This window comes from Indicator indicator, chromosome 9 (assembly GCF_027791375.1).
Source record: "Indicator indicator isolate 239-I01 chromosome 9, UM_Iind_1.1, whole genome shotgun sequence".
In the NCBI taxonomy this organism is placed as follows: Eukaryota; Metazoa; Chordata; class Aves; order Piciformes; family Indicatoridae; genus Indicator; species Indicator indicator.
Genome location: NC_072018.1, coordinates 6,735,706 through 6,796,653, shown reverse-complemented (window position 1 = coordinate 6,796,653; position 60,948 = coordinate 6,735,706). Strand labels below are relative to the sequence as shown.

Genomic DNA, 60,948 nt, shown 5'->3' with positions numbered 1-60,948 from the left:
GGCGGGCAGTGGAATCTATGGCAAACCTACACAGTGATCTTACTGGACATTCTACTGTTCAAGTATTCAACAACTAGCTTATTAGAATACTCCCTAAATGCAGTAGATTACAAAAAAAGTCAAATCTACAAGTGGTTCAGTATTAACAGAGTCATGGTGAGGAAAAAAAAAAAAACACAAAAACAACAAACCAAAAATTAGAATTTACAAAATAAGATTGCTGTGTTTCCAACTTCACACGCTAATTTGATATTTTGATTACATGCAACCACTCACATTTCATCTACATAAAGTAAGAGCTCAGTTTTGTTCCCTTAAACTGCTCTGTAGCAGATTATCTGCCTGTCACTCGTGTGGTTTTTTTTTTTTCAAGTCTAAAGCAGCAAAAAAAATTTTCTAGTCTAATGATCTAAACTGCCTCAGTCAGTACTTACAAATAGTCTTAAAGTGATGATACTATGGAAGGTGTTGTTTCAAACGTTTGACATTGTACAAAAACCAGCATCAAGGCATGAAAGCCCATCCTATTAAAAATAAACTATTTCAGAACACCTTAGTTTTGGCATATAGACAACATGTAACATGGAAAAAAAAAATTCAAAATACAGAAGCCGCAAGCTTACAATGCTATCAAAAACCTTCAACTCTAAACACATACATATAAATAAAAAGGAATGATATTTTAAGGCTCTTGATTATTAAGTTAATAAATCAAATATACACAGTGATTAATAAAAAAGAATTATTTACATTTCTATACAAACTTCTATTTTTGACACATTTTCCTCTTTAAATTCTTCATTTACCAGCAATTGCTGACAAGTTTCCCCCCACCCACCCCAAACAAAAATACAATAAAAAAATAAATAATAAACTTATTTTTGATAGTTGCTGTGGTTCCAAGCTGCAAAGGCACTTTCAAATACAGAACTAGTTGTACGTCACCATAAAACCAATATACAAAAAACTCAAATTCAATAAATATAAATAAAATGTATTCTTCTAGAAAGAAACTGTATAAATGGGGACATCTGGCAGAAATAAAGAAAAAAAAAAGGAAAAAAAAAATAAAAGCAATAAGGCTTAGGTCATACCTTATAAAGCATTTCCATGGTGTATCAGCTACAGCTGAATTTACAGGAGGGCACTTTTGACTAGTTTTGCATAGATGTGAAATGCAGCACTTGGTATTCCAGCCAACCACAGCAACTATCATTGCCAGTGTAAGCCAGCTTGTCAAAACTTAAATTAACACAGGGACTCTAAGTAAATAATAGCCTTAGACTCAAATATTACACAACGGTTTAAGAACTACAAGCTCTTGAGTGCCTTTGTAATGATACTTAAAGGCCCTGCATGGCAGCACCCCACTGTCTGCTATACAATGTACTCCATCCTATTCAGGCTTTGTGCACTTTCCAAGTCTCTGTTGTCCTGTTTATTTGTCCAGTTTGGGTGTTTTGTAGGTGTGCTGTTGGGGGGCTTTTCATCTCTGTCTACCAAAGTGTATGCTGGCTGCTTGGCAAATCGGGCCTTCTGCTGGTGCTTGTCCATGTCGTCTTCCTCCACCTCTGAATTGTGTGTCCTTATTTTGGCGATTTTAGAGTTCTTGTTTTCGTAGTCTTTGATTGGGACGGTATTTGCTCCATGCTTCTCGATGGGGTTTTTAATCTGGTTCAGCTGCTCCCTTACGTTGTTGGTAGTGTTGTCATCAGAGGCCGTGTGAGTGTGGCTGGTCTGCTTTCGGCGCCTTCGGATGCACCAATAGAAAACAGTTACGAGGCAACAGATCCAGGCTACTGTTAGGACCGAGCTTAGTAAGGGCACCAAGAAATCTGGAAGAAATAATAGACCAGTTAACCATGCTATAAAGCAAATATACCCTTCCAGGCTCTCTGCAACAAAAACAGATCTCAGTTCTCAAGCCTTATTTTTTCACTAGGGTCAAGACAGTGACATAAGGGTAATCTTGGCTCTTTTAGGATATAGGGTGTGTAAAGAGTGTAGATCTTGAGAATAGTGACTTAGCAGCCCTTGTGAAAAACAACGTCCTCTAGGGGGAATGTTTCCTGCCCTAAGGGCAACTAGCTCCACACCCACCATGGACATTTCTCTTTCCACCAGTGACTGCCAGTAAGGTGCCAGTACATGCCTGATGCTACAGGGAAAGCTCATAGTGGATGCTTTGGACAACTTCATCACATTTGGACAGTGGTAGCATCACCAAGTAAAAACATGGCAGTGTTCAGAGTCACCAGCTGCTTTCTGCTTCCTTATCTCTCCATGCAGAGTGCAGGAAAGTAGCAGCCTTTTTAACAGGTTAGGACACTGTTGTAGAGTGCCTTTGGAACTCTTGGTTCCAAAGTAGTAAAATTGTGGTGGAAAGCAAGCTTCCTTACTGTTCCCAGTTAACAGGAGACAGATTCTCAGGCTTGCTACGCCTCTCAGAAGCAAAGAAAAGTTCTCACCCATGCTGAAAGGCTGCTCTAGCCTTGGCATGTGTGTGAGTGTTTGGAGACAAGGAGAAGCTCACCTGTTTTGTTTTTAACTGGCCGCCGCTGTACTCTGACTTCTGCCACTGCAGCAATTAGCGTGTTGTTACCATCCCGCTTACTGACAAGGTCAATGATCTTATCTGTGATATCTTTGATTGGGTCTTCATCTTCCCTGATATCTTCTGCAGACTACAGAAGAAGTCACACAATTAATGCCAGACACCAGATCAGATGCCGGAGTAATCTGCTAATTTACACACTTTTGCAATCAGTTAAGGCTGTCAGTGCTCTTAATACTTAGAAAGCAGAACAAACAAAATGCCCAGCTCTGGACACAAACTAATACTGCAGAATTTTTGTCCCTGTGTTTAAGCAGACAACCAAAAATCTACCAAAAGCAGCACTCGAGAGTGCAACAGAAGAGTGTAAGAGAGAATGTTTTACTGCTTCCCAATTAGTTACCACCAGATAGCACCTTTCAGGGACACACTTGTAACCAGGATAGGATTTCTTTCCCATTCTTAAAGGGGATAGGGATAGAAACTAAACTACATAAAGTGCTAACAAAGCCAGGAATTTTGATTTTAATGAAATCCACATGTTGCATAGATTTAAGCAATTAGCTACTAAAACATTTAAAAATATCCCAGGAATACTTACAATAGCAACATGTATTTCATTATTTGCCAAGTGTGAAGGCTCACAGGTAATGTAGATTGAATATTCAACAGAAACATTCTTCAGAATATTCAGATTCCTCAGTTCATTGCAGATGTGCTCTGTGGTAAGGCCCTGGGGGATACAGAAAAGCTGTTGGTCTTTTTTAAATATACCCATGCACACAGATACAAGAAATGCATATCCAATATTTTTTGCCCTGAAGTAAGAGTTCTCAGTAAAAGCAGATGTGGAATTCTGTCCAATCCAGCTTTTGTTCTTCTCTAGACACCAAAGCATTTAGGGTAGGGCTCTGCATTAATCCTTCTATACCTTCTGTATTTTTTGATAGTAAGGGAGCATCAGCTTTTAATGGACTCTCAGCAGTCAGAAAAGTTGCTTGGTGCTCCAGACAGCACAGCAAGCCATGTTCTGCTACTTACCGGTGCCATCATTTCTTTGTTAAAGGTAAAGGTAATGTTGGCACAGTTGTCCTGGTAGTAAGAATCAGAATTGCATTTGGTCTTCACAGGCTGTTGGTTGGAAGGCCAACATTCACCCACTGCAGCACAAGGGTGAGTGAAGCAGTGGTCATCTCTAACAGGCACACAAGCATGTCCAGCTGGGCATTCATTATGGCCTTTAGTGTGTATGACACAAGGCCGAGGACCACACCAAACCTAGAACAGAATAGATACCAATAAGTAAACTGCTGGTGACAGGACAGAAGACAGTATGACCCAACACATAGCACAGCTCTACCTTAGAACAGGTGACTTTTCCATTCAAACACTGACAGCTGTTACAGTCATCATCCCACTTAGCCCCATCTGGCACCACTCGAACACTGGTAATGCAAGGCCTTCCTGTAACTGAGGAGAGATTGAACACACATTCAATCAAAACAGGAAAAATGTGGAAGAATAACCCCTAGTGACAAGTTGATACTTGCTTTAAAATGACGAATAACACTCCCCACCAACAAAACCTTATGCAGTCACAACCCTGTTAAAATGCCATTACACAGATCCTGCTACCAGTACGGTGCTCATCTGTGACATCTGCAATACCTTCTTGGCATCCTGCACCACTCCGCCCTGGTGGGCAAATGCAGCGGTACCCATTGATTTCGTCTATGCATGTAGCTCCAAAGGCACAGGGTGAAGACTGGCATTCATTGATATCTATGATGAGAAGGAGAAGAAATAAGAGTTATTCCATAGTATCCCTTTTATTATGTGAGGGGAAAAAAAAAAAAAAAAACAACCAACCAACGTACAAGAGATTTTATGGTCATTTTCTAGTGTCTATTGGGAGACAGATTCTTACTAGCAGTGTGGGTATAATCTCAGAGTGGGTTCTTTGAAGTTTCTGCTATGTGGCACTAAGAAAGATCAAAACCTGACCCCTATGGCTACTTAAGCTTTTCAAGGGCAAGGACACATTCCATCTCACACAGACATGCTTCCTCTACTTTGACATGCTCCATGTTTTGTATCCCTGCTAGGTTCTCCAACTAACATCAGTGTTAAACCCCTTTCCAGCTCTAATGCCACTATACACTTTTTATTTCCATAGCTTTTAATAAAAATTAAGGGGGAAAAAGTGTTAGTGTTCTCTTACCTGTAATTATTATTAAATTACAGGGAAGTACATACATCACCTCAGGGCTTGTAGGTGGATTATTAATTGACAAGGTTTTTGGCTGGCACACTTTCATCTCAAGCAGAAGTCTATGCCACACAAACACATCCTAACTGGGAAGAATACCCTGAAGAGCATTTTGCCCACTCAGCTGAACCAAGTGGTTTCAGCTCCAGCTAAATGGACTTCAAAATTTTCTTTCATTTTCAGTGCCAATTCCTGCCCTCCCTACATCTGCTTCAGATCAAGATACAGAGGGCATGTATCATTAATCTGATCTGCTACTTAAGATGATCATCTCTCAACCAGATTCAAGTGAGACAAAAACAAAGGTGGATGTCATCGAGACACTTACTGATCCTGCAGTCAGGGCCTGCGAAGCCTGGAGCACATTCACAGCGGTACCAGTTGTCTCCATCTACACAAGTGCCACTGTTGTAACTGTAAAAAGAAAAGTCATTACACACATTAAAAACTGCTACAGATGAAAAGGCTCTAGAATTCTAAGACAATAAAAGTGAAGTATAAAGGATGAACATATAAAACTTACCAAGGATGAGGACTGCAGTCATTTGTATCTGCAAAGCAAAGACAGACAACTTGAAATATGCAGACTTTGGCTATGACTTCTGTCAGCAGAGAAGGATCAAGCTTCCCCTAATGCCCAAGTTGTTACATTTTACCAAAAATATGCTGAAATTCTCCACTAAATTGATTCCAGGCTTCTACCACAAAATTTGCTAACTACGTTGTGGAACGCATGTACACAGGAAGAGATCCTTGTAAAGAATCTAACAGAGGGAAAAAAAAAAGTGGAAGCAGACAGAGCTGCTTGTTGAAAAAGAATGCAGGAGAAAACAAGACAACATCTGTCTCCACTTAGCTCATTTGCAACTTTCTCATGCCCAGGTCAAGGCTCTATCACATAAAGTCATTAAAAACAAAGATTCAGGTGATGCTAAAGCCTACATCAAACAAGCTTCCCCTTCTGGTTTCAATCTTGACTCCAAGGGCGACAGGATGAGCTAATGTTCTCATCATGCAACACTCTAGAAGAGTTCAAGCAAGCGACTTACTCTGAGTACATGTGGGTCCTTCCCAGCCCTCTTTGCAGACACAAGTGAAAGAATCCCCACTGACTACACAGGTACCACCGTTATGACAGGGGTTTGGCAGGCAGCTGCTGTTCCTTGCTGTAACAGAAACAAGATTTGCCGCTGAGTCGTTAGAAAGCTGACAAAACTGAGCTAAGAGGAAAAACAGAGGTCACAGATTCAGTGCTGCATCTGCTTCCTGGTGATTATGCAGGGTATTTACCTATATTACAAGTGGCTCCTTCCCATCCTGCAGGACACATGCACTTGAAAGTGTCCCCCTCGTCATAACATGTCCCTCCATTGTTGCATGTTGCCTCATCGCACTGGCTGTCACCTGTGAAGAGCCCAAACTATCCTTAATACCAGTGCTTTCTTAATGCAACGCAACAAGTCTAAGCAGCCTAACTGAGAACGCCTCTTATGTTTTGGAAATGCTGAACTTACGGGAGTGGCAAGTTTTTCCTTTCCACCCATTTTTACATTCGCAGAAGAAGTCGTTGACTAAGTCTCGGCAAGTTCCTCCATTGTGGCAGGGGTTTTTACTGCAGTCATTAATATCTAGATATGTTAAGGAGAGAAAACAAGCTAAGTAGTGTTTACAGAATTAACAAACATTGCTTGCAAAGTACATGTCCCATCCCTAATTTTGGCCTGTGTTTCAATCATGGATGAAGCACTTCAGGCAGTATTTTTAAAGCTTTAAGTGCTGTCTCAGGTGTGAAGAATGTTCTACCATGTTCCCCCAGCTCTTCATTTTGTCATCATTTCAGTACACAAGAAGATAACAGGTCTGTTACATAAACCATCCTATCAGTCAGGGGACAGGAGTGGAGGGCTCACTCTGTTCACAAGGCTGACACAACCCAAGTGTGATATGCAGATATGCTGTTCCTACAACAGCCTATATGCATGCTAAGGGTTTCTTACAGAAACTTACCCCAACAGTAGGGCAGATAATTGAACAGTAGAAAAACCAGTTTCTACCCCAGTCCAACTCTGTAATGAGTTTAGTTCTGAATCAAAACTCTGGCACTCAGTGCAAAAAAGAGGACACCTTGTCCTCCGAGGCCTTTGGAGCATAGTTTATGTTAAAATCGCATTGGTCACTATCCTCTTAGAGATAGTAGCAGTCATTCTTTCACGACTATTTTCCAAGAGCTCTTTCTGCATGTTGAAGAATGATCAACTTACTCGTTTCACAATATGTTCCTTCCCATCCATCACTACAAATACATTTGTAGGTGTTGATGCCATCAATACAAGTGCCACCATTTTTACAGGGGTTGCTCTCACAGTCATTAATATCTGCAAAAGTTTGGAGGAGAGAAGGGGGGAAAAAACAGAAGGGAAAAAAAAAAAGCCAACCATCAAATCAGAAGTACAGCTACTAGGAAACATCTTATTGCAGACATTTGGTGCTACTTGTATGTCTAAGACCCTTTTGAGAGGGAGGGCTGTAAGCAAGATGAGATATCAGAAAAACAGTGCACAAAGCAATGAACCTGTCACTCAACAGTTACTATGGAAATTGAAAGAGGAATCCTCAAGATCCATGCTAAACCCCACTACTAACTACCTTAGACTTTGTATACAGAAGGTTTTTAAAAACATTCAAGGCCAAAAGGTTCATTACAGTGAGCCTCCCCCAAGGCCTAGCAAATTCCTGTCTGCTCACTCAAGTAGGGTATAAAAATGTAAAGCAGTTCAAGGTTCAGTGTGTTACAAAGAAGGAAACCTTAAAGCAGTAGGGGAAGAAAGGATGGAATCTTTTTCCAAAAAGCTCTTACTCTCATGACAGTAGGTGCCAGTGAATCCTTTGTTGCATTCACAGGTGAATTTTCCACCTGCTTGGCTCTTGCATTTTCCGTGAGGACCACAGACATTTGAAGAAATATAACGAACCCCTTCCGGTGTGCTGTTAGAAGCTACTGCCACTGTACAGCTGTCAATGACTGCAGAAAAAGCAGAGACCCTTGTAAGGATTGCCCACTCTATCCGACTTCTTAAGCTAAGAGCATCAGTTTAATTTCCAGTGATGGACATTTAGAATACACACAGATCACAGAGTTACTTATCTAGGCTGAAAAAGACCTTTAGGAGTGTCAAGTCCTGCCATAAACCCAGAACTGCTAAATATGCTTGTTGCTTTAAAATAGAAGGACTACATGAACTGTTCATGCATAAAGTAATCACAGCATCTTATCTCAAGACTGTTGGAGCATGTCTGTGGCCTGGAAAAAAAATTAGCAAAGCAGGCCATTTGCTACACATTTTCTGTCCACACTGTCGTAAACCCATCTTTCATACCGCCAGTATCTACAAATATTGCTCATTGTCTCATACAGATAAGAGGCAGTAAGGCACAGCACTTTGTTACTTGTAAAATTCTTGTTACAAGAGCTACCCTACTGACTACACTACTGGAGTTGCATGGCAGCTCCAGCCCAGGGAGGGCCAGAACATTGCAAATCATTCCCATTCACCTGCAAGATGACACAAACCTTCACAAGGAGTTGTGCGGCAGTGATCTTTCAGGTGGGAGCAGTTCTTCCCCTCATAATCTTCAGGGCAGTTACAGAAATAATCCATAGCAAGATTGAAGCATTGGGCACCATTCTGACATGGGTTTGGCTCACAATAGTCTATGTCCAGCTGTAAGCAGAGAAAGAGGAAAGGGAAATAAACTAAATTGAAAAAAAAAAATTAAAATGAGGGAGCAAAGGCCAAGTGAAACAGCAGTTTTGTAGTGAGGGAAAGCCATTATAAGAGGCAGACATTGTGGAATCTGACCTTTTTATCTGCTGCCTCAATGAACTGTTCAGAATGCACAGAGGCTAATAGTTAGCCTGCACTGATTTCAGCAGACAGCACTCCTGATATTAAACAGCCACTGAAAGTTGATAGTTAGCGTGCAACAAAATTGACAACAAAACAGCTTGCAGTCTCTTTAACAAAAAGAATCCTCAGTGGCCCACCAGGGATTTTGTTGCTTTCTTTATTCCTCCCAATATATATTAATCAAGAGCTTTCTTGGCAGACTGACAGCAATATCAAGTACAACTTTATACTATGGTTGACTGGATGCAAGGCATTCAGTGTACAGATCCAGAGTGCTGGTAGGAACAGCACTGGCTGAGGGCCTGCCTTTCACCCATGCTTCTTACCTGACAGAGGTTTCCTGAGAAACCAGCAGGACACAGACATTGGAATCCATTGATTTCATCCTGGCAATGACCCCCATTCATGCAAGGGTTACTTGCACATTCATTGATGTCTTTCTCACAGTGATCTCCTGCATAGCCAGGTGAACAGATACACCGATAACCATTAACCAAGTCCTGGGAAGGAACAAGAAAGTTTAGAGTTTAAGGTTTTTTTCCTCTCTCTTGATATAATCTTATTCAAGAAAACAAAAACAACAAAAAAACCCCATAGGTGAAAGCAATAAAAAAAACAACCAAACAACAACATCCTCTTACCATGTCCAAACAAGGCAAGAAGGATATTTAAGGTAGAAAAATTAAAACACCCCACTCCTCCCCCCCCATGCAACACTGGCTTATGTTCTCATGTTTGCAAGCAGGGTATGTTAATCCATATTTTGGAGTATCTATTTGTACAGTAGGTATTTTGCATAACCAGCCCATTCACTGGTGACACTGGCAGCAAAAATGAGTCATTTATTGCAGTTATATTTTTGTCCTTGCTGTTCTACAGACAGATCCTGACATGCTGCAACATGACAGAGGTCCTCCCCTCAACTCCAAAGAATGACAATTTACACCAGCTAATTGCTGTTTTCCACGCTATTTGCGTTTAGACTCAAATGTTTTAGTTCTGTTGCAAGTCTCTCGGAACCAAAACAAACGGTGGCTCACCCGACAGGATCCTCCATTCTGACATTGTCCACGACAGTCGTTAATATCTGCAATAAAATTTGCATGGTTAGAAGGCAAAACTGTATTTACACTAGATGCAGTTCAACTCTTTCCGAAACTGCAGCTAGATAAACCTTTTGTCAAGTTTCCTGCATGCCTTCCTTGAGATAAGGTTATTATAATGGGTGGGAACCTTTTGTGATTCTTCTCCTAGAGGCAGTGAAACTTCACATCATTGTTTTAGTCCCTTTATCAGAATATAGCTCTGTTATGGACTAATGAGTTTGATAAAATTGTGTAATTCCATTCCACACCAACTGCTCTCTTTCTGAAAAGATCAACCACCGGGACTCCGCCTGACACTGAAATCTGAGCTTAGAACCCAGTGACTTACACACACATACACACACAAGTGGCTTTGAATAAACCCCAGGATACAGACACTTACTTATATCACAGTTGTGGCCAGACCAGCCAGTAATGCAGTCACAATAGTAGCTGCCAATCAGGTTCCTGCAGGAATTGGCATTGACACAGGGTTTGCCCTCACATTCATTCGCATCTGAAAAAACAAAGCGAATGGCCAAATGCAGGGCTTGTAAGGCTGGGGGGGGAGGGAAAAAACAGCCTACAGCTGGTTTGCACAGCAATCAGCAGCAGCTCATTCAGATCTCAGAGGGACCTGTAATATACAGCATGGATTGGTGTGCCTACAGTGAACAAGTCACTCGTACATCAGCCTCTGATGTCTCTTTCAATTTCTCTGCAACTAGAACACACAAGCTACACTAATTATTCAGTAATTACCCTGCCACTCATTAAGAGCTACTTACACACACACACCCCCACCCCCAATACACAACTCAAGGAAGCATTTTCAAGGAGTGCTGCTGCCTGGTCAGTGGGATTAGGGTGTTGTGTAAAGAACGTAGACAGCTCATTCTTCATGAAACCATCCACATTTTAGAACCCAGCTGTGAACTCCTTGGGCTGGAGGAGGTTACATGGCTGGGGAGATACAGCAACTTTCTCACAAGCTAAAATAAGAAATCCATGTGGGGGCACAACTGTAAGGCATACACATGCACCCTCCCCACTTCAGTTTATTTATGGTTTAAAGTATGGCTCTGGCTTAGTTAACCATTTCCTTCAACTGCCAGCACACATCAGTGAACGAACAGAAGGAAGCCACTTTGTGCTTTGAAATTTAGACCCCAGTCTTGCAATCAGAGTATTTTCAGTATGCCATAGGCTTCAGAACCAGAAACACATCTGTCTGATGCAAAGGGCACCATTGCCCCTGCCTGCTGAGGTGTGATCCCTTTTGCATTTACCTTTCCCCACACCCCAAGCAACACTGGATGAAGAGAAAAGCAGTTCTCACCTAGCTGGCATGTTTTGCCAGTCCACTGAGGTGGGCAAATACACTTAAATCCATCAACTAGATCTTGGCAAGTTCCTCCATGACCACAGGGATTTGGAGAACAATCATCAATATCTGCAAAGCGGAATAAGGAGAGACTTAGCTCTGTTACCAAACAAGCAATGTCACCAACTGGCAACTTTGATAAAAGGTTGCTGCTACCAGGATTTGCCCTGAAGAATGGAAAGACAATGGGACTTCTACTTAGAATTTCTAGGTTTACTCTAATTTCTCCAAAAGCCTCCTTTAAAAACAGTGTGAAAGTAGCTTCAAAGCACAGGGGAAGAAGTTGACACCTGGAGCATTTTTGTAAATGAGAAGTCAGATTTTGATTCAGCAAGTCTCTCTGAACAGCATTTTAAACGACTGAATGCTACCCAAAAAAAAGTAAATAAATGTATCTGTTCAGCTTCTTTCAAGAAGCTGTTGGCCATTCTTTTCCCTGGCATTTCATAAAAGCCTTCTTACAAGCCAAGGTGAAGAGCATACTCTTCTCCTTCATGGTATAAATGGCCACCAAGAACAGTGCTGAAGCTGGGAAAGGTTAAGTAGGCTGCCTTGGATGTTTATCAGGGATTAGAAAGACTGATCTAAAATGGCAAACTAGCACATCTTTATTACAATTTTAAAAGGACTTACTATCAGTGCAAGTTGGTCCAGCCCAGCCAGGAGCACACACACATTCAAATCCTGTAGACGTCTCTAAGCAGCTTCCTCTGTTGTGACAAGGATCAGAGAGGCAGGCATGCTCCGCTGCACGGGGACAGGAGGACAGCATGGTAGGGGTTACAGCAGTGTCACCAGCAGCCACCCCTGCTCCCTCCACATGCCTCTACTCTGGACACACCATCATTAGTCTTGATGTATTACACTCCTGTGAGAGCTGTGAGCCAAACAGCTACTAGCCAGCAGGAAGTCATCTGCCCTGCTGAAGTCATCCACACAGACTTGCACCTGTTTGAGTCACAGCCAGACAAGGCAACTCCTAGTTCTCTCTCCCAGTGAGCAGAAGGCTGATGTTCAGAGATGCCAACTATTCATGATGAAGCATGAACAAGCAATTCTGGATCTTTGTAGCTTGCCCTGACATCATAATATTAGAAACTGACTTTCCCCCAACCTTGTAACATATATCCAAACCCAGCCACTATAAACTGGCAAGAACTAACTGCCAAGTGGCAGCTCTGCGGCCGCATCAAACGCTTACCGATTTCACAGTTCTGTCCCGAGTAGCCCTCAGGGCAGGAACACTGGTATTTATCAGGGCCAGTGTTGCTGCAGGTACCACCATTCATACAGGGTGGGTGGGTTCCACAGTAGTTCAGATCTGCAAGAGGTAAGGAGCATTATAGCCATGATGATTCTGCTCTTTTAACCACCCTGTGCATGCTTTGTTCTATTATTCTAGAGCCTTTACAGAATACATCTGCACATAACAGTAGGACAGAACAGGGAAAAGTTAAGGGCATATGATAACACCACCAGAACAGAGGTGACAACGCCAAGTAGCTGAAAGGCAAAACCACCCCCCCCATGTTCCAGAAGACTCACTCACTCATGTGCACTCTCTCCTTGCTATGTCTATGCTGTTAAAATTCAAGTGTTACACTTGGCTATCCATAAGATTAGCATACCTTTGTCACAGAGCTGACCACCCCAGTTGGTTTCACAGAGGCATTGCCATGGTTCAATGCAAGTGCCATGGACACATCCTGGGTGTGGAATGCACTTATCACAATACTGGCCTTGCCATCCATACTGACACCTTTGTTTAAAAAAAGAAAATTTAAAAAAAGAAGAAAAAAAAATAAGGAAAATCAGAACAGAGAAACAACCCCAAAGCCTGTTGCAATTGCACTATCTAGATGTGTGTATGGAACTCCAGAATTTGGAGAAAAACTGAGGAGAAGGGCAGAATGAGGGGAGGGGAGAAGCTACTCAAGGTTTGTTTGATGGTTTCTTGTAAACAAACATTTTAGTAGTTTTGCCAAGGTTTCTCCAGCCAGCCTCCTGACAAAAGAAAAACTGTTCTGAGAGAACCAGCATGAGGCCATTCAGCACAATAATACTCTTTTAGAGCCTCATACAAACGTGGCAGAGAGGGTGGGTGTGCACTACAAATCAATCTCTGGACTTTGACAGGGTGCTTTATAAATCTGGGGGGGTGGGAGGTGGGGAACAAAAAGTCAGTGGGAACAGCAGTTATCCAGAGGTCCTCATGAATACAAGGTTCCAGGCATTTCAGCCATGCTGGGTTTACAGGAAGACAAACAAAACCAGAGACACCAACTCCTAGCCCTTGGCAAGTCAGTAGCAAAGCATTAGGAGTTCTCTGCTCTAGGGGAAGTTAACCTTATTCTGAACTAGGAGACACACTGCATGTACAGACTGGGCCGCAGTAAGACATGAAAGAAAACAGTACACATCAGGATTTTACATGTGTTCAAAGAAGAGTAGTTGTCAGTGTATTCCAGAGTTTGATTTATGCAAACCTCTTTTTAGGGAATAACTAAAACATATCCAATTCTAAGAAACTTTATCTTCTTGTCTGGAGAAGACTTCATTATTATTTAAATTATTTACTACCACTATCAATGAGCTACCTGAACTCTGTACTTAAAAGGAAGTTGTTCCCCCATAAGGGAAAGTTCATTGTGTCTTTCATTTAGTTCTCACTAAATGCAAGGCAGACCAGGAATTCTTCAAAGTAAAGTGGAGCTATAGATAGAAACAAGGAAAACAAGTTGAAAATGAAAAGCAAGGATTTGTGGAAGTACTGTATGTCATTAACCAGTCCTGAGAGTAATTGATCAGCAGCAATTATGCATCAAGCTGTCACTAAATTATGAAAACAAACCTCATCTGTACAGAAGTCAGCTAAGCTTTCTATTTGTAAAACCCCCCACCATTCTTCTGCTGGCTATTTCTTCTCATGGGAAAAAAACTTGAAGGATCTGTCCATTGGGTAATCACACAGAGCTAGTGCTAAGTCTGACTTCTCTTCTAAAAATCTAAGGTGACAAACTGCATCCTAATTAGCTTTTAGCATTGTTTTTTTTTAATTGAATTTAATACCTACTTCAATAGCAGCCTATTCTAAGTCAATGGGAAATTCTTATTAGGTTACGTTTTTAAAAAACAAAGCTAGTCCAATTTTTGTGTCCTTGTGTGCAAAGATCATGAAAGAAAACCAGATCAGGCAAAACAACCTCTCTCAGGTAGCTTTTGGAAAATCCTGTATAAGGAATATGAGAAGAATGCACAAAGGTCAAAATTTAGGAATATATAATTTTAATTTGTATTGCATTCAAAACAATTTGCCTATGAGCTTGCACACACAAGCCAAACTAAGTGCAGAAACAGGTATCCAAATTTAATTTTTTTTTAACTCCTTTCTGCCAAATCAAAGGGGTGTCAGTCTTGTTTTCTTTAAAGCAAGTGTAAAGAGAAACAAATAAAAAAAACAAACACAGAAAACCAAACAGAACACAGAGAAAGAGCCATGAGTTTACAGCCAAAGATATGACTTCCTTCAAGCATCAGCTTCGAAGCATAACAAACAAAACCGGATAAGGCAAGAGGCATTTAAAAGAAGTTAGGTAAAAATTCCAGAAAAGAGTCATGGTAATAATTCTTGTTCAGTAATATGTATGCAGCAGTTTCTCATGAGAAATTTGAAGTTAACTTTCCTTGTATAGCAATTCATGAGTAAATATGGTTTGGCTGGCTGGCTGGGCTGTGTTTAAAAAAAAAAAAAAAAAAAAAAAAGGCTCTCACCAGGAGGGAAAAGGATATTTTAAGAATGTTTGCAAGTTGCCTATTGTACTAGAACCCAAAGCAGTTTCTGCTGGGATGTTATTTTTAAACTCTGTTGCATTTGTAACATACAGACTATATGACTCATCAAAACTTAAAAGAAAATAAAATCTTGTTTCTGTGTTCACTTTAAAGATATTAGTCTAACTTGGCAAGCAGAAGTTATCTGAAAGCACCAGAAGGACAGCATTGTTACAAGACTATGCAAATCAAGTGTGGGAAAGTTGCACCTTAAGTAAATAAGAGCACTAGTGCATGTCTGGGCAGTGAGTGGGAGGTAAGAGACTTAGAAAGAGAAAGGAAAGAAAAAACATCTGGAAACAAAGCCTGTTGTTCTGAACTAGGAGACAGCAACCCCTACAAGGCATGTTTATTCTGATGACAGAAGCACAAATCATTGGTAGCCTTGACTGATATGCTCTGCTCATCATTAAGCACAACCTCCTTCCCTGCCCCAGTACTTCCTACCACTTGGTAGGGTTTTCTTTTTTTTTCTTTTTTTCTGGTAATTTTTTTTTCCTTTGTTCATTTTTGTTTTTTTTTTTTTTTTTAACTAAGAAAAGATTTGGATTTGGTGTTCTAGGGCTAACCAGCTTCTACCAGCGCTGTTAAACTTTAAAATGACTGAACAGCCTACAACGATCTATCCTGAGGTTTGACTTTTCATTTTGCCACACCTCTTATGGAGGATACAAAGTTTTTTCCTACCTTACTTTCAGAATGTTCCTTGATGATTTTTTGGGTTTGTTTTTGAAGCATAGATTACAGGGATAGAGAGATGGAATGAACCACTGTGACTACTTAGACTGGCTTCCTCTATATTTTAGTCTGTCAGACACCTCAGATTTCATTCCTGTTTGAACTACAGCTTATCCAGAAAGAAAAGCAGTCCACTTCATTCATTAGAAAATCTATCAAAATGTTTTTTAGGCAAATACTTTCTGTTCCTTCAGACTGCTAAGCTTTATTTGGGAATGCCCAAGCTTCACTTTTAACCTTTCCTACACAGGATCAGTATCAACATTTTGTAACCTCAGAAACCCTCAGTTCCCTATCACATGTAAGTAGATATGATAAAGGGTTACATGAAGCAACTTATAACCAGTTTGTTGATAAAGAATGTCCACATTTAATAACCCTCTATTAGTAAGGGAGAAGACTTCCCTGTGCTATAAATATATGCTGTTTATTTCGAGGTATTCCAAATATTTAATTGTTGGGTTATGGATAAACTCTGCTTTTCATTGTCTCTTTGCCAGGACAGAATGGACTTCAAAGCTTGGGAGCAAAATTCTGCATTCATCGGAGCCTACTGACAAGACTTCATCCCAGCTATTAACCTCTCAGCACTTGGAGCTGGGCTCACAATGGTAAAGGAACCGAGAGATTTAACTAATCCCATTCTAAAGAATGCTTGACACTTGTCTACTGATGGAAGAAACCAGGGCGGTGGGAGGGAGGAAAGGGAAAAAGAAAGAAGAGTGAAAGGGAGAAAAGGAGAGAAAAGCCACACTATTTCAAGCTGGTAAAAAAACATACCCACAAAACATTTGCACTATTTATGCAGGAACAAGTATTTAGTGCTCATTAGGCAGCATTCACGCAATTTATGCCATATCCCCTCCTTTCCAGTGCCATCGTTTCACCAACCAAAAGCTTCCTAAAATGGTCACTGCATTAGAAGTCTGCTTCCCCCTTACTCTGGGCAAGTCAGCATGAATAATGTGCCTTGGTTAAAAACAGGACTCCAAAAACACCCTCACTCCCCAGTCCCATTGTGTTTAGTGTTACTTGTTTAATTATTTGGGGGCTAGGGGGAAGGAGAAACAAGGAGGGAGAAAGAGCATTTACCTGCACTCTCCTGGAATTGTGCAAGAACCATGCTTGGGGCTACATCCCTGGCGACAAATAGCTGTTAAAACAAAAAAAAGAAAGAGTATCAGAATTCTGCGGGCTTCCTGCATCTTCACACTCTTGGGAATATTTCAATCTCTGCATTGTAATCCTACTGAATTCAAGGTTTTAACAAATTTCTCCTATAAAGTCTACCTGAAGAAAAACCAAGGCATGTGGCCCCTTGTGATAGGAAATCTATCAGCAAGCTCTGCAGAAGAATCATACCTGAGGCTGTTCAGAGTTACTTCTATGCAAGTGAAACTCTCTCACCTCAGAGAACTCAAGTCACCAGGAGCCTGCAGGTTTCCTTTCTCTGTCTTTTACAGGTGAAGAGGCCCTCTCTCCCTGGCTTTACATCTGCTCCAGAGTAACTTCTAACTCCTCTGGATTTACTTTTGAGCCCTATCTTTGTACAGACAGGATATTAAGAGGAGTGTCAATTCAAATTGCAGGTAAATTCAAGTCAGCAAAACAGGCTGATGGTCTGTTTCTACTTAAGAGTCCTGCTTTCTTCTTATAAAATTACCTAAGAAGTTGCCATTTCCTAATAAACATGTTGAATATCATCTCAGGTGGAACAAACAGCCTGGGACTTTTCAAACACCAAAGCTTTACACTTGCCAAGTCAGCTCTAAAGCAAGTCTTTCCTTCCTGCTTGTCTTGAAGTTCTGCACCAAAGGGGAAATCCTTTTTGAAGTCAGCAGCAGAACTCCCATTGAAGTCAGTGGGCTGGGCTTTCTTCCCAAGGGCAAAGATGTGGATAATCAGAGAAAGAACGCATCTGCTAAGTGCCCAGTACTTGTCAGACCTCCCCAAGACTTTAAAAGACGGCAGGAACTAGTCCTCTTTTGCCCTAGTTCTCTGTGTAAAGAGTTATCTCTTGTCCCATCAGTTCTTAGCCCTGTGGTCTGCACAAACTGACCACTGAATTACATGTGCACTAACCCTATCCAAGCCTGCTGATCGTTTGGGAGCTGAGCACTTAGCACAAACCTTTGTTGCATTCTGGTCCCATCCAGCCTTCCAAGCAGGTTTTGTTGCCATTCTGGTCACAGGTATGGTGAGTGAAGAAGTCATCTCTTGGTCGACAAAACTTGTTGCAGCCAAAGCCATAGTAATGTTCTGCACAAGTCACACGGATTTGGTACTCAAAGTGAGCAACTCCTGCATTGTGTTTCAAAGTTTGCCACTGGCGGCTTGGATTGATCATGCCAGAGTGGGATGCCTTCTCGATAACGCGATCAGGATCTAGAAGTCAGAGATGTCACAGTTCATACTTCATTTAGGTATCATCACCTCCCACATCACAGCTCTCCAGCTTCACAGGCAAGACTCAGAGGCAGCCAGCTGATTTTATTAATTTTCTGGTTTAGAGCAAGATAAGGCTGCCCTGAAGCTATAAACCATTAACTGAAACACACACGCAGCATTATCAAACTGAACAAAGCCTGAAATCAAAAGGAACTGTTAGGTTACTGCCAATCACTTATCTCTTTTGCACTGTAAGGACATCCAGTAAAAATCATAGTTTGTGATTAAAGAAAATTCAGCTGCTTTTACTTTCACTGCTAATAAATTGGTACACAAGGTGGTTTTCCAGGCTTCTCCAGTAATGGTACTACTTTTGTTTTTAAACTGGAGTATTTGTGAAAATATCATACTACAATAGCCTAATATAGGAATGACTACAAACTGAACCTAAGCACTACAAAAGGTTTGCAGCTTTCTGGACTCTGGTGTAAATACTAGATTAAGAACTAGCAACTCTGGCATTCAGACACCAGTGATCTCACCAGGTTTTGGCTAAGGAATGCCATGGAAGTTCTCTCTTCAGATGTTAGTTGACACTACAAACTCAAGATTACCACAGCTCAAAGCACAGGACTTGAATTACTGCATACATGTGCTATAGATCCTCCTCATTTCTCTATAGTGTATTTCAGAGTTTAGACTTTGTACTTGACATTTAGGTCCAGCAAAAGTCTTCTGGCTTTCAGAGCCGTACAACTGTCTCAAATATGGCTTGAAATAATAATATTTCACATTAACTTGGAACATTGTATTTATCTGTGGTATTTCACTTTGTAGCCCAGGTCTTGTGACTTAAATGATCTGACACTGCCTTACAACCTGCTGCTAGCAAGCACTTTGCTGACTGAAAGTACATCATAAAACTGCCAAAATATCCTTGCAGACATAGCACAAAACCAAGAATAAGTATCAGGCTACACTGTTCTGAATAGGGAAGCAGTGACAGAAGAATTTTAGGTAGAAGGGCAATTTGCCAATGAAGTTTTAGAAAGCAGCAAAGTACTGGCACATTTGAGTGTTCAGAATGAAACCATACTGATGTTCACGTTGTTTCTACCAACAGCCACAGTAAAACGCTTGGCAATTTCACATAAGGCAGAGCTAGAGACTAATGAAGCTGCTACATCAAGCATAAGATGACGCACGGTCAGTTTTTCATTGAAAATACTTCTAAATGTATTGCTAAGGGCTTTTGATCTGTAACTTGCAAAAAGAACTTCCAAACAGGTTTCCCAAGCCTCAGATACCCATTATCAATTCACCACTCAGTCCTGCCTGTCTGCAGTTCTGAGTAACATTAAATCAAAACACATGCTGCATGACCACAGAAGAGTGTCAATCCACAGACACTCTGAGCATTTACCCATTTTGGGGGGCATTCTTGGCTTGAGACTACCACATTCATTAAGTGTTTACAATCTGAAATTAAGGGCAACAACTTCTTATTCACCTTCTGGTATTTCTGGTTCTGGAATATTTTCTATTTAAATCAGGTTTTATTATTCATTGGCACTAAGCCCCCAACCCCACATCCATGCGTAAGACTTTCAAATGCACACAGGCCTTTATTAATTTAAATGCCATTCACAAGGCATGTAGATGCCTAAGGACTTTTCCATACTGGTATATCCAGAGCAGTATCATGTCCTGTACTGTGCAGGTGTAAGGCTCTTAGATCTCATCAACAAGATTACTGACTAATTCTAAGAGGTACTTAGGCAGATGCATATCTGTTTGCCTTGAATGGGGCTAGTCAAGCGATTCTGGTTCCACTCCTGCATGCTGGAGATGGCTTTGCTGCACTTGCCAAGATTACACCCTGAGCTGCAGCGCAGTTGGAAAGAAGCACGCTTCCCCAAAGACCAAGTCTGTGCATGATGGCATCCTGTTTCTTACAAGGAAACAACTCTATTCTTCTCTTGCAAGTGACAGGAGAAAAGGAGAATGGCACTCAGTTGGGTTTTGCAAGACACCCCCTCCTACACATACACTCAACTCTTGCTTTTCCAGTCTTTTTCTGGTCCCAGTTGGGAACATACCACTGACAGCTATTTCAGTCCTTGGCACCAGAAAAACAGCTGCCTTGGAAAAGAGATCTTTCCTCTTGCCTCTGCTCTATCATTCTTCCCCTATCTGCCAGCTAGATAGGAAGCCTGTCCTTGCTGTACATCTATGACATCTCACTCCAGCCACTGGCTCTTTTTCATCCCACAAGCTGAACTCAAATAGAAAGATCCTTATTAGTCCACTGGAGTTTTTTTTAAGAGCCCTGATGAAAAGCAGCTGCAATTTCTCTTTGGATCATGGCTAAAATGCCTTTCTTTTCATACACTTTCTAAAGCTACCACCATACCTTTAAATTCAAGAAAGGTCTCTCCCACTTAAGATGCCTTTCCATTAGCCATCACACAGAGTTTTCACAATGAAGTATTTGCATGTTCCTTCTTGTACAAAAATTTCTCCACCCTTCCCTATTCCCACCTGTCAGCGCGCACTTACACAAGTGTGCCGACCCAGACTCCAGAGAAGGCACTGGAACAACCCTCCCATTCTTAGCCTACAACAGTCCCAACGCAGCAGACTGGTTAAGTAAATAAAAGTAAGTAAAAAGTCGTCAGTCAGGCTTGAGAGTAAGTGATCTTCCTAACACCCTTGACATCACCTGACTCAGAAGCTCATGCTTTGCTAGAAAGGTTAGAGGAAACATTAACTGACTGGACGTTGAAGAAGTGGAGAGGGGCTTTCCGTACACCTTTGGCTTCTGCGCTTCACTGTCACAGAGCAACTCTATCAGAGGGTTTAGGCACAGTGCAAATAGCTATTTTGACTGCCCAGCTTTGCCTTTCAGTGGTCCGGTTTCTGGAAATAACTACCCATCATCAGGAAGCAAACAACAAAAAAAAGCCCAGCCTCCTCCAGCAGTTTGGGTGGCCAAGGACACCACAGTTATTTTTGAAAGTCTCTGCTTCAGACAACTTCCAGCTATGGCTTCGTTTACATTGTGCTGAAGTCTCTTATGCCCAACTGGAATCCACAGGCAACTGACACCAGTAGTTTACAATAGCTCTTTGACATCATTTGAGATGCAGTGTCACCCCCATTAGCTGGGTGTATAAAGCGACAGTAGCAAGATGGCATCTAGACAAGAATCAGAGTAAGAAAACCATTTAAGTTGAATCTTGGCTCCAACAAAGCACAATTCTCATTGACTTCAACAGGGCCAGAATCTAACTGCAAGCCACTCTTGGAAGTGAGACAAGAGAGAGTATGTGGTAAATGGAACGTAGGAGGAGTGGAATGTGGAGGGGGGGAAGGAAGCATCCACTCTAGGATCTCCTAAGACTGCATTGATCAGAAGATGCTAGAGCTATTGAAAAGTTACACAAAGCTCACTAACCACCCTTCCCCCACCCCTTTTTTTATTTTGAGAACTCTGTGAGAGTCCTTACAATTCAGTGGTAATTAAGATAAAAGAAAATCCTGGTCATCAAAAAAAATACTTATCACTTTATATGATGACAATTGTTTAGTTCTCATGATTTCCTTAACTAGCTTTTTAAGACTTACTCTTCAGCTGTGGGAAAGCTGACTGTAAGCAAAGTAACTCAGTACAAAGGGAAAGCTTTGTGCAGTAGAGTGACTGAAGTGACCTACAGATGGATATGTGACAGCAGAGCTAGAGCAGGAATGCAAATCAAGAACATATGCAAGAACATGTCTGCACTTGGTAAAATGCACAGCTGAGAAATGAAGCAATTTTGTCTGAAGACAATTGTACTTCCAGAACATGAAAGCAAAGAAAGGGTTCATTGTATGGCTTTGGAAATGCAGTTGTTTCATGAAAAAAGATGAGCTCTAATAATAGTACAAGTGGCAGAGACCCAGTCTGAAAAAACTCTCAGATCCTACTGTAAACAAGACCTTCATTTTGAATTCAAGTATCCTCCATTTTTAATACAATCCTGTTGCTGTGGCAATTTATATTCTGCTCCTCCATAAAACACTCCATAGTCAAGAGCCAAGAAGTCTCTCAGATACAGCTCCATGACCGTGCTTAGCCAGGGCCTGAAATCACAGGTACTGCAACAGTGCTGAATGTGGCCAGATGTAAAGCAAACCATGGCTATCACCGACAGGTCACATCAATCACCTGTAATGGACAACTGTTCTGGAACTACGAACTCATAGCACGTCCCATGTATATTTAAAAATAAAAAAAAAAAGATTAAATTAAAGAGTAGATCTGTGCAGAAAGGTTCCCAGACTCAAAGGCCATTCCCAAGCAGTGTACTCTTCACCGAGTACTGTGCACAATTCTACTAGGCCTGCCTTTCATGAAATCTGAAGTTCATTTCAGTACCCTGTAGCTCTCACCTGGCATTCCATAGCAGACGAAAGAAGCTATTGTAAGGTTTGTGTAAGATGGGCTACAGTGCTGCTGCTGCTTCCTTCTTGAAGGAAAAGGCTTGCTGGCTCAACAAAAGGTTTGAAAGTTCAGATTCATGTCCTCTCCTGTGGCTTTTACAACACACTATTAAAGCCTTAGGTTGAAAATAGAGGTAATTTTGCCCACCTGCTCCAGCAACAGTAGGCAGTGAGAAGAACAACTCATATGCCGAGAGACTCTACACAGCTTCCTCCAGATGACAGGAAAAGCTTAGCAGAAAGCTTCTGAAACCAACCAAAGACACTCCAGGCAAACAATTCACACCCTTGATTTCCAGCCAGTTCTACCAGATGGTGCCTGGTAAATATTTTTCAGCCCCTGAATATGAATTTCTAGATATCCAACTCCCAAGGAAAGGCTGGTAGTCACTCCTGTTTCTCATATACAGCTGTTAGATAGATTCTATACCAAGTCTTACGGAGATTTTGTATTTTTTCATTTACTTTGAAGTAGCATGTTCAGTTGTCAGAAGTACAGAGTGGTCTCCAAAGTCAACAAAGCCTAGGATACTGAATATCACTTCTAATTAAAAGAATCCCAACAAAAAAACCCAAAAAACCAAACCTAACAAACATAAAACCAAAACGACAAAAAACCCCACCACCAAACCTGAAGAAACCTCTTGGCTTTTATTCTCACTACAGAGAAAGAGGGAATTAACAGCATCTATTTTTAGGCATCAAACCATTAGTGTCTAGAAGTGAGTGTGGTACTCATCCTCTACAGGCAATAAGAGGGAAACAGGCTGCTGCAGAGCCTGGAGCAGCTGCTCCAAATTGTCTTGGGGAGAACTTTCCTCTCTCTTGCTCTACTTCACAGTAAGCTGGTTAGACTAGCAAAGGCCCTTCAGCAAACAGGAAATCAAGGTGGCCAAACTAAGTAAAGCAGTGGAACAAGTACTTACTAGTAGAGTTATCATTGTAATCCCATGCCTCAACAAGTAATGTGTAGGATCTCTGCAAAAGAGAAATCAGAGTTAGTTTCAAAGCCACAAATGACTGTAAGAACAAAAACACCAACCAAGCAACAATAAAAAAAAACCCTACCAACCATTTTAATAGAAAAGAAAAAATGATCTCTGCCTTAAAATGGAATACTTGAACACATAAATAGGTAAAAGATTATACTTGAGGGAAACATGATCTTCTTGAAACCCCATAAGCTACCTTATCCAGTCTGACTTAGAAGACCTTTCACCTTGGATAGCTCATCTTTGTCATCATTAATGCATCTTATGTACTTAACGAGGAAGTACAGCCTTTGACACCATGTTGTAGCCAAAATAAAGCATGTGTGGAAGAATTTCACATGGAAGACAGAAAACACCGGGCTAGCAGAGCCACATCAGAAAAACCCAAAAACCAAACCCCCACTTTCAAAAACAGCTTCAAAAGAATTTTAGTTACAGAAAAGAAGTCTTGAAGTCCCTTCCCCCAACCACCCTGAAAGCAAGAAGTGTTGCTAAGATTACTGTGCTCTGCCTTGACAGCGCAGTCTCTAGGGACTTTGCTTTTCAGCACCCCCTTTGAAAGCTTTGTCTGCATAAGGGCCATCGCAGCTCCCACAAGTATCAGGTAACTGAGGGAAGAAGGGATGGATATGGGAAGGGGGTGGGGTGAGAGAGAAGCATTGTAAAACAAAGGCTAGGATCAGACCGTTTGGAAGAGCAGGGAAAGAGAAGCCGAACTATCCACCCCGTGTCACATTTACAGACACACTCATCTGCCAATGAGCTTGCCAGCGCTCCAGCAATAATAATCATAAGCATAAACTAACTGAAGTGACTCCGTGGGTTGGAAGGATGCCAGCTATTACATCTAGGCCACCTTTATCTTCAATCCTAACTTGAGAACAAGAGCCATTAAAACAGCTTCTCTTCCCCCAGCTCTACTCAGATATTCTTATCCAGGCTGTATCTTTCAAAATTGCCCTTTTAGCTAGCCATATCCAAACTCACAGAATGATTCAAAACCAAAACAAAACACCACTCTCCTCCAAAAAATGGATGAGGAAAAATAAGACAAAATATGACTTGAAAAGTAAAACTATAATAATAACTATAAACACTTTTATTAGTTTATATTATATTACTTCTGAAAGTACTCAAGTGTGACATCTTTTTGGTGAGCAGAACAATAATAGAATAAAAACTTTCCATGAAGGGTTTTGATGCTTTGCCATAGAAACTGTGCCTTGTAAGGTTTATTTCTTCTTAAATGTATCCATGCTCAGGTTGCAGTCTGCTCAGTTGTGGTCTGCAGCACTTAACACCTTTTCTGTAGCAGAAATTAAAATAGGGTTCTGAGAGTAAACTGCTACAAGGTACAAGTGTAAGACAGGCCTCAAATTCCTTAAGAGAGGAGGGAAAAAAAAAAAAAAAAAAAAGAGTGGAAGCAGACTGCTTTCTCACGACTGGACACAGCATGCAGCCTCTGAATGAAAAACTAGGTTGTGACTGACACTGGTTTGCAATATAGCCTAAATATGTTCCATATTCAAAGCAGACCAGAATTCCATTTCATTCACTGGTAACTGTGGGAAAATGCTCCCAAAAGTAAGCAAAAGCTGGGCAAGCCAAAACATGCATCCAAACTTCCAAATCATTTTTGGTTACTATTTCGTTAAAGTTGCATCTTATTTGTGACTATTCTAGACCAAGTCAGCTTGAAGAAAACTCTGAAAATAAAACCCAGCATGACCACGTTTAACATTGTTTAAAGCAGATTTAGGAAGTCCTTACACAAATCAGAGGTGAGGTAAAATAAATAAAATAAAAATCAAACAACAAACAAAACCAGAATAGAACTCTGGAGCCCTATTAGAGATATCGATTGCACTATCTTGGGCGCTTCCTCACTGGTTTAATTACCAACATTGAGAAGCACAGGCACAACATGTTACTGCAAGCTTGAAAAAAAGTATTATGATATAGAGATTGAATTATGGTGATTACCACTACTTCCAATAAAGTTGAGGATGTTTTCCTTTTGGCCTTGCATAATTGTTTTGGAAGATATTTTGTCTAAACTCATAGCAACAGTTCCCAGCTGGTTCTCAGGTCTGTTTACCAACACACCTAGCCCTTAAGGAAAGGAAAGGCTGAAGCCTAGCTTTAAGTGCTACTGTTGCTAATACTTGTGTGACCAATTTCCAACACCACACAGGAGTTTGTTTAAAGAGAGGAGATACTTCTGCTTAACTGGATGGGAATAAAATGCAGGGGGAAACAGACCTACCCTAGCAATTCCCTTTTTTCCATGTGCCCCCTCTCACCTCATCTGAATATTTTAAATGAAGAGTCCCTGTCCTGAAAAGGAATGATACAAAGAATGGCAGTTTAATCTCCTGGCTCTGTCCTTCTCAGCACGAGGTAAAGAAAGGACAAGACTTTGTGTTCAAGATGGGATACTTCCAAACAAAAGGCACAGACACCCACAGCAGTAGCAAATTTCCCTTCAACAATCCAACTATTGCATACCTCCAGCCAACACCCCCCCAAACCAGTTCTGTGCAAAGACTGCACTGTTGAGGTTTTAGAAGCACGTATCATCCCCACTCTATAGATCAACAATTCAGATAGCTCAGGAATGACTACTTACATCGTGGAGGTTTAAGTTTTCCCATGCCCATAGATGACCTCTGCACATCTTTGCATAAATACATATCCAGACAGGAGAATTCCACATCATGCACCTTATTCCATCAAAGCAATGTCCTAGGCAACAAGGCAGCAGTGAACTTTCCAGAGTCACACCCAATTAGCCGCTGTAAACCTGAGCTTGACCAGAAGGCAGGGATTCCAACTCAAGAGAAAAGGCAGCTTGCAATGAACAACAAGCTGGCACACTTTACAGAATATCCACATTCTGATCAGCTCAGAAAACTGAAAGGCAGCATGTCAAATTAAAGCAAAACTCAGTTAAGCTTCAGAGGATGGGAACAGTTAAGCTCCCACTGGAAAACGTCGAAGAAAGCACCAACATGCAAGGGCTATTTTGCTCAATGAAGAGACACCACAATTTAGTCTTGATTATCCATTGATACTTAACTCAGACTGCGGAGAGCCTGAAATTCATGAGAGACTGAAAAGGATCTGAAAAGGCAATGCAGCCTCTCGTCTGCTTATTTAACTGAAATACTACTAGCTCCAGGTAAACAGAAGGTGTTTAAAGCTCTCTGTGATTATCTTCTTCCCTCCCTTCATTCAGATATCCACCTAAAAGAGGTGGTTTTGTACTTTGGCTTCTACAGGTATTCTGCAAGTCAGTGGAACAGAGCAAGATTAAAACATCAGGCTCATTAGTGAAAGGATTGCCTCCTTTTTGAAAGAGGTTGCAACTAGTCCAACTTCTTTCCCTCCTTATCCTTGTGGTTAAACCATGCAAGAGCTTTGCTGAGCATGTGAAACCATGACTAGACAAATGCAGTGGGAAGTTTGCATTCCGAATGCTGCGCCTGCTCCTCTGCCAAACAAGGAGAGCAGGTTAAGCTCAGCAGTACTCTCCTCATGCTCTACCAGCCATGCACAGCTGTGAAGACCAGTTTGAGAATGGTGCTTGCACCCTGCTTGCATTCTAGGGAAGAAGGCTACCAGACAGGCATGCTCTCACAGTGGGCCATGGCAAACTGCCAAGAGCTCTGGCAATCTTTCCTCCCTTCAGCTGGAAGGTGGTGAGATAAGGAAGAGGGAAGCTGAGGCATACTTCAAAGTGCCCAAGAGCCAGGGAGGAGGAGGGCATCCCTGAGCCTAGACTAGTCACAAAACCACTTCCTCTATATGCCAGCAGGACTCTCACTTGGGTACCCTCTGTGACAAGTCTCAATAACACTATACAGATGCATGACAATATCCTATCATGGTCAGTCTGTCACTTTTGACAACAGAATATTGCTTCAAAGGCAATGGAGACAACTAGTTTCTCCTGAGGTAACAGGGATGTATTTCAGAAAAGGAGAAAAGAAGTTAACCCTCTTAACCCATTTGTCAAACATTAGCATTGTTAGGAAGCTCTTCTTTGGACCAGCCTACATGAGGGTAAGGCAACACCCTATAAAGCTGTTACTCTCTCAACACTGTGTAATAAAACAAAGCCTAAGCTGTAACAATCTCACACCTTAGAGACCATGGCCAAAAGCTAGGCTGAACTTCAAGCAGGTGGCCTCACCAAGAGCCTGAATATGTCCACATGAAAACAGAGCACACTGTTCTTTGGTCTCCTTTTGAGTAGTTCCTTCATTGCTGTTAGTGCCAGTAAACACTTCATTGCCACATAATGGTAAAAACATGAAAACAAATTTAACTATTATAGCTTCCAGGAGAGTTTCCCCTGCCCCTGCTCTGCCTTGGCACAAGGCAGCCCCATAACCAAAGTCAAGACCTTCTCTGCGATACAGCTGCCACCCTCCTGCCAAAAGATGAAAGACACAAAAGTACCGCTATCCAAACTATGCATACGCTTAAGCATCCAGTAAACCAGGCTGATCTCTGATCTGGCAAGCCTGCTGGAATAATGAGTATCCTGTGAATACATAATGTGCTGAAGTTGCCATTGTGTGAAGTAAGTCCATGGTTTGTCTGGGAGCCGAGCAATGCTGAGTCTACTGCTGCTTCCTGTTGCTTGTCCTGTATTAGCATTATTTTTGGAGAGGCCCCATTATGTTCTGTAATCCTCACTGCAGTCGGTATGGCCACGCTATTGTTCTTGGTTAATATTAGCAGTCAATGCCTCTGTCTGGGTGGCCGGACTACAATGTATTCCAACCATAAAACTAGCATGCATGAACCCAACAATGTACTGGGAAAGAGAGGGGGAGACTTAGGGGTCCTCCCCTCCTTAAAAATAAGATAAAAAAAGAATAGCATCTCCCTCCTCTTTTTTTCTTTCTTTTTAAACTGATGATTTTAAGTGATCTCAGCTATGAACATGCTTCATACAACAATAATATTTTAATCAGCACCTTATCTAGTTGGAGTCATTTTCTCACAGAGCTCCACTTGTCAAATTCTAGCAGATAGGCCAAAATGTCAATGGTTGCTTTCAATCTTCCTCAACAAGCAGATTACCTGCTCTTATCAGTCCCCCTACCTGTTTAAAGCATCCCACTGATAATTAAATGCACCAGTTACAAAAAGGTGGCAAGGTTAATAGAGAGAATACCTAGTAGCCAGCCAAGCAAAACAGTCAAGTTCACATAGAACAAGCCTGAACAAGAAGCCTTTCTACTTATTTACCTAAGTGCATAAGAACTGGGTTGAGCTGGTAAGGGACTATGGATGTCTGACTATTTTCAAACCACTTTAACCACTTCTATCCACATTTTCTACAGTTTCTGCTGAATATTACAAGAATAACAAGCATAATTTATACTGCTTGGCAGTGACCACAGAACCATGAGCCCCACAGATGAAGAAGTGAATGCAACACTTTCTAGTTTTGAAATCTTTCCCCATGGTAAGGCATATGGTTTACCAGCTAAAATTATTAGGACTGTGTCACAGAATGGCTTAGGTTGGAAAAGACCTTGGAGATCATCTATTCCAACCTCCCTGACATGGGCAGGGATGCCTCTCAACTAGACTCAGCTGCTCAAGGCCTCATCCAACATGGCCTTCAACACCCCCAGGGAGGAGGCATCCACAACGTCCCTGGTCAGTCTATTCACCACACTCATACTGAAGTGCTTCTTACTAAGATCCACTCTAAACCTGCTCTCTCTCAGCTTAAATCATTCCCCTTTGTCCTATTGCTAGCCACCCTTATGAAAAGTCCCTATCCATCAGCAGAAATGCAAAGTCAAGTTTAGTTTCAATTTCCAAAACCAATCCTATCATTAGTATTAGCTACACCAAAATACTTTTAAGAACTGTAGCTTAAGCTTTTTGCAGAGCATCAGACTTAAGAGCTGATGTTAGGATAAGTGCCATGTATAAGAGCACAAGCCTCTTGTATGCACATCATCCCACTTAACTAGTTAAGGCCCAACTTCACTACCTTCAGAACTAGCTTACTTCTATTCCAGCCTTGCATCTACCACAAAGCTTGAGTTAACTAGAATTTTAAGCATAAAGCATCAGTTTTGTGCAATTCGTGTTCAGACAAGCAGACTTCCAGCTGCATAAGCAAGCTGGATGTGTGCTGTCTGAGAAAGTTTAAGAAGTAGCTTCAACTGAAATTAAACTGGAGCAGGCCTGTTTTTTATAACAAGAACAAACACTCTGGGAGCAGGCAGGACAAGGATTTCTTTTCAGGCATATTATAGTAATACAGACAAATGGATTTAAAAGGAAGATGAAGTTCTCAACTGACTGAAACATAAATAACTCTTGAGAACATGTAAGAAGTCTAAAAACTCTGAATGGATCCATCGCTTCTCTGAAGTCCTGGGAAAAAACAGCTTTGTGCATGATAATTATGCTTCAGATGTCACTTTGTACTCTCAGCTCTGTTTTGGATAGTAATCCTAGGCAAAACATTGCTGTTCCGAGTGCTGAAGCTTTATTCTTAAACTATAAGTCAACAATAAATGTCACAGTGTAGACTTGGTTAATATGCGTTTTGTTAATATAAAAATTTCTTCTGATCTGCCCATGCTCCAAGTGACTTAACAGGTATTAAGAAAAGTTTGAACAAGGTCTAGCATTTTCTTCTACAAAGTTTTAAAAAGTTAACTGGAGGAAGGAGAGGAAAAAAAGAAATAAAAATCCCAGCTTTAGTATTCTGACTGTGGCTTACTAGCTTGTTGGGTTTTTGTGTGGTGTTGGTGGTGTTTTTTGGGTTTTTTGGTTTGGCTTTGCTTTTTTAAGAAGCAGTTGAATGAAGTGATATTTTTCTCTCAGATCCAAAAGGCTTTACTATCAGCTACAGATTAGTATTTTGGAAGCCTCTTGTGTCAAGGCAGAGGGGAAAAGGTCATAAAGCTTAAAAAACACTGAAGCTCTTTCATTATCTCTTTCTAGCCAGAAAAAACAATGCCTTCTCAGAAAACATTGTAAGTCTTCAGGAACCAGTAGCAGTAAAATTTGTCATTAAAAAGGGGAAGCACTATTTTAGAGTAAGGTTAAAATAAGATATTCAAAACACTTTTTAATTGTATTAAATGCTAAAGTCATTTAAATGCTGGAGGGGTTTTTCCACCTCAGTAGTTTTCTGGTGTGTTGGTGCAATTGGCCCCAATATTAAATAATTACAAGGATGATAATTTCAGAACAAACAAGACATTTGAAACTGGAGCTATGCATACCAAAAGGAATTGCCAAGTTTGACCTCCTTCTTATTCAGTCTTGACAAACCCCTGAAAGATTTTTCTCTACATGAAAGCAAAGCTTAGCATTAAGCCTTGCTTAGTTAATTCACATACAGCTCCCTTAAGGTATAACACACATCACACTTGGGATTCTTTGAGAAAGGCAAGAGATTTATGTTAGAGAAGAGCATGTCTACCATAACCCAAAACTTGTTGAGACAGACTTGATAAGTGGAACATGGAAATTCTTTTGTTCTTTGCTTTTCTATATGCTTTCATTAAGACAAGTTTGTCAAGAGTCACTGAAGTCTCTAAATAAATGCAAGCAGCAAGGCTGTGTGGGTTTTAAGTCATCATCACTATTGTTTCAATCTACTGAAGAAGTGTTAGCTACTGCAGGGGCAGTTTTCTGATGTACTGAACCTGCTTTATGCTGGTCTGCAGCCCTGTTTCCTAGCAACTTACTCAAACCTCCGATCACTTCAATTTATGGTCCACTATCTCCACACCCATTACTCACAGGGGTACGTATCAAAACTGACGAGTAAACTGCATAAGTTATTTGTTAGACTTGGACACTTCAATCCTCACTACAACTACAAGCCAAATTTAACAATACTTTTAAAGCACACCATTCTCTCTTCCTCTCCTACATGATGAATAAAGGTCTCTAATGCAATTTAACTATTTTTCACAAATGGCCAAAGGGGGCACCTTGACATGGTAAGAGATTTTATTTTAATTATTTTATTTTTTTTAAGTAGTAAAAGAGTAGCTTTTACTCACGTCAACAGCATTTACCCATCTAAAGAAATCTTAGCAAATTCTAAAATTTCAGCATCAGATTTGAGTTGACTAAGCTTACTACTTTATCTGTAGAGCTTCCAAAATGCCTAAAATCATGTACATAATTTTAGTACAAATAAGAGCTTTGCCACATTAGACATTCTTTTGTTCAAATGCCATTTGAAAGTTACGATGGCTAGTATAAAAGAAGTGTCCTATGGAAGTTAAAGCTGGGAGGCAGGCTTGGTAATTGCAAACAGACTATCATCATGAGCTCAAAAAGTTTATTTCTTCCTGGGAATATGCATGAATTTATTGCAAAAACTTGAGTATTAGGAACCACAATGTCTGAAGCTGTCAAGTTTTACATACTTCAAAGGCTGCACTGGAGTTTTGCTGCTGCTGCTCAAGGATTCCAGTGCTCAATTAGATTCAACAGGACAATAGAAGCATTTCTTTTAGTAAGATGCAGACAAGCTTAAGAAACTTCTCCCAGGGTCCCCACCCCCTAAATCCAGCCTCTATGCACAGATTTTACTTTCCAACCCTATGAAGAGAGGAGTTGTTATAAGATGATCAGTTTTGACATCACTTTTATATGAAAAAAAACAAAAACAAAACCAAAAAACACACCACCTTGATGAAGCTGACTTTTCTGAGAAATCTGCAAAAGAAGCACTGTAGCCATTGGCAGAGTTACAAATACCTCAGATTTTTACAAAGCCCTTTGATGGCATATTTGATAGCAGCTTTATCTCATTTCACATTAGAAAGAAAAGAGAAAGAAATGAGAAAGGAAGAAAGGACTTCCAACAGAGAAAACTTTTGTTAGCTCTGCTATTGTACTTTGTAATACTATCTCCTTAAAAATGCAGATTTGGTTTCACCCTTATGCCTCTCCAACCCTCAGTACTCCAGAAGCCACAACTGACAGAGGAAGCAGGTAGGAGGCAGCACAGGACGTTTCAAGAACACATGGCTGCCTGCAGCACTTGGCTGTAGCACTACGAAGTGAATGTCTATACTACAACTGGAGGAGGAATGCTTTTGGGGTGGACTTTCCCCCCAGAAAGTCCAGGCCTGCCAGCAACCCATCCTTATCTACTAGGAAGGGTCATGCTTTGGAGGGAGTGGAAAGTGCACACTTCTTCCACAACAGAGGGTAGGAGACAAGCTTCACCCCTCCCCTGTGCACGCGTAAGAGCCCTCCTCCCCTCACAAAAATGACCTTAGGCATCTAGGTTAGGATGACTGGATTTTCAAAACTGCTGAGCATCAACATGTCCCAAGGCAGTCAGTGGGAAACTGTCTGTTCAGCGCCTTTGGAGAAGGGGAGGGGGGGAAAAACAGTTTTGTTTCCTAGGTGATCTCTAAATTTAAGTTTAAGGACTTCTCAGCTTTTATACCATAGCACCCACAGAACCACCTCAAAGAGACAGACTGTTGTGCATGCATAAAGTCCCCCCAGATCAAGCACCCACAGTTTTTGCTTGTCTGCAAGTGACACTGCTGGGCACAAACCAGTGCACCTCTGCCACACCAGGCAGTCTTTTATGTCCAGAAACCCTATGGCCCTTGAGCCTGCATCTGCACCTGTCTTGGGTGACAGCCGTTGTGGACAGGTAATCCTCAATCTCTGTGTAGCAAGCAGAAAATTTCCCTGCAGAGCTGCATATCAAAATCTCAGCCCTCTTGAGCACCCCTGAAGAAACACAAGTAGCACTAAAATCTAAGCAAGTGTTCTTTACAGGAAGAACAACAAAGCAGGTTTCAGCTTATGAAGGAGTCGCCCATCCTCTATCTCACCACTCTACGAAGCCAAGCAGTATTTACTAGAGTGGATAACGCTGGGAAAGTGCCTGGCAAAGAGCCTCACCTCCTCAAGCCATTGACTTTTGCACACAACTAGAAGTCTATGGACCACAGAGGCAAGAAGCCAGGAAAAGGGGTGCTGTGGGGAGAAGTAAGTGAAATAGACCAAAAGCTAAGACCAGGCTTTTCTCAGTCTTTAGCTTCTGGAGTTCACAAGTACCTGAAAACATGGCAAGCTTCCTAGGGAAGCTGGCAACCAGTTCACCAAGGGCAGCTTCCACCAACACCAAGCAGTGCAGCAAAATTTCCCCTTGGGATAAGCAGGAAGACTTCCCAAACATACTCCAGGGAAGAAGGCCAGCTATGACACACACTTTTCACACTGGATCCCTCTGCAGCCCCTAACTCACTGCTCTTTTGGCTTAAGCCTGAGACTTCAGTAGCTGGGGGGAGGGGGTGAGGGAAAAAAAAAAAAAGGAAAAAAAAAAAGAAAGAACTTCTGACCTTTTAAAACTCAAGAGACTTATTCACACTGTGAAGTGCAGAGATACTGGGTTTTCTTCCCTGACCCATTTAGATCCCCGTCACTGCACATCTGACTTTCAAATTTAACAGGCTGTGCATTGTGAGCCCCAGGGAACAAAAACACAAACACGACCACATTTTACTCTTTTCTGGGCTGCAGATTCCTGATGCTCTTGCCAAGATGCCTGTTCCCTCCCCAGTTCTGGTCCCTTTCCCCCTGCACAAGAAGTTAGAGCTTGGCTCACTATGGCCATCTCAAACAGGACTTTCCAGCAGAAGCAGAGCCAGAGCAGACCCATGCAACTCACCGGCCAGGCGAAGCTGAAAGGAATAACAATCCGGTTCTTTTCATTATTCCGGTTGTACTTTAAATTGAAGGTATTTCCTCCGATGACAGGAGTGGATTTGGATCCAAAGCTGCAAGGACCACCAGTAGTGACCCGCGACTGATACTCCTTCAGGCAAACTTTAAAATAGGTATCACACTCGTCTCTGGTGCATTTTTTATCTCCTGGGTTTCGGGTGCCATCGCAGCAATTTCCATTTTGCAGTTCACCATTCACATTTTGCATGGATAAGATCTCCAACTCGAACTGTCCCGATGCTAGAGTCACCTGTTAATCCCAAAAGAGAACCGCAGAAGGGAAAAAAAAAAAAACCGACAAGAAAGACAGTTACCTCACTTTTTTTCCCCAAACACAACCTGCAACAATTCTGCAAACTGTAGAAAGTCATTTAAGGGTGCTTTAAAGAAGCAGCACACCCATATTATTAAAAACAAAACAACCACTCCAAACTTTTCTCTATCAAGCATCCATAAGAAAGATTCATAAATCATCCCAACCAAGTAATGCCATTAATACTAAATAAGAACCTTTAAGTGCCAATTCCAAAAAACACTGCGTGCGGAAGGCTGCTAACACAGCCAGATAATAAAACTAAACCAAGCCAAGAGACTTATGCAAGGGCAAACGTAACCGAACGATGCAGCTAAAGCACCCTACAAACACAACCCCTCAGCCATCTCCGAGGTACAGCTGAGACGGGGAAAACAGCCTCCCGCCCAAGGCTGCCCAGCTGAGATTCAACCTCGCTCATTAGTCACCCCAAGGGGACTGCAATTAAGGGTGGTTTTCAAAAATAAAATTAAAAAAAAAAAGGGGGGAGGGGGAGAAAAGAGAGGGGGGAGCGAAGAGAGACATAAGTTATTTCGAAAAGCAGCAATTTGCAGTAATTGCACTATTTATTTCTAAGGAATTAAGCCTTCCTGTAAGGAGAACTGCCTCTGCCATCTCCGCAGGAAAGTTAGCAGCCGTAACTCGCCCGTCGCTGGAGGAGCTTTGCAAAAGCGCCTTGTGCACCGCTGCAGGTTTTTTTTTTAAAGCCACCTCCCGCAACCACCGCAGGAGCCGCGTTTCGCAGAAAAACGGCAAAACTCCTACAGCCCGCTCATTCCGGCGGACCCTGAAACCCGTTTCAGAGTGGGTGAAGTTTCGTCTTCCCTCCTGCCCTCAAAGGGCTGCAGCTCAGGAGGACGCTTGGTGCCCAGGTTACGTACCTTTGCCTGCAGCCCCAGCAGAACCAGGAGAACGAAGGAGCACGCCGCCGCGGCTGCCCGCCGGGGCGCACGCATGCCGCCGCCGCGCTGTCCGCCCGCCCGCAGGCCGCCGCCGCCGCCGCTGCCGCTCGCTCCGGGATGGGACGGGGAGGGCCAAGAGGAGGAGGAGGAGGCGCCGCCACTGCTGCCCGCCGCCGCCCCGCTCTAATATACCACGCCGGCCACGGCGCGCACCCTCGCCGAACAACGCCGCTTTTCAAGCGCTTTCAATAGCACCCCGGTCTTCAATGCAAAGCAGCCCAGCCTCCTTTTATTCTCCTTGTTCTCTCGCCTCCCTCTTTTCTTTCCCTTTTCTTTTCTCTCTCTCCTTTTTTTTTTTATTATTGCGGTTATTATCCCGATCCTTTTATTTCTTTCAGGCCGCCGACAACCGCTCAGCGGAGGCGCGGCGAGCCCCCCGCCCCCCCGAGACACACGCGCACACACACACGCGCACACACACACGCACATGCAGCACACACACCGCCCGGGAGCCGGCCGCCCGTCTGGGAGCCCCGCCGCCGCTCGGCTTCATCTAGCCCACGGCGGCAGGCGGGGAGGCCGCCCGCCCGCGCATGCGTCCATCCATATGCATGAGGGGGGAAAAGGAGGCGGGGAGGAGGGAGGGGAATGGCAGGAGTAGGGGAAGGCAGGTACAGGCAGGAGACAAGAGAAGGCAGTGGGCGGCGGCGGAGAGGGAGGCGGCTTCTCTTCTTGAGGGAGATGGCTTCTCCTCTTGAGAGAGGTGGCGAGCCCTGTTGCTAGGTCGCCCTGAGGGTCGCAGCCTGCTACGCTGCTCTGCCTTGCTTCGCAGGTGTCTCTCGAGCTACTAGAGCAGCACAGCTAGATGCAGCCACAGTGACGCAGCCCAGGAACGGCGGGCGAGTGGACACGTCCCCTCGGCGGCGCCCGCGGCCGAGGCAACGCCGTGCGGAGGAGTGGGCTTTTCCTGTCAGCTGTTTGCTGAGGGGACCTGCGGGTCCTCCCTGCCCAGAAACCGTAGCTTTTGCGTCCGCGGGGCTGGTTGAAGAGTAAAATGAAGCCTTTGAGTTCATTTTGTCAGTAAAAACTTTCCCTGCCCTCGGCTGGCGGCAGCCGCCCATCTTCCCGCCCTGCGTTACCTGAGGCAGCGCAGCGCTGACGGGGCGGAGGGGTGTTCAGGTGACGGAGCTCCCCAACAGGGGGTTTTTGCTCCCCAAGAGGGGGTTTTTGCTCCCCGAGGGAAAAGGAAGAACGGACTGCTCAGGTTCTGATAGTGGCTGTTGCCCTGGCCAGCGACTCTCCTGAGGGAAGCAGAGGTGGATGTCGGCCTTGTGGAATTCGTTCCCCTCCTTAACACGAGGGCGCACCACCATGCATCTCCTGTGGCTCGGGAGGGAAAGAGATGGAAGCAAAGTGCATCCCTTGGCTAAAGCCTGACTAGTCCGGGGCAGATGGCGCTGGCTGAGTGCAGAGGTTCTCTCAGGCTCGCCTACTCCCGGCTCTGGAGACTGTCGTTCCGGCTGCCCAGCTTCCGAGCGAGTGCTGGGGTTTGTCAGCCGCATCCTTTCTGGCGCATGGTCTGTAGGCGCATGGTCTGTAGGCACACAGCTAGGTGCATACCTGTGGAACTGCTTGCCACAGGACACTGAGAAGCCCAGCAGTTTACACAGCAGCAAAAAATGTGCAGACTACCTCCCAGAGTAAGAGCCACACATTGAAGCACATTGAACAACAAAACTAAAACCAAACCCCAAACCAAGACAAAATTAAAATATCCTGTTCCTAATTTTGACCCTGATTTGGGAACTCCCAGAGCTGCTGATTTAGGAGTTAGGTAAGCGTGCTGGGAACTGTCACTGCATCACTTCTTTTCTTCCTGAGGTGCTGGAGACAGGAACCTGGCCTACATGATGTTCAGTCTGACCCAGAACAGCTATTTTTATGCCCCTATCTTGTATTCCACCCTGATATAATACAGTAAATGTGTGAATGTCTATTTTATACACCAGAGTCAGTGGTATAGAGGAAAACAAGATTTCTGACCTAATTTTATATCCCTTGTTTTCATTTCCTATGGCAAAAGCAAAGTGCATGCTTATTCTTGGGTCTGTTATGGAGTGCCTAAGGTTGTGAAACTGGCAGTAGTTGTACCGCTAACCCTGAAACCATACTCGTATTTTCATCAGACTCCTACAAATCCCTTCCCATTTGTGAGTTCAAAAATTAGGTTACACAGCAGCAATTTTGGCAAGCCTGTGAGCTGCACAGTTGTTGAGAACCCCTTCCAGCTTTGTTCAGCTTAGAAGTTCTAACAGTATCAGTTGGAGTCATTAACTTTGTCTCGTAAACCTGCTTTGTGTTTTATCCACAAAGTGGCTGCAGTTGGGTGATACAAGAACCAGTACCTTTTTCTTTTTTTTTTTTCTTTTTAGTGGGTGATGGTTAGCTTCCACAGCTGATTTAAATGTCATTCATTCACAAGTGTCACATATCTGCTCCTCTGGGCCTTTAAATAACCTGCTGCTTGCTGGTATGCTCCCTACCTTTAGGGCAGGTCTGGATTTGGCCTTTCTGTGAAAGGTTACTCCACCTGTTTGACTCCAGTGCTTAGGAAATCCAGTGTTCTGGTTCCCACAGTGCTTGTGACTCAGCAGCGTAGCTGCCCTTAAACAGAATTACTTGTCCAACAACTTAAAATGCTTTGCAAGCGCTAATGAATTAAGCGTCCCAATGTCTTGAGAGGCAAAGTATTACTGGTAGGTAAACCAACGCAGAGTACGAGTCATGTGCAGGAGCGCCTTGCAAACCCACTCCCTTGCAGCCCTGAAAGCAATTTTGACCTCATTGAAGTCAGGAGTAAAATCCCCTTAACTTATTAAGGCCAGAATTTCACCCTTGAAGTCCTATCTCCTGCTTTTCTTCACTGAGCTCTCAGGGCCACTGCACAGCAGCACTGAAAACCAATTGAGCATGGTGCATTACACAGCCTGAGGATCATTTTAAGATGCCTGTTTGGCTAGATCTACAGTGATGTACAAATTGCTACATGTGCACAGGGGGGCTGAATTGCAGCTGTTTCTCCCAGACTGCTGCATGTAAAATTACTGCTGCAGTGCTCTGCTTGCATATACATTCATGTCTCATGAGGTGTGGAGCCAAAGTGTCTTCCTTTGAGGCTGGTGAAGAACTTTTTGATGTCTGGCACTCAGCTTTTTATATTGCGTAAAGTTATTTCCTGCTAATCTTCCTATTCTGACATAATTAGATTACGGCCACATTAGAAGCCGTTACACACATCCAGTGTGCCAAGGTCCAGCGTTACAGACAGTGCTTCATTTTGAGCCTGAGTCAGTTCCCTAATAAAGAGTTAGATCCTGCTTCATTGAAGACACTGGGACAATGCCTAGGTCATTGGTGGGATGAGGATCACAGCCTTTAGAGGGAGTGGCCAGCTTATGAGGGTCAGGTGTCGTGAAGTCAATTCTTTGTGGTAGGAAAGTTGTAATTTCCTTTTAAAACTCAGTGACTCATTGAATCATGGCTGTGAACAATCCCACAGGATTTCCTTAAATTTGTGATACCTGAAGGTAAACTTGGAATGGTGCCCCTGGAAAAATTCTTCGTTCAGGGGCCAGCTCCATCTCATTTTCAAGTCAGTGACTAAACGTGTGTTTACTACTGTAATGCAGATCCGGACAGTTGCGTAGTTGTGTGGGCTTGATCCTGCATCAGGCCTCAATGAAGCAGTGGAAAGGCTACCAGAGGAGTATCTGTTGAAATGTGGAATCTGCAGTCGTAAAGAATTCATAAAGCTTGACAACCTCATTTCACAGCAAATGAAGAGGTGCCTTTTGTGTCCCTAGCTTTTTACAAATGCAGTTCTGCTGCTCAAAATTAGCCACCCTCTAAAATTCATTTGCTGCAGTTTTAGATGTAATTCTGGACAAACTGAGGGAAAGAGTGAAAATGGCATCTACTTGGAGAGTCCATTATCTAGGAGTTAAGCTTCCCTCTTGCAAGGAGAAGAACATATCACTACAGTCAATCATGGAGGAGTGAGCTTTTAGATAAGGCCTTTCCTATAATACACCCGTAACACTTTATTTTCCTCTCACCGTACTGGAACTGACCTCCGCACTTGGGCAAGTGTCATGGAGGCAGAGATAGGGACTGTGCCGTGCTGCTTGGCTGACACACATTTCAGAGCAACACATTCCAGCAGATGAACCCATTTGCACAGTTGAGTGATCTAAACTTAGAAAGCTAATTTCTCTAATTACAAAGTGAGACTGAACTCCTGTAAAGCTTTTCATCACCTGAGTGAAATGGGAACTGCACTTCCATAATAATTTAATGTTTAGAAACTAATTAGAAAGCATTTTGTGGGGAGGCCACACCCCATGTTAGAGTATTTCACAAATGGATCAGGAGAGAAGACTAGCTCTGATGAGAGCGTTGAGCAAGTGGCAGAGATTAGGAGAAGGAGTACACTTTTCCAAACACTGAGCAGTGCCTGCTTACTTCCATCAAAGCTTTAGTTCTTCAGAACCAGGCACTGAATCCATAATATTGTTTTCTGTCGCAGCTTAAAGTGGAGACTGTACTCCATTCCAGAGAGTAGTACTGTTTCTCCTTCCCTTTCCTTTATTTCTATGCACATAAAACCTGCCTTCTGGTTCTTTCTCTCTTAACTCCTCAAGGATCAGATGCCTCCACAGTAACTTGTGAACCCAATTGCTTTGGCCTTCAGTTATCCTCTGCAGTAGTGGGATTCCTATACACCAATGATTTGATCTCAAATCCCTGCTTTGTATAAATGAGGGAGAACTGAAACTGCAGTTTCAGTCAGTTTATCAAGCTGAGTCAGTTTATCAAGCTAGACTAGCTTCCAGTAGGTGCAAAGACTGTGACACTGAGCAGTGCTGGCACATCTGTCACAAACAAGATGACACTTTCATTTGATAAGCAGTAACCTCAGCTATTCTTGTTAGTTGTAGAAAAGGCTTCACTGAAACCTAGGCTGAGCCCTGTGTCCAATAAACTACAGATGTCTTTAAGAGAGCTCCAAGTTTCTAGTAGGGTTTTCCTCACAGCCGTCTTAAAGTTTAGGGATGTGCTTAAGTAGATTGCTAGAAATAGCCATTGAGTTAATCCTCCGGGTTTGGTGTATGGGAGTGACCCTGCTGATCTACTGGCAAAACATTTCTACAGGGAGTTAGGGATATACACACTGTTTCCCCTCTCTAGTCCCTTGGCTCTGTCTGCTCCCCGGCAGAAGGAACCTTTTTGTATCAGCTAAATATTTTTAGATAAAACACAGGCCACAGAGGGTAGCTAGCATCCTTGGAGGTACAGATAAAGACAAGGCCATAGGCAAAGGGACTGAAAATGGCTTAATCTGTGTCCATCTTTTATACAGGAATTAAAGCCACCTTGACCATTCCGTGTGTTACACCAGTGCCACTGGCGTGCAGATGTTAACTCTGTGTGCACTGAGGGCTTTTCTGTCACAGCGAGGGATGCAACATGACTGTATGCTAGAGCCAGCAGCATTTGGAGTATCAGTCTGCTCTGATTTGTGAGTACTGGGGTTGAAATGGTAGATTTCAAGCAAGATCTGTGTCAGCTTCAGCAGTTTATCACTTGAGCCTCTTCCAGCTCTGCTCTGGAGGTAGCTGTGATCAAAGTGCCTGTGACTACTAGCAGGATAGAGGAAACAAGGGTGAATGAGAAGGAATGGAGTAAGAATAGGCAGGGAACATGAGGGAGAGATGGCAAAAAAAAGGCCTTATTTTGGGGAGTATGAGCAAGATACAGTGTCATTCTGCCACTCTGATTAAAGGCTTTCTTTGCTCTTTCCACAGTACCTGGGAGGTGCATTGATGCCTCTCTGTCAGCTGTTCTGTCTCACAATGTTTTCAAACACATGAGAGATGGTTTTCCTTTCAGTTGCTCCTGATCGCCACCCTCAGTCATAGACTGCTCCAAGTGTGATGAAGGACATCCTTGATTTGTGTCACTGTGGCAGCAAGATATGCTTGGTAAAGACCTGAATGAAAAAAAACCCTGGCTGTAGAACTGGACCTTAAAACAAATTAATTTCTTTGAATTTAATGGCATTACCCACTGTGCATCCACTTTGTGTCTGAAAAGGGCCACAGACTCTCACAGATCCACAATCTGTGTGCTTCCCTGAATTGTTGCAGGTTTTATATATGTAATGATGATTTTTATTTGCTGTGGCAGAGGGGAACGAATGAGAATCTGCCACAACTTGAATAGAAGCAATTCCACACCTGTCCCCTAAAATGTACATTTGTGGTCGGCTGCTTTTTATTGTCCTCCCTCCTCTGGCGCTGCAGGAGAGTGTGTATGTGTGTGTGTGTGTGTGTGTGTGTGTGTGTAAAGATTTCCCAGCCTAGAGTGTGACCTCTCATCTTGCTGCTCCAAGCAGTGGCATCCCTCCCCTCCTTTCTCGACGATATTTATTGGAAGCACGTGCTAAGGAATCTGTGAGGCTGTGATGCTAATGAGTGTGTGGCACAGATCAGAGTGGGGCACCAGATGCAAAGGGACAGGCGCCTTTCCTAATGAGGGAGTCCATAGACCCATCTGTTGAGTCTCGTGGGCCCTCAATGAAGTTAGCTGTGCAAGGTTGCCAGAGGAGGGGTTTTTCTCTAATGATTTTAGTTCTCAACAAGTGCAATCCTGTATAGAGCAGCGTGTCATGGGGTTAGGCTTTGTTGTTACTAGCAGATAATGTGACTTTGAAAAGAATGCCCTCACCCCAGCTGAAAGGAGGATAACCCTCCTCTACCCCCTTCCTTTCCGTCCCCCTTGCTCAGATCAATAACCCGTCCCTAGGTACAAAGCCTACATTCTTTTATTCTCAAATTAGAGCAGCTGCAGCATCAACACCACAGCTCGTTGGAAACCTATTAGCTTTTGAAAGACTTAATCCAGTTTGAAAATAACTAGTGTTTCTCAATCCTTCACGCACTCACTCCTGTAAGGGGCAGTATTCTTAGGCTGCACTGAGAATGCACTGGGCTTATTATAATAACCTGCATCTCTTTTGGTGTCCCAAAGGGTCAACAAAGGCAAAATGTCAATTTCTCAGCTTCACACAGCCTAAGAACATTGGATTTACTCTGCCATATCACACCCTATCACTGAGCTGTGCTGCCTACTATCCTGCCTTCAACAGTGGCTGATATCTTGTGATTCAGTCTCCATTTTCATAATTTTTAAGGTCAGAAGGGGCTGTTATGATAATCTATTTGACCTTCTGCACAACAGACATTAGAATTTCATCCTAGGTGGGACAAAAACTGAGAGTAGTTGGGATCTTTGATGTTGCTCTACTGGGCCGCAGTGGAAATGGGAGGGGGGCTGGGGGTACTTTTTGCTCTAAGGAGAATTTGTTCTTTTTAAGCACATTCAACACAAAACTTAGTGAATGGGAGCCTTGTGCATACTCCGCAAATGCCTTTCTTTGGAGTTAGGGGAGCTGATTTTAGGTAGAAAGGTTTTGGTCACTTGTCTTGGTTTCCAGTTTAGCATTTGTATTTAATCACCCCTTTACGGTGGATCTCCTTGCAGCAGCACAGTGAGCATGTTGCTCCCGTTTTAAAAGTTGGGATCTGAACTTCAGCAATTGATACGCCCTTCAGAGACATCTAGACCACAAATGCCTTGTGAAGACTGTATCAGTGAAGAATAAAAGTTTTGATGAGCAGAGTCCTTAATCTTCTGCCTCAAGTCACACTGGATATCTGTAGATGATAAGGTAGCTTGTTGTCTCATTTTTCTTGAGTCTCAGCATACTGTGCTTACTGAGACATCTTTCTGTGCTCAGTATTTCCCCATACTGTGCCAGTCCTGAACCTTTCCTGTCAGTTCTGCCAACTGTTACTGGTAATGGCGTTACAGATATTTTGCCAGTAGTAGCTGGGATAGGACTACCAACTGACTTCCTGAAGGCCATCAAACAGCAATAGCTTTTGATTTCTACTGACCTGGACAGATTCAGTGTGGTGACCTAGAGCTAAGGGGCTCAGTATCTCATTACTAATCCCTTGAGCTAGCCAATTCCTTCCCGCAAGTCAATGTTTTCTAAAGTGTTAAAAGACTTTTCCTGCCTGCCTGCCCGCCCATTAAATCCCACTCTTCTGTCCGTGTCCTTGGATCAGCCTAATCACTGAAATAGATCAGTTTCAAGTCTTAATGATGCAAGCTGTGGTACTGACAATGCAGAAGATGGCAGGCAGTGCATTTGAGGAACTGTGTCACAGGCAACTGGACAGACACTGCTCTTGGAGTCTGCTTTGGGGTAACCCCAATGTGCTGCTTTTGTAATGCATTGCCAGCTGGCACATGGTCTTTCCTTCTTTCAGCTTATTCATCTGAGATTTAGATATGTTTCTAGATACTTTAAACATAGAAATAAAGAAACCAAATATTTCCCTGGGTCGTCCACTGGCATTACTATGTGGGTGCCTCAAATACTATTTGTGTGCCTCAAGTACTGTTTGTGATACTTTATTCTCACTTTCAGAGATGGGGAAACTGGCATTAGAGAATGCACCTGCACTATGTTGTACTTTATCCTTATTATTAAAGTCTTACATTTTAAAGATACAGAGAAATGTGTTTCAAGGGTGTGCATACCAAATACTACCAAGTTTTGCTTTGGAATCTGCACCATACGCTTAGCAGGAAACAACTTCCATTTACTTAATTTTAGGTTGGATATAGAGCAGCTTACAATACTCTATCTTCTATATAGGTTTCTCTCCTTCCAGCAAAACTTCTTCATAATTCATAGAGCCTTACAAGGATGGGCCATTTACATTGCTCCATGTATTTACTTCTTGTATTTTTTCAACTTCATATATATCTGTGTGAAAGAAGGGAGCTATTCTTAGACATTTGAGTTACTCATCCTTGATAACGGTTTGCTGAGTATTTACTCTGATGAAGTCATAGCTGTGTTTTTAAGAGGAACTTTTTTCTTCTTGCAGAGATGGACCACTATGTCCCCCACCTCTTATGACATTCTATGTGTGGCCATGTTGGTATGCACACATGCACTCAGATAAAAATGTCCCTCATCAGTTTTTTGCCTTAAAACAAAAGTTATTCACAGAGAGCATGCCTGCCTTTGAGTGCATATAGTACACCAGACTGCAGATGAGAAAAGCATGAATCTCCAAGCTTCCGCCCTTGCTCTTATAGAAGGAATTCTGTATTTGCTGGGGAATACTAACCACATTTACCCTTACTATCAGTGGTTCATTAAGAATATTCTCACAATAGTAAATTAGTCTTGAGAATCACAGGGGGTTGCTCCTTTCCAATATTGATGATGTCAGTCAGTGCTCTGTTACCACTGAAATAAGTTCTTAATGTGGAGCTTGACATGAAGGCCCATGTCTAGGAAAGACAAGGAAGCAAAATCTAACAGTGTCCTTCCTTTTGCTAGCACTTTGTTTATCTGAATTGTTTCCCAAGTTAACTCCTGTGGCCTAACCCCACAGAAGAGTTGATCTAATCTCTAATTGTCCCCTGGTACTATTTCTGCAAGGTCCTTGAAGAATATATCCTGTTTCCCAGTCAAAGACTTATTCCAAGGATGTATCCTGTATTCTCTTCTCATTTGAAGATTGTTATTTATGAACTGTGTTTTGTCTATGGACTATTCCTAGTGTGGTGGCATTGTGACGCTTAGCGGAGAAGGAGGAAAGATTAAAATGGCTCAGACTTTACATTCAGCATCACATATTGAATGCAGAATGATCTACAAATGCACCAAAGCCCAACCAGGCCTTGGAGGCAGCATAAATTCTGCCATTAATGGAAGAATGGTCTCTAACAGAGAAATATTGAGAAAATTCATAATTACGTGTTCTGATTTTGTATTAGAGCAGCATGGGATATGTTATTGAGTGTCAGATGTAGAATGAAGTATTTACCATTTCAAGATGGTGCTAAAATAAAAGAAAGTCAAGGATCAAATTATATATGAATCTAAGTGTTTAAAGTCATCTGCAGCAAACAGAATGCTCTCATTTATGGCAGCTAGGATTGCAGTTTGGCAATTTTATTAGAGTATGAAGAGGTCACTTATTGTTTTAAAGAGGTTTTTCCTGAGAGCAAGGCAACCAACACTAAAAAGCTGAAAGCACTGAGCCATGCTCATTCAGTAAAAATAGGGCCAGCGGAGCTTCAAAATAAGCAAATTCTCACACCAGTTTTCCCTCTGGTAGCTGAGAAGGAAACCACACATCCAGGAGGAATGTAGATCAAAGCAAACTCTGCAAATGATGCAGAAACACATAAAATAACAAACAAGGCTGGTGGGAAGAGGGGAGCTTTTGTAAGTAGATAGGTCTGTTCATATTACACTGAAACCAAATGCAAGATTGCTAAAGAAGATACTTGAGAGGAGTATATAAGGCTATAGAATTTTCTTCTTAGAGGAATGTTTCCAGCCTGTTTTTGCATGTCCATTGTATTTGCAAAGTAACACATAAGGGACATAGTCAACACCAGATCTCACTGATACCAACTTTTACCTTTCACCACTCTTACCTTATCTCTTACTTTCCTTCCCTCACTAGCTTCCCTGAACCTCCCTCTGCTTAAATATTTGGAAAAGCATGTTTGTTTTACTGCTTGGCCATAATGCTGTTAAAGCACATCATCAAGTCATCTTCCATAACTAAACTTTCAATATTTAGGTAGTTTAACTTTCAGAACAGAACAATTCTGAATGTGTTACGGTATTAGCTGGTTAAATTGGAACTCATTAAGTGTTATATATGAGACTACAAATTTATCTCAGAACTGGTTTTAATTGAAAATATAGAAAGTTATTGCTAAATATGTTGCTTATGTTTAAGAAAATATGTTGCTTCAATAATCAATGCCTGTGAAAATGGAATTGACAGGGATTTTGCAATTGCTGCCATAAAGTCACTCTTTAGCTTAATGACTTTTTCAGTCCTTTCTTGAAGATATCTTCATGAAGTGATGGGCATATGATTTCTGAATGCCTCAGGGGTTTTATTCACAGAATGTTCAATACAAGAGGAAGGACGCTGCAGAAGGGAGAGGGGTCTTTGTCCAGCAGCCATGAAGAGACTGGGATAGGTGTGTTCCTTCCTGTGGGTCCTGCAGACCTCTCCCTATCTCGTTTGTCCTGCTAGATCCCTCCAGCTGAAGAAGCTGCATATGTGACACCTACCTCACCTTTGGTAGGAAATCAGCACTTTTCTCATGCAGAAGGTAATTTTATTTCTAGGCCAACAAGTGAGAAGGCAACACTTGTTTATGAGCCACATTTCCTCACATATAACTGAATGTGTTTCTTACCTCTTACTCGCCGTCTCTTACTTCTCCAACCACATATCTTTTTAAAGCACCCTGGTCTGTAAGGCTGGAACAGAGTGGGTTCTCCAGGACTGTATAAATGTGAGGACAGGACACAAGCTGGATTGACTCTGTCCTGCTAGCTGGAAAGATTCTATTTCATTCTTAACATTAAAAATTATGGAGCAGCCCCTTTTCTCTCTATGTTCCAGCAGCCTGCCATCAGGAAGGGCAGGCCCTACTGCACCCATCCTGTGCAGGTCACAGGATGCACGTCACACCTTCCCATCTTCCCCTTGGCTGTGCACAAAAGATGCCTGCTCTTTGTGAGAAGGGCAAGTTGCTGGAGAAATGCTGCTCTTCTGAAGACTATCACTGAGGTAGCTATGGAGTAGGTGGAAAACAATGCTGTTCCACTGTACCAATAGAAGCTTGTTTGCACCAGATGAATATTTCCTTCAGCAATTTTTTGGTGTCTCTAGGACTCTGGAATGTTTGCCATTTCTTTGCACCTTTTTTTTGGCACGGCTGCTTTTAACCTGAGGCTAGTGAAAGTTTGAGCTCTATATCCAGGGAAGCTCATCTCAGTGTGAGCAGTGGACCAGTCAATAGCCTCTGTGTATCAGATTGTTGGACAAAGGGGCAGCCTGCAGCAAAAGGGATGTTTGTACTGTAGTCAGAGTAGGCTTCCTTAAAAATAATAGCCAAGAGTAAACACTATCAATTCACAAGTTAAATGCTTGTAAAATAATTGTCAGCCCATTTACTATCACATTAAGAAGGGAAATAAGACTTGACAGTTCCCTGTGCTGTGATTCTAAGCATGAGGTTTCCCTTAGAAAGAGTGCTTATGGTGCTCTGTAAGCAGTGTGAGTGCACTGCAGTCATTGATGGCAAGTGATTGAGAAGATTTGTCGCTGTACAGAAGTTTGTGCATGGCTTGGTTTTAGGTTGTTTCAACCTATCCACATCAAGGGACAAAATACAAAGCTGTCAGACCTGAGCTGGCAAAATAAAACTGGTGTTCTGAAAAGACTATGTACATGCAGTGGCTTGTGTTTTTCTACTCAGATGCGATCTTTACTTTTTTGACTTTAGGTTACAAAAAACGTGAAGGGGTTTGTTGAAAGAGGATTATCTGCAAGCCCAAGATGGCTTTGCTACTTGATACTAAGGGATTTTTGATCAATTTATTTCCAAGGTGATGCCTTCCAAGTACAAAAAAAATTTACATTCATGACGTCCTTTCTTCTTGGTAGATATATGGCCAGAGGATCTGAAATTCGGTCAGCACTGTGTCCTGTGGTTAATGAGGTGATCCGGGTCATCAGAGAAGATGCTGAACTTGTAGAGTTTGGAGAGGAAACTCATTGATGGGAGGAAGGTTGAAGAGGACTTGTTAGAAGGTATGGAGTGGACCCCTCCTAAAGTAGTCTGGATAATATCTGAGTAATTTTCTGAAGAGTATTTCAAAGCTGCTAGAAAACCCCTTGTTGAGTCCAGGAGTTTTTATACTGTCCTACTGTGTTCAGCTGGCCTCAGATACATGGAAAGTCCTATTGGAATGTCTTTATAAGGACAACAAATCCCTTGGTGAAGGCCTTGTACAGACATGAAAAGTGAACAACTGACACTTGTGAGACAGCTTCCAGTATGATTTTGATGGTTGTTCTTAGCACTGATAACTGGTATCAGAGTTCAATGATACTAATCAGGAGAAGATCCATAGTTCATAAAACTGAGAAAAACATGGCATAGGGACATGAAGTGAATTAAAGTGCATAAGAAAGCCTGCTTAGGAATAAGCACTTAGCCTAGACCTTACACAAAACCAACCCAGGCAGGAAATGAAATATATACTTTAACATGAAACTGAAGACATCAGTTGTCTGAAGTTCTTTTGCTGAAATACCTTGTTATGTGCCCCATGGACTGACTACAAGGCTAGTCTTTCATTCTGATAGTTCAACCAGTGTTGATAAACATAGCTTGAAAACTGATCTCAAAGGACCTGTGGAGTTTTTATTGTAGACATTTTTCATCATGACACAGCTTTCTAAGACGTGATAAAATATTTGATAACTTTGACCACAATTAAAACAGATTAGTCTCTAATCCAAGGTTTTTAAAAATTAAACAAACAATTGCTCTCAAACTTTCAGAAGCTCAAAAACCTGTAAAGAAGACCCTTAAACATTAGAAACAGCTGCTTTTACATAACCATCAATGTAGCAATTGGTTTTATTCCAGTGTGGTTCCTTCAGTGTATCTGTTACACTTATGTATGTTAGCATAAGAATTGTCTTCTTACCCAAAATAGTCATTGGCTTTTTGTCAACAAAAAGCTGTAATCAGAATGATTTTCATATAAGTGGCACTTGCACAGTGAAAGTCCTGCATTCAAGAGGTTTCTAACAACTCTGAGCTTGAGAGGGACTGTTTTTAATGGAGGACAAGGTTACTACTATCACTGTATTATAGAGAAGTCAGTTACATAGGAGGGAAAGCAAGAGAGAAACACGAATGCTATCACACCAGATAAGGTATGTAGTGCAATAACTTTTGTCGGTATTGGTAATACAAGGAGCAAAGAAATTAGAAAGCAATTAATTATTTGCCTAAAGAAAAAAGAATATCCTGAACCTGCTGGTACTAGTTTGGATCAGAATCATCAGGCTTTACAGTATTTTATTGCATCATGTCATAAAACACACTAATTCATTTTCAAATGCAGAATTGTTGGTTTCCCACTTGTTCTTCTGGCAGAGGGTTCCACAGATTATTCTTATTGAGACTTTTTAAAAATCACTTTAAAATATTCTTTCTGCTTCATCGGCAGAATATTTGTCTTCAGTTATGAGAGAAGCTGAAGAGGAAATGGCTCACTTTCTGTATGTTTGATCTGTTATGTAACTCTCATCTCAGTTTCATTTAACAATGATAATCCTACTGGTTTTAGCCTATTTTTTTCCAGATATTTCTTTCACCCCATTTGCCAGTCTTGGGACTCTTCTTATTTCTGCTTGCTTCTCTCCTTTCTATGGATTCAGCATTTCAGACAAGAAACTTACATAGTGACACTATTGTAATAGGAAAGTAATAAAATTTATGCCAAATGCCCATATTTTGTAAACAACTATGTAGAGATTTCATAGCACTTATCTCATCCAGGCTTCTTATTTTTTAGGTTTTAGACTACCAAAGTAGAAGTATAATGAATTCCGTTGCTAAGAAAATGATGGCTTGGCTAAGCCAGGTAGGCATGGCCATGCTGCTACTGCTTAATAATTACAGCTGAGTGAAAATAAGGATATTTAAATTACAGAAGCACTGCAGCACTAAGCATGACTTTTCAGCCTGAGCATGGTCTTTCACATTGCTGCTGGAGGTAAATTGATAGTGACTCATAGCATGGTGGTACTGCAAATCTGTTGGTTCAGGTCCTGTGGTCTTCTGCAGGATGACCACATTACAATTTTGAATGTTTCCTGTACATTTGGGTATTTTTAATTCCGGAGTATATGTTTTAGGGAGGCTTGCGCTCGCCTTGTTTCAGTGTCTTGCTGCTGAAACTGAGCATCAGGCAGTGTGAGTGTTTCATTTCGAGTGATCTTGGTCTGTGGTGAGAAGAGCAGGAACAAGTCTAGTACAGACAGAACAACTGGCTTTTGTTTACTGTGTCAAAGCTGTAAAACCATAAAGGGAGCAAAAGCTGAAATCAAGGGAAATAGAAATAATGGAGTGGGAAGGGAAAAGGAGAATCAACAGCTGAGGACTCTTCTGTATGAAACAGAGAACTGGGTTCCAGCAGTGGGGGAAAGGTATGAGTCATTCTTCCAAAACGTTGCTTGAAGCAAATCTCTTTTATTCAAGTTCGGACGTGGGGAAATTATTTATTAGCAAGAATTCACTAATACCCTTCCTCCTTCTCAGCTTTTAGCCTTTTTCATCAAAGCCAGAAAAAGTAGCTTCACATGATGATAAATGTACTGTTTGACTGCTACCCGAAGCTAGGATCCTCTCTTGTAAGATGCAAGACAGGCTTTCTTAAATTTTTTATTCTTAACAAAAATGTTTTCAATGCTTCTGGTGGAAATCTACTGCTTCCTTGAAAAAACTTTAGTCTTTTAGAGCATTTTATAACAGATACTGTTAGGAAATGCTATTGCTTTGGGGCATCTGGCTTGTAATCAGTCAGTTTTTTCAGAGCCTGTGTCTTCTGTCATGACACCGACCCAGAGCATGCCTGGTGTGGTCCTAGGAAGCCATGTGCCTTATATGTCCATTGCAACTTGCAGGAGGTCAAGCAGGGGAAAGCCAAAGGATTTGTGCAAATGGTGGAGCCAAGCAGAAGGTCAGGGATGGCATTTTGTGGCCATGGGAAAGAGACAGCTCTTTCTCCTGGGTCGGGATGAGTCTCCGTCAGTGGCGAGTCTCAAAGGATCATGGAGCTTCCATGGCTGGCACCCAGTGTTCTTAATTTTGTGGTGAATAAGAGCCCCGAAAGCACGAAATTTAATCCGCCTGAAGATAATTATTGAAATAAATCATTCTCTTGTTTAAAGAATAAATCTTCAGCAAGTTTCAAGGGAGCCTACAGCAGTGCTGAGTTTAGTCATTACACTGCACAGAGAAGTGTCTATACTGTTTCTGAACCAGCAATGCTGATATTAAAAGTCAGGCCTGAACTTAGAAGTTGTCACAATTCAAACAAAACCTTTGGGGGCATTCCTGAATTCAGGTAAAAGAAGAGGCACTTGGTGAGCAGAGACCCCATGGTTTAACCAACCAGGAAGTCAGACTGCCATTCATTGCCTCAGTTTCCACATCTGAACACTGAGTTCTGTGGTCAGTGCTCTGTAGTGTATTGCCATTCTGGAGGTGAGAAAAGCTTCAGGAAAAAATGGGGATTTTGGGGTTTGGATGTTGAAGGGCTGTTGCTGGAATATGGGTTGTGTATGACAGGAAATGTGCTGTGGTGTGTCAGACTGTACCACAGAGAGCAATTCCAGTCAGTGGCGGGTGATTTTTATCAAACTGCCCTGTGGTCATCCAGTGGGCTCCCCAGGGCTTGACTGGGGAGTTTCTTCTTCAATAGCAGGTCTTGCTTTGGTTGAAATTTTTCAGGGTTTGGCTGGTCCACAAGGGAATTTTTGGGGTGCAAGAAAGATTGGTTTGGGTGAAATACATTTTAACAAAGTAGAAATTACACTGGTCAGCTGAGGTCTGGAGAAGTATGTTTCTCTAAACCTCCCTGTCCTTGATTTGGCAGCTGCATTGTGACAGGGATGGTTCACTACAGCGGCAGGATGTGGGCTGTAATGACTAGCTAAGGTGTTCTCTGACCTACCATGAGTGGGTCCTGTTTGGAGAGACTAGAGCTTCTTTTGAGGCTTGATTGTTCAGCTAACACTTGGCAATTCAGTTTCTCCTTTAACAGAAGTCTTGATGCCCTGACTGGTTAGTTAATAGGTGTTGTTCTGCTAATTCCTGAGTCTTCAGTTAATTAGCAGAGATATTTGGCCCTTTATACAGAAACTATGAATACATGATGGATTGTAGGCAGATTCCTGCTACTTTAACCATTTTCCTCCTGGCCACTGGTTGAACACCAGTGAAAGTTGGTGATAATGATATTCTCCCATGTTTTTTGTTCATTACTCCTTTTTCTTGGAAAGCACTTGCTGATCTTCTGTCTAGAGCTTTCTGAGAGGAATGAACACTGCTCTCATTTTTCCACTGCAAACAATCCCATTTCTCCCCATCCTCCAGACTGGGAAATCCTTACTGCTCTATTGAAGCTGATGGTAGTGTTAAAAAATACATTCTGACAGCTTTTGGCACTGCACCATTGGTTTACTTCTAAGTGGCTGGGAATTAATTCACTGTGCCATTTAAGCTACTTTGAAGAAGAAGAGATCTAGCTACATTTTACTTTGGTTGAATTTTGTATGAAAGGTGGAGTTATTTGAACCATATATATTAACATTGCGCTAGGCTCGTGTACACCAGTTAAAAATGTATTCCCTGACATATGGAATCAAAAGCTGAGGGTTTTCTCAGACACAGATGCCACCCAGCTCCCTCAATTCTATTTATCCTAGCCCTCAGACATGTTGCTGTGTGTAATAGCTATGAAAACACTGGGTCCTAGTGGCTATTTCCATCAAGTCATCCACTTCAAAGGTCTTAGAACTTGCTTTTGTCTGAAGCAAAATATTTGTCATGTGCTATTATAAGGAACCTTACTGTGGGGTAAATCAGGAGTAACTACAAGAAGTTAAAACGTTGTTCAAGATCATAGAATGATAGAATCACAGAATAGTTTGGATTGGAAGGGACCTTTAGAGGTCATCTAGTCCACCCCCGCCCCCACAGTGATCAGGGACATCTTCAACCAGTTCAGGTTGCTGAGAGCACCATTCAACCTGACCTGGAATGTTTCCAGGGGTGGGTCATCTACCATCTCTCTCGGCAACTTCTGCCATTGTTTCACCACCCTCATTGTAAAATGAGTCTAAATCTCCCCTCTGTTAATTTATATGCAAGTGTAGGATATATTTAGCTCCAGAAGTGGTGTGGGTGTAAACAGTGTGTCAGGAACCAATTCTGTGGTCTCTAAATCATAGAAGTATTATGTGTCAGAAGCAGAAGATTTCATAGGCAATCATTCTTACAAATTTTTGTTTGCAGAAAATCTTGGGAGCCATTGTCTTTATTCAAAGCTAAAATAAAAGTAAACTGCTTACAGTGCTTGTAAACCAGCCTTGAGAGAATAAATTGTAAAAGAAAGATCACCAAAGCAGAAGTGTGACATTTCAAGCTATCTTTAGAGGGAAGTCTGTTCTACAGTACATTTCAGGTGACAAAACATAAATATGATGCACAGTGCCAAATGGAAAGAAAATATACACCCTCTGCTCCTGGGAATAAAAGAAGACTATAGTAATGTGATTATGGTAATGGTCAACAAGTCATAGTCTTGAGCTTTTGTTCACTGTAATTAACTTCTTGGAATGGCACAGTCGCTTTCTCTGTGCTCATCAGATGGCCCTGCTTTTGTGCCTCAGTCTGTTATTTCTCCTGCAGGAACTGCAGGCCTCCAAGTGCATTTCTAAATGAATTCATTGCTGGAACAAAGATTCAGTAGTAGAATAGAGATTGATATCTTTTGTTGTCAGACATTCAATACCATATAGCAATCCAATTACTTAAGCTGTTTCTATCAGTCTTATTGCGGCTCACTATTGAGGCATACTTTAAAGCTGGATAATTCTGTCTTGCAAGAATGTAGTGGAACAGATTAGAGCTTTAATGAGAAGGCTTTCTGTGGGCTAGAGCACTTCCATTGTATGTGTTGGGATTGAGGAATCATACCTAGGCAAAGGCCCAGAGTCATTGTTGCGAAGGCTGATCAAAGAGAAGCCTGAAATCTGTACAATTGCTTGAAGAAATTTTATGGGTTATAAAAAAAATAAAATAAAAACTGGCAAGGTTTCTGCCTGTTATTGCCTATCTGATGAGAATCTGCAGTACATTGGGAAAAGGAAATGACTTACTGGAATTCAGCTTGTGGAATGGATATCTCATTTTTTGTTTGAACTTTTCCTCCACTCTGCTATAGGTCAAATTCTGTGCTTAGCTGTAGCATTTTAAGAATGCAGGCACTGTAAGTTTGACACAAGGCACTCTGCATACAACTACCCAGGGTAGATGTCTGGAGAGGAGGGTTTCTACCACACAAACACTCATCAGGAAAAAAAAGCTTCAATAACTGCATGTGAAGGAGGAAAGATTAGACTAGCAAATCAGCCTTCCTAGGTTTGCATCCATGCTCCTGCTCTCTGAAGCACAAAGCAGGTGTAGATTGAGTCCCAAGATGGCAGAAAGCAGGAATCCAGTAAGACCTCAAAAGTGAGGCTGAAATGTAGAAGTGGAAAGTAGTTACTTTTTCTATGATGGAAAAAAAAAATCAGCATTACAGATATAAACCAATCCACTTGTGAGTATTTTGGGGGTCAGTCTGTACTTGTAAAACACAGGTAAGTTTACTGTAGCAAACATAAGCAGTAGAAACGTGGGAGAAGCCAAACTATATTTGTACATCCAACAAGACAATTTGCTTCTTGAATGTCTGATTTCTGATGGGCTTTTAAAACACGTTAAAAGTCTCCAGCTCTTTTCTATGCCACAGCAAAAACAGCTGTGCTTTAAAGCAACACAGTGGGAGCAGAAGCACCTAGGAATTGCTAAGGTTGAAATAAATTGGAAACACAGGTTAGAGTGCTTTTGTATGGAGTAATTGCAGCTTGGTGTCTTTCATGAAAATAAGAACAGTTAAACCTGTCTGAAATCTGCATTTTCCTGATTTCCTATTTCTTACAGTTGTTTTACACTATTAACAGATAAATATTTCCTCATCAGGGATGAATTTAATGAAGGATTAAAATGCATATTGTTTGACTGGAATATTTTCCAAGTATTATTCAGAAGAGCAGCAATTATAAAGACATTTTCCAAAGGAAATGGTGTTAGAGTTAGGATAAAGATGTGGGGGTGTGAACTTAGGGCTAAGGAACATCTGAACGTTGACCTATGCATGTAGATTTGATTTAGAAGGTGCTTGCATACCTATGTAGAGACCAGAACCACTGCTTTTCTTCATCAACAAAGGTATGACCCAGTTCTGGGAAGAAGCTAAACTTAATTTTGTAGCCTCAGTTGCCTGATGTGGATTGAAATTAATGTTTCATGAGGCAATGGATTCATTGGATTCATTCCAGGGACAGTTGCTGCTAAGCTATTTGTTTTGGGTAAGAGTTAAGGTGATTTTATGCTGAATTATCAGTTTCTTTCTCACTCAGGAGTGTTAGGGGCAGTTAAAGATTTAGAGTGGCCTGACCTTTAGTCTGTTCATTGTTGACTTGTAACGAGTGATGTCTATGATAACTGCTTTCTTGTAATTTATTTACTCTATATAGGAGTGATGTGTTTGGGCTTGAGATCTTCCAAAGACAGATTTTTATGTGCATTTTCTTTTATTTTATTTAAATACATTGAAACCTCCAGACCAGCTACTCAGCTGGTGTAATTCAGCTTAGTTCCATTGACGTCAGTGGAGCAGCGCCAGTGGCAGATCTGACCCACTTCTTTAATCTCATCACTTGTCCATCCCATTTATTGTGGATTACATCAGTGAGCAGAGCCTTACCTCATTCACCATGAACTGGATATAGGTATAGCCTTGCAAGTTTTGGCAGAGGACCATTATCACTGAGAAATGTGTAAAAAGCAAGTGCAGCATGCAGCCCTTTGCTGTGCAGAAACTACTTGGAGTCAAGGTGCCTGTGTCACAGACTCAGCTTAGTATGAAACTGTGTGACAGAGGAAATTCTAACTTACTAATAAATTATGTTAAACATAGTTTCCCACAAAACATTAAGCTAATATAGGATTTTATGTTCTCTAAATATCTATTTAGTAATTAGTAATGTTCATTCAGTATTCGGGATGCAAGCTGTGTGTCTTCAGCAACCTCAGCATTACAGCTGTCAAGGCTGTGCTGGTATTTACCTTAGGAATTCCCAAGGGAATTCAGATTTAAGTTTGCTGTTGATTCTGTTTCCTGCCTCTCATACTGGTATTGGATGGTTAGACTGAACACTATCTTCATATCACAGACTACTCTTCCAATGGATCTCTATGTCTGATCTCTTTGACTGCTTGAGTGAGCACATTTGAAGATTTAGGGTTTTTTTGTTGAGGAATAATGGAGGTGCCAGGACACAGCTGAAGAACTCAGTTTTTTCCCTTCATCTGAACTGATGATTGGACTGGCTCTTGCCTCTTCTACTTATTCTCAAACAATAATCTTATTCAATCATTTTAGTAGCTTCCAGAGACATTTTCCCAAGAGTGTAAAGTGTAATGTGTTTGGGGTCTGCAAGTTTTGTGTACTCAGAGAACTTGCTAACCCCAAAAGTTTACCTCAAGCTCTTCGTTTGTTTCTGCCCTATAACCTTGCAGTGAGTGTACACTCTTAAGAACACCCAGAAGCATGTTTTTTACCACAGCAGGTAGTTTCTCTCGGTACTGCCACACAATATATTTCTCTAGCTTATCTACGTCAATGCTTAGTTTACATTTCCTTAGTAAAGAGAAGAGTTTTGCCTCTTTCTTGACTGTTTTCTATGGTTGTCACTAATATTGACTAGGTAGAACAAATACCGCTTTTTCTGGGATCAGGCTGCCGTATACATCTGTGTCCAACTTGAATGAAATAATCAATTTTCTCAGCAGTCAGCTGATCCTCTGCAGCATTTTCTAATGTCCTACAACCTTTCCTGACCTAGTCATGCAGTGACCACTGACTTTGTACTGGACTTTCTCCAGTGCCTCCCTTCAAGAGTTTGCGAATGCCAAAATGATGTGAGCCATTGCAGTTCTGGTATCTTTTTCCAAATACCAGATGTTGTCTTGGCTTCTCTTATTCACAAGCTATGTCTTGTTTTTGTGGAGTCTGATATTTTTGCCACAGGTCTCTTGTTCTGTATGTTGTCTCTCAGGTCTGTCAGAACTGTCTTTGTCCCCTACCCCTAATAGAGTGGCTTCTCTTGGCAAGTTCTAGTTGGGTTATTTCTAAATCTTTTTACAGTATTTCTCTCTCTCTTTTTTCCCCACTATAATACCAACCTGACCCTCATACCAGCTTGTATTTTCAGCTATCAATTAGTAACAGAGTATTTCCATATTTTTTTCTGTACTGTTTCAGCATAACACTCCTGTACATTTAACAGTCTGCCTCTCCTGCCTAAGTTAGCTAAACTCTATAAATAACCTCTGGCTTCAGAATCAGCCATTACCTGAAAGGAGACTGTTCCTGTTGGCTAGGAAGGAAACTTACTGCTTAAATTTCCCTCACCTTTGCACTGTCTTTCTGAAGGGCTTTGGCTTTGGTGGGATTTTTAAATTCTTCTTTCTTCCAGACGGAATATTGTCTTTGTTTACTTTATTCCTATTATTTTGCAGTTCTCAGAAAATGATCCACATAAAATGAGACAGTGCTTTACCTATCTAAGAGCCTCCTTCACTCCTAATATCAGCATCACTTAATGCTGGAGCCTGATTTGCTAGAGAGATATTTGACTGACAGATATAAGAACCTATTGAAAGTTCAAGTTCCAAGAATCTTAAATGTGACCTTTAGGCACTTAAACTGGTGCATTCATACTCCTTATGGTGTATGGCCACTGGGTTCCTTTTAATTTTTTTTTTCTTAGAAACTAGGGGAGCTGACCCCTGCTTAAAACTGAGGAACCCAGAGAAGTAGCTCAAATGTTTCCTTCTGTCTTTGTATAACATTACTCTTTTCATTGGAGAAGAAAGATAAAGCCTATTTCATCTCCCTTACATCTGTCTCCAACAAGCTTTTCTCTTCCCTGCATTCATTGGTGCAGTCTCCGCTATGTCCAGAACAGCCAAGCTGGAGGGCAAGTTTGCTCGCTGGAAGTGTAGAAGGGGAAATCCATTTTAACAAGTACCTCTAAATGTACTGGTGAGTGAACTCCAGTGAGTACACAGAAAGCAAGATGAAAAGTAACAGCTGTGAAGTCAGGTTGAAGGTGTTTTGTTCTCACAGAAAGCCGTATGGTTGTTTCTGGTACATGCTTAGGAGTTTCACTGGTTGAGGGCCATATTAAATTTGTGTGAACTAAATAAACCAAGCAAGCACTTAATTTTTACCATAAACTTGAGAGCAAAGCAGGCAGGCAGCTTTTCTCCTACTTTTAAGAAAAAAAAATGAGGCAGAAAAACAAAGCAAGTAACTTGGCTCTTGGGAGCAAATAGCAAAGTAGACCCAAAATTCAGATTTTTGTCCTGGGCTTTGTCTACTTCACTGACATTTTACTTTTTAAACATTTTTTTATAGGATGTGTTTTATTCATTGTTATGATTACTTTCATAAATATAAAGCAGCAAAATCACAGTGAAGTTAGTCCAAAGTTGGGACAATACTGAATTCAAGAGACACAGCAGAAGTTTAGTGAAGATGCAAATTTACCTACCTCTCATCGAAAGTTGCTCTTTCACTTACTAAGGAAATCTAACTAAACAAATGAATTTTAGGTGAGAAGGAAACTCAAGAATGTCTAATATGACCATATGTATTTTGCATGCCATAGAATTCCACTCAGTTATCTCTGCAGAAGTATTTCCTGTCAGATAGCAGGCCTCTTCTAACTTTAACTGCTTTGGTTTGAAAGCAATAGCACTCTCCAAAGTTGCAGTCTGACCTGGTTGTTGTAGGTTTACTGTATAAAGACCTAATGATTCCGAAGTCCGTGAAACCTTAAATGAGTGATGTATGTAAGTACTCTTTTTGTAATCCCACAGTCTGAGAGAAGGGCTCTGCAGAGGGACCTTGACCAGCTGGACAGATGGGCAGAGTCCAACATGATGGCATCTAACAAGTCCAAGTGCCGGGTGCTGCACTTTGGCCACAACAACCCCATGCAGAGCTACAGGCTGGGGACAGAGTGGCTGTAGAGCAGCCAGGTGGAAAGGGACCTGGGGGTACTGGTTGACAGCAGCTGAACATCAGCCAGCAGTGTGCCCAGGTGGCCAAGAAGGCCAATGGCATCCTGGCCTGCATCAAGCATAGTGTGGCCAGCAGGAGCAGGGAAGTCATTCTGCCCCTGTGCTCAGCACTGGTCAGGCCACACCTTGAGTGCTGTGTCCAGTTCTGGGCCCCTCAATTTAAGGAGGACATTGAGATACTTGAACGTGTCCAGAGAAGGGCAACGAGGCTGGTGAGAGGCCTTGAGCACAAGCCCTATGAGGATAGGCTGAGGGAGCTGGGGGTGTTTAGCCTGGAGAAGAGGAGGCTCAGGGGTGACCTCATTGCTGTCTACAACTACCTGAAGGGAGGTTGTAGCCAGGAGGGGTTTGGTCTCTTCTCCCAGGCAACCAGCACCAGAACAAGAGGACACAGTCTCAAGCTGCGCCAGGGGAGGTTTAGGCTGGAGGTGAGGAGAAAGTTCTTCACAGAGAGAGTTGTTAGACGTTGGATCCCTGGAGGTGTTCAAGAGGAGATTGGACGTGGCACTTGGTGACATGGTTTAGTAGTCATGAGGTCTTGGGTGACAGATTGGACTTTGATGATCCTTGAGGTCTTTTCCAACCTTGTTGATTCTGTGTGTGATTCTGTGTGACAGATTGCTCAAGACAGGAATGAAAGGAGGCAAAGGAAAATCAATGTTTAACTTGGAAATATTTGTCAGTTAACAAGTCACAAGGAAGTGAGTACCTTTAATACTTAAGATAGTCAAACTAGGAATTTAATTTATACTGATTTTTTTAATATATTTGGGGGGGGGGATGTATTAAAAAAAACAAGTGAGCCCATGCAAAAAGTCTTCCTCAATCATCCTTTCTATTTTATTTCCTAAGTTCAGGAATGTTCTCTGAATGTATTTGAACACATTTATTTTTTAGAAAGCTATCAATCCAGACTCTGACAACACTTAAACACACACCAAAATCTAGGCTTCTTATGGACAGCATGTAACTGTGCATAAACACCTCCTTTGAATAGGGATGCTTTCTTGAAGATATATATACACCTTGTATGCATCAGCTATTTTAAGGGAGTTCTATTTTCTAGCATCTTGCTGGTTTTCTTCTTTTTCCCTTCAAAATCACGTCTACTTTTGCATCTTATTGATTTTAAAAAGTATATTCCCTTACATTCTCACAAGCTCTTCGTTTTCAAGACCTGGAATTTCATACACAAAGAAATCTGCTAGGAATCCATAAGTAGTTTGTATACAATATATAGGCTATCTATTTCACCTCCTAGTTCTGCATCCCAAGTCTTTGTCATTCCGAAAAAGTGTCAACATCTTAATCCCTCTGAAGGAGGAGGGAGTCTCAGGTATTTCCTTATTGATCAGTGCTGCAAAGTGC

At 41.9% G+C, this 60,948-nt stretch overlaps 1 protein-coding gene across 1 annotated transcript; it reads right to left on the bottom strand.

Moving 5' to 3' along the window:
- Positions 1-1,119: 1,119 nt before the first annotated feature.
- On the bottom strand, positions 1,120-35,664 carry JAG1 (jagged canonical Notch ligand 1). Its single transcript, XM_054383422.1, has 26 exons — positions 35,590-35,664; positions 34,340-34,645; positions 23,569-23,620; positions 17,900-18,154; positions 16,862-16,922; positions 12,829-12,959; positions 12,402-12,521; positions 11,834-11,947; positions 11,156-11,269; positions 10,220-10,333; positions 9,772-9,818; positions 9,058-9,231; positions 8,395-8,545; positions 7,681-7,845; positions 7,085-7,198; positions 6,338-6,451; positions 6,114-6,227; positions 5,873-5,989; positions 5,347-5,374; positions 5,152-5,237; positions 4,223-4,336; positions 3,915-4,024; positions 3,596-3,832; positions 3,156-3,287; positions 2,534-2,684; positions 1,120-1,835 (listed from the first exon to the last, which is right to left on the bottom strand). The coding sequence occupies exons 1-26, from the start codon at positions 35,662-35,664 to the stop codon at positions 1,378-1,380; spliced, it is 3,654 nt and encodes a 1,217-aa protein (XP_054239397.1). The 3' UTR covers positions 1,120-1,377.
- Positions 35,665-60,948: the final 25,284 nt, after the last annotated feature.

Coding starts and splice junctions, on each gene's coding strand:
- JAG1 (XM_054383422.1), bottom strand. CDS start 35,664: ATGCGTGCGCCCCGGCGGGCAGCCGCGGCGGCGTGCTCCTTCGTTCTC. Junction 12,960..16,861: donor ACAATTCCAGGAGAGTGCAG/GTAAATGCTCTT, acceptor TTTTAAACAAAG/GTGTCAGTATGGATGGCAAG. Junction 6,228..6,337: donor AGGAAAAACTTGCCACTCCC/GTAAGTTCAGCA, acceptor GGCTCTTCACAG/GTGACAGCCAGTGCGATGAG.